Source organism: Myotis nattereri, assembly GCF_964212035.1.
Source record: "Myotis nattereri genome assembly, chromosome: 16".
Lineage (NCBI taxonomy): Eukaryota > Metazoa > Chordata > Mammalia > Chiroptera > Vespertilionidae > Myotis > Myotis nattereri.
In genome coordinates, this window is record NC_138091.1 from 16,491,533 (window position 1) to 16,553,649 (window position 62,117).

The 62,117-nt window shown below is 48.5% G+C and overlaps 4 protein-coding genes across 6 annotated transcripts in view; 2 read left to right on the forward strand and 2 right to left on the reverse strand.

Moving 5' to 3' along the window:
• GUCY2D (guanylate cyclase 2D, retinal) overlaps window positions 1–1,599 on the reverse strand; it is a gene marked incomplete at its 3' end in the record, with an annotated part of 13,315 nt that extends 11,716 nt beyond the window's left edge. Inside the window, exons 1-2 of the mRNA XM_081109280.1 lie at window positions 505–1,599; window positions 123–427 (exon numbers count right to left, since the gene is read on the reverse strand). Coding sequence (XP_080965406.1) covers window positions 123–427; window positions 505–1,237 — 1,038 coding nt within the window. The 5' untranslated portion in view covers window positions 1,238–1,599. The remainder of the gene's footprint in view (window positions 1–122; window positions 428–504) is intronic.
• A 28,119-nt stretch (window positions 1,600–29,718) lies between these two features.
• On the reverse strand, window positions 29,719–49,691 carry CNTROB (centrobin, centriole duplication and spindle assembly protein; the record flags this gene model as incomplete). Of its 2 annotated transcripts, XM_081109155.1 has the most annotated exons (19): window positions 29,719–30,260; window positions 30,481–30,553; window positions 31,275–31,398; window positions 31,549–31,719; window positions 31,893–31,956; window positions 32,226–32,383; window positions 33,829–34,087; window positions 34,985–35,147; window positions 35,368–35,493; window positions 35,973–36,106; window positions 42,118–42,264; window positions 42,600–42,836; window positions 44,329–44,427; window positions 44,766–44,882; window positions 45,098–45,214; window positions 46,537–46,693; window positions 47,326–47,407; window positions 47,652–47,736; window positions 48,881–49,691. In XM_081109155.1, the coding sequence occupies 19 exons, from the start codon at window positions 49,160–49,162 to the stop codon at window positions 30,135–30,137; spliced, it is 2,721 nt and encodes a 906-aa protein (XP_080965281.1). In that variant the 3' UTR covers window positions 29,719–30,134. The 2 variants fall into 2 exon arrangements, with proteins under 2 accessions (XP_080965281.1, XP_080965282.1); XM_081109156.1 differs by lacking the exon at window positions 48,881–49,691 and having other exon boundaries at window positions 47,648–47,735.
• A 687-nt stretch (window positions 49,692–50,378) lies between these two features.
• Window positions 50,379–52,001, forward strand: TRAPPC1 (trafficking protein particle complex subunit 1). 2 transcript variants are annotated; one of them, XM_081110220.1, is made up of 5 exons: window positions 50,379–50,507; window positions 50,619–50,717; window positions 50,869–50,939; window positions 51,245–51,383; window positions 51,664–52,001. In XM_081110220.1, the coding sequence occupies exons 2-5, from the start codon at window positions 50,619–50,621 to the stop codon at window positions 51,790–51,792; spliced, it is 438 nt and encodes a 145-aa protein (XP_080966346.1). In that variant the 5' UTR covers window positions 50,379–50,507; the 3' UTR covers window positions 51,793–52,001. The 2 variants fall into 2 exon arrangements, with proteins under 2 accessions (XP_080966346.1, XP_080966347.1); XM_081110221.1 differs by lacking the exon at window positions 50,379–50,507 and having other exon boundaries at window positions 50,514–50,717; window positions 50,869–50,882.
• A 562-nt stretch (window positions 52,002–52,563) lies between these two features.
• On the forward strand, window positions 52,564–60,462 carry KCNAB3 (potassium voltage-gated channel subfamily A regulatory beta subunit 3). Its single transcript, XM_081109154.1, has 14 exons — window positions 52,564–53,187; window positions 54,519–54,562; window positions 54,649–54,686; window positions 54,939–55,015; window positions 56,736–56,780; window positions 56,886–56,930; window positions 57,138–57,181; window positions 57,379–57,465; window positions 57,740–57,825; window positions 57,984–58,104; window positions 58,190–58,284; window positions 58,384–58,504; window positions 58,675–58,763; window positions 59,025–60,462. The coding sequence occupies exons 1-14, from the start codon at window positions 52,946–52,948 to the stop codon at window positions 59,100–59,102; spliced, it is 1,212 nt and encodes a 403-aa protein (XP_080965280.1). The 5' UTR covers window positions 52,564–52,945; the 3' UTR covers window positions 59,103–60,462.
• Window positions 60,463–62,117: the final 1,655 nt, after the last annotated feature.

Consider the following 62,117-nt stretch of genomic DNA (forward strand, 5'->3'; position numbering starts at 1 on the left):
TCTCCTGCCATGACTGTATCCACTTCTCCACTCATTGCCCCCAGCCTCCTTGCCCCAAGTTGGCCATCCTCTGCTTCCTCCCCAGCTCTCCCCCGCTCTCCTCTCCTCCCTGGTCCCTCTACCTGCTGCAGATTAAGGTCAGGGGGCAGCTCCCGCTGCTCCTGGGCCCTGCGCAGGGCGCCCAGCACGCTGCCTCCCGGGGCACAGCGGCGCGTGAGGGTGAGCACCGCATCGTGGGCCCGGCGCAGCTGTGAGCTGTTGGCCAGCACGGACAAGGCCTCCGGGCCCGGGGACACGGCGTAGTGGAGCGTGTCGAAGGGCAGGAAGACCAGGGCGCCGTCGGCCAGGCCCAGCTCCGCTGCAGCCTCCAGGAGGCAGCGCTGCTCCTCGCCACCCAGCAGCACCGAGTGCATCACCATGATCACCGCTGTGGACACAGACGCTCCGCTCCGGATCCGCCCGGGCCAGCGGCACCATCCACCGCCGCCCCCGCGGGGAGCCTACCTCTGACTCGGGGCCCCTCCTGGACCCTCCTCAGGGCCTCCCGGGCTCCAGACAGATTCGGGGGCTCCATGGCTGTCACCAGGGCAACGGGCAGACCCCGGGCCCTGAGAGCCGCGGCGAGGGAGCGTCCCGCCTCCACCCACAGGTCCTGGGGGGCGGTGACCAGGGCCACGCGCGCCCAGCGGAACGCGCGCAGGAGGGCATAGAGGGCATCCGCCGCGGGCGTCACAGCGGGGGCCGTGGTGCCCGCGGCCCGCGTCCCGGGGCAGCCCCAGGGCAGCAGCGCGACGCCCGCCTCCTGGGCCAGCAGCTCGGCCGGCCGGCAGGCGGCAGGGTTCACGGGACCCACGAGGCCCGAGACGCGGGCCAGCGCGGAGGCCACGGCGCCCAGCGAGCCCGGCGTCCGGCACGGCTCCTGCAGCAGCGCCACCTCGAAGCGGGGGCCGCGCGCCCGGGCCGCGTCCCGGTTCAGGCGGCCGGCGGCCAGGCGGGCGGCCAGGGCCGGGCGCGCGCGGGCGAAGATGGGGTCGCAGCCCCAGGGGCCCAGCACCCCCACGGTGAACACGGCGGCGCGCGCCGGCGGCGGGAGCAGCAGCAGCGGCAGCAGCAGCAGCTGGAGCCCAGGCCGCCCGGGCAGCACCCGCGGGAGGCGGGGAGCGGATGGAGCCCGCCGCGCGGGGGCGCAGAGCCGGGCGTCCGGACGACCACCCGCGAGGACGGCGCCGGCGGTCATTGCCCGCTTCTGTGGCAGGAGCAGAGCAGGGAGAACGATGAGACAGCCCCCCCCCCCCGGCTCTCTCCGCAACCCCCCCGTTTCTCAAAGCCCAGTTAACCCAGTATCTCCACTTCCCCTCCTCTGGCTTGGATGACAAGATGGGGTCCAGGGCATGGTCTAGAGCAGTGGTTCTCAACCTTCCTAACGCCGCGACCCTTTAATACAGTTCCTCATGTTGTGGTGACCCCCAACCATAAAATCATTTTCGTTGCTACTTCATAACTGTAATTTTGCTGCTGTTAGAAATCGTCATGTAAATATCTGATATGCAGGATGTATTTTCATTGTTACAAATTGAACATAATTAAAGCATAGTGATTCATCACAAAAACAATATGTAATTATATATGTGTTTTCCGATGGTCTTAGGCGACCCCTGTGAAAGGGTCGTTCGACCCCCAAAGGGGTCGCGACCCACAGGTTGAGAACCGCTGGTCGAGAAGCCACCGCACCTCCCAACCCTTCGCTTCCGGTTCCCTGTTTGTCTGCCCCTCTCCCCTCGTCAGGGCCGCCGGGAGGGGGGCCGGGTCGGGGGTCAGAAGGGATAGGCCAGCGCCCTCCTTAAATGCCCAGGGGGAGAAGGGACCCCAGTGCGCGCGGAGAGGCCTTTGCCACTCACCGTAAAGTAGGGGCGCGGGCCCAGGGCCAGGTGAGGGGTCACACGCCCTCCCACAGGTGTCCTCTTCCAGCCGGGCCCAGGGCGGGGCTGTGGGAACAGCTAGCCCGAGCCCTTAATCTACCTAAGCTGATTAGCACCCCTTAACCAGGCAGGGAGGGGCTGGAGGAAGATGGGGCTTTGGGGGGGGGGGGGCGGTATCTGGCCTGGATTCCAGATTCTTTCCCCCAAACCTCCCAACGCCCCGACCACAACCCCAGCATAAAAGAAGCTACAGGTCCCCTTTCAGGCTGCAGCCACTACTCTGCTCAGCCTGAAAAGTGAGGAGATTGTGCCCACGGACACCTGTGGGCTCTCTGTCCTGGGGTGGGAGTTCTCAGCTCCATTCCCTCCAATCTTTTTTCCAGTTTTTTGGTTTTTAAGATATTTTTATTGATTTCAGAGAGGAAGGAAGAGGGAGAGAGAGATAGAAACATCAATGATGAGAGAGAATCATGGATCGGCTGCCTCCTGCAAGTCCCCCACTGGGGATCGAGCCCACAACCCGGGCATGTGCCCTTGACCAGACTCAAACCTGTGATCTTTCAGTTCGCAGGCCGAAGCTCTATCCACTGAGACTAACCGGCTAGGACCTGTTCCCAGTTTTGCCAGTTAAAGGCCAAGCCCCATCTCTTGGCTGGCAAAGTCTGTACCCCAGAGACCAAACCCAATCCAGCCCACCTGCCTACCTTCTCTTGCCTGCCCATGCGGGGGTCTCTGACATCCACCTCTTGGTGCCTAGAACGCCATGTGCCTGGCCTTGGGAAGGCAGAACCCCAGGAGGCAGCGGAAGGAACTCTGGCCTTGAGCAGATCTGGGTAGATTCCTCCTTCCTGACTTTGTGACCTTGGGAACACTGCTTAATCTCTTGGCGGTTTGTGTGAAAGTCACCGGTGACAATGAATATAATTTCCTAGATGACAAAAATAAACCAATTTTAAAGAAGAATGTGATGGGCAACTTGCCCTACTGCATATCAAAATTTATACAAAGCTATAATGATTAAGATACTTTATAATATTGGTTTAGTGATTAACAAACAGACCATGCGACGGAATGGAAAGCACTGAAAACAACAACACAGCAAGCCCTGGCCGGGTGGTTAGACCATCGGCCTGCAGATCAAGGGGTCAAGACACATGCCCGGGTTTCGGGCTCCATCCCCAATGTGGCATGCAGGGGGCAGCCAATCAATTCTCTCTTGTCATTGATATTTCTCTCTCTTTCCCTTCCTCTCTGAAATCCATTTTAAAAAATGGAAAAAAAATTTTTTTCAAAGAGTGTTAAGACCTCAGGGGATCCTCTGTATGTATGAAATATTTTATAATTAAAAAAAAATATTTTGCCCTAGCCAGTTTGCCTCAGTGGATAGAGTGTTGGCCTGTGGACTGAAGGGTCCCAGGTTCGATTCCGGTCAAGGGCATATGCCCAGGTTGCAGTCTCGATCCCCAGTAGGAGGTGTGCAAGAGGCAGCCGATCAATAATTTTCTCTCATCATTGATGTGTCTATCTCTCCCTCTCCCTCTCCCTTTTTCTCTAAAGTCAATAAAAATATATTTTAAAAATATTTCAATTTTGAGAAAGACAAAATCACATAATCTCACTCATATATGGAATCTAATGAACAAAATAAACTGATGAACAAAATATATCTAGAGACAGAAGCATGGAACAGACTGGAATCTCAGAGGGAAGGGGGGGTGAGTAGGTGAGTGGGATGAGATCAAACAAAGAACTTGTATGCACATATGCATAACCCATGGACACAGACAATAGGGTGGTGAAGGCCTGGGGGGTGGACAGGAGGCTGACTAGAAGGGGTCAATGGAGAAAAAAAGGGGACATATATAATACTTTCAATAGTAAAGATTTAATTTTCAAAATGTTTTAATTTTTAAATGAAAATTTTTAATGTTTGACCAGTAGTTAAGTCTCAAAATTGATTAGGTGTCAATGTTCATTGATATAGTCCTGGGCATCCTACTTTCCATAAGGGTTATTTCCCTTAAATCTCTCCTCTACTGTCACAACTTGGAATTGTGGGTGCTCCACCCAACCCTTCCATTTCACAGATGATGAGATTGAGGCCTGGAGACTGACTGGGCTTAATCCATAATCTCCTGATTGTCCTCGAGGGTTCGTGAAAGGACAGGTAATGTAGATAGGGATGAGGAGCAGAATTTTTTAAACTTTGTTTTTATAGTAAAACATGTATCATATAAAATTTACCATTTTAGGCATTTTATAAGTGTACAACTCAATGCTATTAAAAATATTCACATGGTTTTGCTACATCACCACTACCCATCTCTAAAACCTTTTCATCATCGCAAACCGAAACTCCATACCCAGTAAACAGTAATTTCTCATTTCTCCCTCCCCCAGCCCCTTGGCACCTACTGTTGTACCGTCTCTATGAATCTGACTACTTTAGGTACCTCATATAAGTGGGGTCATACAGTATGTCTTGCTTATTTCACTTAGCATAATGTCCGCAACGTTCATCCATGTTGTAGTGTGTCAGAATTTCCTTTCTTTTTAAGGCTGAATTGTATGTCTGTACCACATTTCGTTAATCCATTCATCTGTCCATCAACACCTGAGTTAGTTCCACCTTTTGCCTATTGTGAATAATGTTGCTATGAACATGGGTTGCAAAACATCTGTTTGAGTCCCTACTTTAAATTTTTTTTGGGTATATTCCTAGCAGGGGAATTGCCGGATCATATAAAAGTTCTATTTTTAATTTTTTGAGGACTCTGCCATACTGTTTTTCCGCAGCGGCCGAACCATTTTATATTCTAGGGGCAGAATATTTTAAATCCATCCTGGTCCCCATGCCAAGGCTGCCCAGCCAGCCACCAGGCTGCCCAGCCTTCCCAGTGACTCAGATCAGAGCTTGTTTGTGTTTGTTTGTTGCTAAAAAATGTGCTGAAGCAAAACAACCCTCTTACAGAAAGGGCGGGGCCGCCCTTAAAGGAGCAGTTGCTGGGAGTTACCAGAGGTCAGGTTTATATTTAAAGTCCTATAAATAACTCCGCCGCAGGTAGAGCTCCTGCCTGGCCGGAAGGTCGCCCTTTCTGTTTCTTTAGAGGGAAAGGGAAATGTCTTTCTTCTGAGATTGTTCGTCCCTCCTCCACCCTCCATAAAGTCATGGGCTGTGGAGTCGACAGAAGGAATTAGACGTTTCTGCTTGTGGAGTAGACAAGTCGGGGTGAGGTGGGGTGGGGTGGCGGGTGGAAGTCTCATTCCTGAAAAACAGTTCAGGTTGAGTTAAAAATAACACTAAATCCAAAAAATAGAAGGGGAAAGCCAGGATTCCATCAAACTGCAGTTTGTAACAGAGAATAGTGAGGAGAGAACAGAAATATATAGTCTCCCTATGAAATTAGAAAATAAAATTTAAATTACCATTTTTTTTTGTTCTTTCTGCCTACAGAAACAATGCGTGTTTCTTGTACAAGTTAAAACGTACGTATTTTGTCTTTTAATTGTTCTTGTAGGTTCTTCTATTATATGTCTAACTGGTTGTTGCTTATTAATTTCTATTTTTCTCTTTATAATATCCCTTGGGCATTTTCCCATGTTCTTATAGGTTTACCTCATTTCCCCATGTTCTTGAGTATAGATTTACCTTATTTCCTTAAGTAGTGTTTTTCTGTTTAAATGCATATAAACATTAGGATCAGGAGATGGGGAGATTATTCTGAATTATCCAGATGGGCCCTAACTGCCATCACAACTGTCCTAATAAGAGGGAGGCAGAGGGAGATTGGAGAGAGAAGGAAGCAAATGAGGACTAAAGCAAGATGCTATGTTTCTGGCTTGGAAGATGGATGAACGCGCCATGAGCCACGGATTAAAGGAACATAACTCTAGAAGCTGGAAAAGGCCAGGAAATGGGTGTTCCAGAAAGCCTCTGAGCGTCTCCAGGGTGTGACCCTGCCAGCACCTAAATGTGAGCCTCATGAAACTGCCTTTGGACTTCTGACTTCCAGAACTAGGAGCGAACGAATGTGCGCTGTTTTAAGCCACCAGGTTTATGGTCACTTGTTACAGCAGCCACAGGAAGGCAATATGCAGGCCTTTATCTTTTTTTGTGTGTGTATATGGCACACCCGCAAATGTGGACTCAGGATTAATGTGAGGAAGGTTGTAAGGAAGGTACTTTTCCCAAGAAGCGGAAGTATGTTATGAAATAATTTTTAAATCAAGTCTTAGTGATACGTTAAATTTTATTTATTTTTTAAAAATATTTTTATTGACTTCAGAGAAGAAGGAAGTGGGATAGAGAGATAAGAAACACCAATGATGAGAGAGAATCATCGATCGGCTGCCTCCTGCACACCCCACACTGGGGAGCCCGCAACCCGGACGTGTGTCCTGGCCAGGAATTGAACCATGACCTCCTGGTTTATAGGTCGGTGCTCAACCACTGAGCCACACTGGCCAGGCTTCCCTTTTTGATGATAGCCATTCTAACATGTGTGAGGCGACATCTCATTGTGGTTTTTGGTTTGTCTTTTGAAACTTCCTCTCCACTCACACCTCGCCCCCAATCAGAAAGTTGAAAAGAATCTAGATTCTAGAATTTTTATTTCAGATTAAGAAAAAATAGTGTCTTTTATTTTTTAATCATATGTCTTCTATTTTTAGAAATCTTTCTAAAAAATCAATTGCATTGAATTTCTCAAATATTTAGGAAGACGACTACGTTTTGCTGGTTTCCTTTCTCACCGTTGTTTCTTTTTTACTGTGCTTTGCCATTTACTGTGTTCTTAACTCTGGCTTGTTTGTGTAGCAGGGTGGCATGTTTACACACACATTCAGGTATGCATACGATGGGACGCTCTGTAGTTATGACTGGTCTTGCCTCCTTCCTTTCTCATGCCGACCGCAGGAGAAAAGACACGAACGTCATGAATGGCTAATGGACTCTGTTTCCTCCAGACACTTCCCTTGGCATAAATACAGGGTGGGGCAAAAGTAGGTTTACAGTGGTTCCCAGGGAAAATAACACAGTCATTAGTAGGTAATAATACAAGAGGAAACTCTGTGTTTCACGTACTCATAATCGTAAACCTACTTTTGCTCCACCCGGTGAAACAGTCATTTCCAGGTTCGTCTTAACAAGGCTGTCCGTCCCCTTCGCGTTGCCTTCCCCAAGGTGGCACGTGGGCATGGGGAGAGGGTGGTTGTCCCTGTTTCCTCAGCGGTTTCCTGACCCAGGCGGGCTGGTTTGCTCTCTGGACTGGTGTATGCTGGGGGCAACAGGTCCCACCTGACCTTGGCATGGCATGGCATCCACTACTGCCTGCGGCCCCTCCATGCCCATGGCCATCAAGGTCTCCTTGGGCATCCGCTGTCTGAGGGCCTCTCAGCAGACCGGTCCCCCCTCAGTGTGTCCCCTGCATCCAACCACATTGTGAGGCTCCCGCCTTCCTTTCCCCCACCTGCCTCTTTCACGCTCTTGCCCAATTCCCGTGGGGCACAGCTACCTCAGGGGCTTCAGGTTTGAAGCATCCCCTAGTCCAGTGATGGCGAACCTACGACACACGTGTCAGAGGTGACACACGAACTCATTTTTTTGGTTGATTTTTCTTTGTTAAATGGCATTTAAATATATAAAATAAATATCAAAAATATAAGCCTTCAATTAAAAAATATATAATACTCTTGGTAATACTTTAAGCAATAAAACAATTATATATATATATATATATATATATGTCTTTGTTTCACTATGGTTGCAAATATCAAAAATTTCTGTGTGTGACACGGCACCGGAGTTAAGTTAGGGTTTTCCAAAATGCTGACGCGCCGAGCTCAAAAGGTTCGCCATCCCTGCCTGGCCTATGTCCATGAGCTCCTGCAGGTCCATGGGGGGGACTCACCGTGCCAGGACTCTCCAATTCCAAACCACGAAGGGAAAGCAGGACACGAGGCCTGACTTCTTCACACACCGTCCTTTTCCTCCCCCCACGTCCTCCAGGCCTGAAGCGTTGGGCTTCGCTTCCTTAGCAGGAACGGCGAGGCTCGTTCTTAGCTGGGGTTGCCGCTGTGTCTCCCCTTCTCCCCTCGGGGACGCTCGGCCTGGCCACTCGGCCTTCGGCTGAGGGGCAGGGGCTGTTTTCTTTGCACGTGGAACGCACACTGTGCTTCTGCACTGACAGGGGCTGAAGGAGCTGGAGCAACAGGCCCAAGGGCACCATGCTGTGCGGCCGAGGTGGGGCAGGGCCACGCTCTCTCTGGCCTCGGCAAACTCAGTGGGCCTCTGCGTTGTCTGTGTGCAGCAGGGTCAGGTCACCGTGGAGAGGGCTGGATTGGGGTGGCAGCTGGATTGGGGTGGCAGCTGGATTGGGGTGGCAGCTGGATTGGGGTGGCAGCTGGATTGGGTGGCAGCTGGATTGGGTGGTGTCTGCATTGAAGTGATGGCAGGAATTCGCCGGAACGTGCACACATTGCCTCTCTGGCTTCCCCGCCCGCTCCTGTACCTGCTTTGCAAGTTCTCACAGGCTCAGCGACGGGGGAAGAACAGCATCATGAAGCGGGCACCGGCACAGCTCACAAACCCTTTTGCCCGGACACGTAGGCCCTCCCGGGCCTTGCGCTGGAGCTGGGGCCTTGCTGTGCTCATGAGAAACGTTCCCACCTTCTCAGGCGAGGGGGCGGGAAGCCCTTCTGTGTGTGTGTGTGTGGGGGGGGTGGTCTCAGCGCTGCTTGCCCTCTCTCCCAACGGGAACAATGCATTTCCTCAAATCCCTCAAATACTCTGTTCTGTTGATGGCATTCTCTGTGCGTTTGTGGTTTGCTGGGTCGGATCTTTTTTCTTTTTCTTCTTCATGTTGTATTTCTCCCTTTGGTCATTTCCATGGAGTGTGGAAAGAAAAGAGAGGTCAGTGTGTTGAACAGTCCTTGAAACCAGAAGCCAATGAAGTAGACTTGGCAGGATTTTAAAATTCTGGTACATTACCGTTGTCTATTTCTCTTCTATATTTTTACTTTTTTCTTTTTAAATATATTTTATTGATTTTTTTACAGAGAGGAAGGGGGAGGGATAGAGAGTCAGAAACATCGATGAGAGAGAAACATCGATCAGCTGCCTCCTGCACACCCCCGACTGGGGATGGGCCCACAACCCAGGTACATGCCCTTGACCAGAATCGAACCCAGGACCGTTCAGTCCCCAGGCTGACTGAGCCAAACCGATCAGGGCAACTTTTTTCTTTTTAGATAGTTATAAAAATTAATTCCTAATGGACTAGCACATTCTAAATTCGCTGCATGACTTTGGGACATGTTTTGTTCAGGATCATAGTTCTGAAGTACAAAGTATTATGGGAAAGGGCTGTGATCAGGATTATAAATAGCAGCAGTTAAATACTTCTTTGAACTAGGAAAGTTGTTCTAAATTAACCTGGATAACGTGCAGGCCGTTGGGACACTTGGTGGGTTGAAATAAAGGCATATTGTCCAGCATGAGAAACAATGTTTTCCACCAGGGGGCGCTGTAGGGCTATGGCTGAAGTGGGGTTTTTTGTTTTAAAAGAGAGATGTTTCGTTAAGTATTTCTTGGGCCATTTCTAAACGGGATTCTCCTGATAGATTCATGCAGGGACACAAGACCACACAGGCTAAGGCAGGAAGCCTTCGTGGGTTCTCCTAACTGAAAATTTACGGGATCGTATAGACGTCAGGCACAGCTGGACTCAGGATTAAACAGCCCCCTCCTTCCAGGCTTACGTTCAACAAAGACCCCACTTACCTAATGGCTTCCATTGTAACCACACAGGCGCCTTCTTTCCTTTGATTTGCCTTTTATTTTGATTTTCTTCACACTGGCCTCACCTGGCGCTCTGCTCTCCCTCCCCCTCTCCCTTGCTCAGTCAGTGAGCCTCGGGTCAGTGACGTTCTGGTCCGCATTCAGTCGTTTTTGAAACACAGCCTCAGGTCTGTTGACCACAGAAAAAGAGTTTCGGCCAAAGTAGAGATAACATCATCTACGCCTCAGTTAGTTTCAGCTCAAGAACAACCCCACAAACCGCATCTCTGTGAAACCGGAGGAAGCAACACCTTGGCTGACATCAGGACCAGATGCAATGGCCAGCTACCCGCTGCCCCAGTGCTTCCCGATCGGTAGACACCACGACCCTGACCATGACCCTAACTCCCTTAGTCATAATGATTAATGATTTCCCCCTGGAAGTCATCGGGGAGTCAGGTCTTTGAGTATGAGCTCCTGTGAGCCCAGGCATGGCGCCATCTCCTTAAGAACTCCTCACTCTCTTGGCTGCCAACTCCTGTTCATGTCTCATTGGGCTTTGATGCACGCAGGCAAGGGGACCCCTTCAGTCCGGTAACACCACGAAAGTCTGAGAACGGAGTCTCTGGACTCTGACTACTCCCCAGCCCGTTGCAATCCCTTGGCAGCGTGATAGATTGGCAAGGCCTGGGTCACCTGGGGCTGAGGGTGGAGCCAGCCTAACCCAGATGACATGGACAGAGGGTGAGGGAGGAGAGGTCTGCCGACAAAATCAGGCTCTGTGGGTGCTGGACGGGCCTCAGGAACCATGGTGAGGACACGGGGAGATGGAGTGAGATAGGGCGGAGCTGGGAGACACAGGATACAGGGCACAGCTTGCAGGAGCAGCTTCCGACAAGGCGAGACTCCTTTGCCAGCCACTGTGATAAGCAGGCTCTGCCAAACTAGTGACATCAGGCATGGGCAGGCCAGGGGATGGCACGGTTGGCATTTGGTCCTGTGAGGGCGTGACTAAAGGAGGTGTCTTCCACGTGACACAAGGAAGGCAGAGAACTAAGAGGAAGAGTGATGAACGAGTGGACCACGGGGATGCCGACGTCGTGAGAATGAGAAGATGGGGCGCTGATGAAGAAGAGGCTGTGCTCACTGGCCAGTAGACGGTGATGTTCGTCAGGGAACGGAGGCGTGTTCCTTAAGGAAGCAATGGGGGGTGAGGAGGACTGTGACCCCAAACCTCCCAACTCTAGGGTGTGTGGATGGAGTCTGAGAGGAGCTTCTGGGCAGAGGAGCTCTTGAGTGAAAAAGGAAGTGGAGGGGAAATTCCGTGACTATGTTAATGCAGGAGGAACTTGGAATGAAACAGGGCAGATTAAACAGATCTATTCATCTCCTCTCCCTTCCAAAACCTCACAGGAACGATAATACAGGAATTAAAAAGGCATGAACCCATCGGCCACAAAGAATGGGGGAGGAAACCAGAGCAGGCAGGGCAGTCAGCATTCTGGAACCTGGGGATGGATGATCTATCACGGACTCCACAGAGAAGAGAAAGCTCAGACCCAGGGCTGGCGGGACAGACATCAAAAGAGCAGAGCCTGGAGCCCTAACCGGCTTGGCTCAGTGGATAGAGCATCGGCCTGCGGACTGAAGGGTCCCGGGTTCGATTCCGGTCAAGAGCATGTATCTTGGCTGCGGGCACATCCCCAGTGGGGGGTGTGCAGGAGGCAGCCGATCAATGTTTCTAACTCTCTAGCCCTCTCCCTTCCTCTCTGTAAAAAATTCAATAAAATATATTAAAAAAAAAAAAAAAAAGGGAGCAGAGCCTGGAAGCCCTGGGAACTGGCAATGTCAGGTGCTTTGTCTGTGACTGCTAAGTAATAAATAGCCCAGCGTCTTGTGTCCTGAAGCACCGACCATTTGTAATTTCATGACGTGGATTGATGGGCGTCCCCTGGGCAGTTCTCTTGCTGCACTTGCTGCTGGCTGGGCACCCGAGATGGCCCCGGGCATGGCCCGCAGCGGGTGCTGCTGGAGCTGGTTGCTCAGCTGGGCTGTCCGTTAAGGTCAAGGACCCTTTTCCTTCTCTTTCTAGAGCTTCCCTGTGGCTTGGGCTTCTCCTAGCAAGATAGCATGGAAAGCTGCGGATGGTTAGCTAATTCCGTTCTTCCTCAGGCCATTTCCCCAATCCAGTGGAATATTGGTGCTGGTATCTTCATGAGACTGTTTACATAAGGTAGTTGAATCTTAGACAGGAGGTAGTTGTTACACCATATTGTAACAGGAGATGTAACCTGAGAAATTGGCACGCTGCTCAAGTCCTACCCAGCCATTAACAGCTAGTCCGGCCCATCCCCATTGTGTAACCACAGCGTGTCTCAGAGACACGACACTCAGGCCTGCAGGCTTCCATTTGGCTTTGTCGGGTTCTGAAAGCAACGTTGGTCTCGGTAACACATAGCTTCGCTGCTCCATCCTCCTCCATAACTGAGCGAAGAGACAATGCCACCCCTTGCTCTGAGCCTCTCTTGAGGCATCATGTGACACTGAATTCCCCTCACTGCAGGGCTCATGGATTCATTCCTTTACGCACAGCTACCTTTTCTCCTCTCCATTTATATCCAAACTTTCCCACCTTAAAAAAAAAAATCCTTTATTGGTGAAAGTATTACACATGTCCCCTTTTCTCCCCTATTGACCCCCTCAGCCCGCCCCCAGCCCAGGCCTTCAGCACCCCATTGTCTATGTCCATGGTTATGCATATAAGGTCTTTGGTTGTTTACCTCTCACCCACCCTCCCCTGCCTTCCCTCGGAGATTCCTCACTCCGTTCCATGCTTCCCTGTCTCTGGATCCCCTCTGTTCATCAAAACTTTCCCACCTTTGAAAAGGAAGTCCGTGTGGCTCACTGTGCTGGCCCAGAGTGCCTGTTACACTATTCTCGCACATGCTTCCTCAGCCCGCTCCCTGCACACAGGGTAGGATTGTCCCTCTCGCCACCTGGGCTGTAGTCAGCATTCATCCCAATTTTGTCAGATGAGGTAAAGACACAGCCGCCCCGTCAGGCCCGCGGGGGTTCTGACATAAAGAATGGTTCAAGGGCGTAGTTAGAGTTTCCTGCCTGGAACCATCCTTGCCTCTGGTACCCACAGTCCTGGGACTACAATATCAGGAAGAAAAAAGAGAAAGTAAGGTGATGTGGGGGAAGAGTTGTACTTGTGCCTCCCCCCCCCCTCCTCCTCCTCCTCCTCCTCCCCTTCCTCCTTTCTTCAATCACCCAGAAAAGTGGAGGAACATATCCCGTGGCAACTCCCCCTTGGCCTCCCTGATACTGAATGTGAGCTCACACTGATGAAGGTGAGGGGGCCAGCACGTCATGCCTTTGTCTCTCCCTGCTTCGGACAACAAAAGTTTCCCTTGTCTGTTCCGATTCCTATCAGATGATTACTCTGAAGATGAAAATTGTATTTCTTGGTACAAAGTGTGTGACTCCCCAGTACAAATTGGTGCAATGTGTTCTGTTTAAACCTTTTGTAGTATTTTGAGCATTTGCATCAAGTGCACAGAGCCCCGTCCAGAGTGCGTGTCTACTCCTTTGAGGGCCCATTTGCAGCCATCTGCAGCTCTTGGCTCTCTAATTGGCAGGCAGAACAGTTCTTTTTGACATTTTGTGTCTCCGAGGGTGCGGAGGCCTCGGCTCAGCCCATCTCTGTTTGGCTGCAGTGCGCACCCCGTCCACTCGTTTCATGGACCTGGGCGGCCGCCTCAAGCAAGCACAGCCGGATGGGCACTCGCAGATTCCCATCGCCGTCCAGTCCTGGGAGGGCGGTCTTCCGGCGGGCTTTGACATGTCCGACGTGATGCAGCCTTTATGTTTTCATAGTGATTTATTTCCATGGAGCAACGAGCCGTATGGCCATCCCTTTAATAGTCCAGTTTTCCATTGCCCTTTTGCATAACCCCATGGCTAGGCAATGAGGCACCATCCATGAGTGGGTAAAAACGAAAGCAGAGCACCAAATAGCATGCAGTGCAGCCCGCGGAGCTGAATTAATTTACCGTCTCCCGTTAGAGTGATGGTCTCCCAAGCAGGGTGCTTTTTGTTCATCTTGGAAATGCCACCCACAAACCACTGATGGGGTCCAACCCCAGAGGGTCCAGGGGTCCCCAAAGGTATGGATGGAGTCGGCGAAGAAGGAAGGACACGGAGACAGCGTTCAGTTGATCAGCAGCCCAGCCAGGATCTCTAGCCAAGTTCTGGTCTGGATCTCCAGCGAAGTTCTGGTTAGGATCTCCAGCCAGGTTCTGTGTCCATGTTCTCTTGCTAGGTTCTCCAGCCAGGTTCTGTAGCCATGTTCCCTCACCAGGTTCTCCAGCCAGGTTCTGTCCAGGTTCTCCAGCCAGGTTCAGTCACCAGGTTCTAGTCAGGTTCTCTTGCCATGTTCTATCCAGGTTCTGTAGCCAGGTTCTGTCTCTAGGTTCTTCAGCCAGGTTCTCTCGCTAGGTTCTGTCTCTAGGTTCTGTTGCCAGTTTCTGTCCAGGATCTTTTGCCATGTTCTCTCCAGCGAAGTTCTTCTTTCTCTAGGTTCTGTGTAGGTTCTGTCTTCTAAGTTCTGTCTTGTTACATCTGTATTTATACCAGTTGATTCCAATCCTATCAATCTCTATTCCAAAGGTTAGGGCGTTTCTTATCTCCATTCCAGGGAGTAAAGATTATGTAGCTTAAGCATGATTGTTCGTAGTTAAAGTGATTAATTACCCACCTGGCACTTAGTTAAGAGGTTTTATTCCCTCCCTAACTTCAGGGGAAAATCCCTACCTGGGGAAACAACCTTTCTCAGAGAGGAGACCTTGGTTAAAACACATAGTGCCAAGAAGGTGAGCAAACATATTAAGAACAGTATGCCATATATGCCAGGTCCCTTGAAACAGCAAGCATGGACCGGCTCCCGGCAAACCACGAAGCTCCTTGTTGGTAGTTAGAGAGCTGCTCATAGGCCCTGCCCAAGCGGCCCTAGTGCCCTGAGGATCCAGTACCATTTCAAGTGGCTCCCAAGTTGGCCCTAAGGGAGCAGATAGCAGCTCTTTCACCCCCTGGCAGCATGTCTCTGTGTAAACCATTCCCATTTTTGTTATGAAACACTTCTGGGCACTGCCCTCCCCATTAGAGTGTTTCTCCAACACCACTCAAGACATGATGGGAATTTCAGGTGCAAGACAATTTTATGACCTTCAGTCACGGTGGGTAGTTTCCATTAATGTCCAAAAGCAAGCTAGTAATTATCTCTCAAATGGAAAATTTTTTGGTCCCAAATCTCAGTGGTCATTGTTGAGTGGTGCTTTTGCCGTAAATAGCCCTGGTCTGTGCTGCACACAGGGCTGTCCACACCAGCACTCTAGCTTCTAAGGGGGCATTCTAATCTCCTTTCGTCTACCAGGTATTCCACACTGCTCCAAATTAACAACCTGTGCGGGCTCAGGCAAGTTACTAGTTCCCATTCAGCACGGCCAACCAGTACTGGCAGAGGGCGAATTGACACGCCTTCTGTTCTGCACTACTGGATGGGGGACGCATTCTCCAGTCACACTATCCATCCCCAAAATACCTTCAAATAAAGAGACAGCCCTAACCGGTTTGGCTCAGTGGATAGAGCGTCGGCCTGCGGACTGAAGGGTCCCAGGTTCGATTCCGGTCAAGGGCATGTACCTTGGTTGCGGGCACATCCCCAGTAGGGGGCGTGCAGGAGGCAGCTGATCGATGTTTCTCTCTCATCCATGTTTCTAACTCTCTATCCCTCTCCCTTCCTCTCTGTAAAAAATCAATAAAATATATTTTAAAAAAAGAACACAAATAAAGAGACAAAACCACTTCACACAGAGGCTGTTCAAACATGACAACTTTCACTCAAACTTCCACTTTAATCTCATTCACTGTTGCGTTCCCATTTCCTTTCGATCTAACTGTAGTCCCTGCTGGACCTCACCAACGGGCTTTGGAACCACAGGGTATGGAGCTTCAATGTTGAGCCCCAGAAATGTCTCTTTTCTATCCCTGGGCCATGGCCATGTTACCCAGGCATGTACATATGGCCTTGAACCCCCGGGCAGGGGCAAGGCCAAGGGACTCAGACCCTTCCAAATGTCTTCATTTGACTAGATTGTGAGACCATGGTCTCAGGCTAATTGAAGTCTGGTTTCTCATTGTCATCTCTGCCTGCTCCATTTTTGAGTTCCTCCAAGCTACTCTGAATAATGCCGATTTGTCTAGGGCCCCTCAGCGCCGGTGGGTCAGCATGGGCTTCCGCCCAAGTGCCGAGAGCTGCTTTGACCTGCCCCGTCTGCTTTATCCATCCCATTTCTTAATTACCGTTTAATGACTCACACCTTACTGGGATGAGCCCCTAAACCAGCAGTTCTCAACCTTGGCTGTGCATTAGAATCACCTGGGAATCTTTTTAAAATCCTGATTTCTGGGCCTCGTCCTCCAGAAATTCTGTTTCTTTGTTACGGGGTGAGGCCACAACATTAGTAACAAAGGAAGAGCATTTCCGGAGGATGGGGCCCAGAAATCAGGATTTTAAAAAGATCCCCAGGTGATTCTAATGTGCAGCCAAGGTGGAGAACCGCTGCCCTAAACTCTCCTCTCTCTTTCCCTATTGCCTTATAAATCAGTCTAACTTCCTTTGCTGTGTTGTTTCAGCTTAGTTTTTACCGTTGGCAGTGGCCCTGAGGCTAGCAGCTGTAACTCAGATCCTTACCCTGGCCAACTCCCTGGGCCAACTCACAGTATGTTGTCCACCTGTTGTATATGGGATTTTTGCCAGTCTGTGAGGCAGGAAAAAATGGTGTCTCGCTATAGTTTCATCTTATGAAGAAGTTTGACCTTCTTTGCATGTATTTAAAGACTTATACGGTATCTCCTTTTTATGAACTACTTCTTCATATCCTTTGGTCATTTTTTTTCTATTGTAGTGGTGGTCTTTTTCCTCTCCGTTCCTAGAAGCGCTTTGTGTATTAGAGTTAGCGCATATTTTTTTTTAATATATTTTATTGATTTTTCACAGAGAGGAAGGGAGAGAGATAGAGAGCCAGAAACATCGATGAGAGAGAAACATCGATCAGCTGCCTCCTGCACATCCCCGACTGGGGATGTGCCCGCAACCAAGGCACATGCCCCTGACCGGAATCGAACCTGGGACCCTTCAGTCCGCAGGCCGACGCTCCATCCACTGAGCCAAACCGGTTTTGGCAAGTTAGCGCATATTTATCCCAGATTATTGTATGTCCTTTGACTTTATGTACAGTTTAATTAAACCTTTTGAGTAAAAATTGATAGAGTCATATCATGTACCCTTTACCCAACTTCCCCCAATGGTAACATCTTGAAAAACTATAGTGCAACATATTTCGAATTTTTTTTCCACACAAAAAGTTTGGGGATTTTGTTGTGATGTTGTTATTGTTGTTTTTTAATCCTCACCCAGGGATATGATATGTTTATTGATTTTAGTGAAGAAGAAGAAGAAGAAGAAGAAGAAGAAGAAGAAGAAGAAGAAGAAGAAGAAGAAGAGAGAGAGAGAGAGAGAGAGAGAGAGAGAGAGAGAGAGAGAGAGAGAAATATCAATTGGTTGCCTCTCATATGGGCCCTGACCAGGGATTGAACCTGAAACCTAGGTGTGGGCCCTAACGGAGACGCAAATCCCAGCCTTTTTTGTGTACGGGATGATGCTCCAGCCAACTGAGCAACCCAGGCAGCGCTGTGGTGGTGGGTTTTTGTTTGTTTCAGATATTGGGATTTACCTGAAGCTACTGGGTGGACTGTTACAAAGCTCCTCTTGCAATATTTATGTCACCGCTAGAGGGAGCAGTCATTACCGTGAGTCTCATCCTAGTACTTAGTTTAGCAGGAAAAAGGGATTCCTAAAGAGATGCTCTTTTCCGCAGGAGTTGTCTCTAGTCCCAAATGGTGACTTCTGCTCTCCCCAGAGCCCACTTCCTGCTGCCCCGCCTCTGGCCATGGCCTGGTCGAGTAGTTTCTGGCCATATGCTACCGCCCTCAGCTACAGACACTGTGCTGGCTCCTAACCGGGTCTGATGGTCTCGCCCTGGAGCCCCTCTGCCCATGAGTCGGCTCGGTAACTGGATACACAGGCATGGGTGGCAGTGCCATTTCCAGGGCCCCTTTGGCTTTGGGCAAACCTCTCGGTGGTTAGTTCTTCAGCTCCGGGAGCCTCTTCCTCTCTGTGGCTCTGCTGCCTTTTCCCACTGCAGATTCAGGGGCTGTGGAGTCAAACTCCTCCTCAGGCTGCTATCGATCACCTGTCATTTCTGCTGCTTAAGCCACGATTACTGGACTTCCTACACTTGACCTGTAATTGAATTTTCCTGGGAACTCAATGACAAGATTGATTCAGCCTAATTGAGTCAAAGATCAACTCTCCCTGCCATTCATCTAGTCCCTGTCTCTGCCTGGGCTCTCCGAACTGAGGCTATAAGACTATCACAGCTTTGGTTTAAAAAGTCAAGAGTGAACTGACACCTTTTAAGTACCATTTCTTCAAATGAAACTACTAAACGTTGCCTCTATTTGCCTTCCCTGTCTTGGCCAGTTGAGAGCAGAGGAAATTTCTGTTTTTCAAGTTCTCATCACTTGAATGCTAAAATGCAGTTCTAAAAAAGAAAATATGGCCTCATTCAAAAGCAGGTTTGAAAATGAGTAAGAAATCAGCTGGTAAGTTAGCAATTTCTTCTTTTCTGTTTTCATGATACAACTCAATAATAAAAAGACAACACAATTTATAAAAGGGCAAAGGACATGAACAGACATTTCTCTAAAGATATAAATATGGCCTGGCTGGTGTGGCTCAGTGTTGAGCATTGACCTATGAACCAGGAGGTCAGGGTTTGAGTCCCCGTCAGGGCACATGCCCAGGTTGTGGGCTTGATCCCCAGTAGGCGGTGTGCAGGAGGCAGCCAATCAATGATTCTCTCTCATCATTGATGTTTCTATCTCTCCCGCTCCCTTCTTCTCTGAAATCAATAAAAAATATATATATTTTAAAGAGATATAAATATGGCCAAGAGGCTCAATATGTTTATTTTTCAATTACAGTTGACATTATCTATTATTTTATATTAGTTTGAGGTGTACAGCATAGTGGTTAGACAATTATATAACTTATGCAATAATTCAAGTACCCACCTGGCATCATACATAATTATTGCAATATTATTGACTATATTTCCTATGCTGTACTTTACATTCCATGACTACTTTGTAACTACCAATTTGTACTTATTAATCCCTTCACATTTTTTACCCTGTCCCCCAAATCCCCTCCCATCTGGCAACCATCAGTTTGTTCTGTGTCTGAATCTGTTTTTGTTTTGTTTGTTTGTTTATTTTTTTAATTTTTTTAATTAAATCTTTATTGTTCAGATTATTACATTTGTTCCTCTTTCCCCCCCCCATAACTCCCCTCCTCCCAGTTCCTGCCCCACCCTCCACCCTCCTCCCTACCCACTGTCCTCATCCATAGGTGCATGATTATTGTCCAATCTCTTCCCTCACCCCCACACCCCTTCCCCCCCGCCAAGAATAGTCAGTCCATTCCCTTTCTATGTCCCTGATTCTATTACAATCGCCAGTTCATTCTGTTCATCAGATTATTTATTCACTTGATTCTTAGATTCACTTGTTGGTAGATGCATATTTGTTGTTCATAATTTGTATCTTTACCTTTTTCGTCTTCTTCCTCTTCTTAAAGGATACCTTTCAGCATTTCATATAATCCTGGTTTGGTGGTGATGAACTCCTTTAGCTTTTCCTTATCTGTGAAGCTCTTTATCTGACCTTCAATTCTGAATGATAGCTTTGCTGGATAAAGTAATCTTGGTTGTAGGTTCTTGGTATTCATCACTTTGAGTATTTCTTGCCACTCCCTTCTGGCCTGCAAAGTTTCTGTTGAGAAATCAGCTGACAGTCATATGGGTATTCCCTTGTAGGTAACTGAGTTTCTTTCTCTTGCTGCTTTTAAGATTCTCTCTTTGTCTTTTGCTCTTGGCATTTTAATTATGATGTGTCTTGGTGTGGTCCTCTTTGGATTCCTTTTGTTTGGGGTTCTCTGCACTTCCTGGACCTGTAAGTCTATTTCTTTCACCAGGTGGGGGAAGTTTTCTGTCATTATTTCTTCAAATAGGTTTTCAATGTCTTGCTCTCTCTCATCTTCTGGCACCCCTATAATTCTGATGTTGGTACGCTTGAAGCTGTCCCAGAGGCTCCTTACACTATCTTCGTATTTTCGGATTCTTTTTTCATTTTGCTCTCCGGTTGGGTGTTTTTTGCTTCTTTGCATTTCAAATCTTTGACTTGATTCTTGCGCTCCTCTGGTCTGCTGTTGGGAGTCTGTATAATATTCTTTATTTCAGTCAGTGTATGCTTAATTTCTAGTTGGTTCTTTAGCACAACATAGAGGGTCTCATTAAAGTTCTTGAGGATCTCACTACATTTATTGGCAGTTTTTAGAAAATTATTGAAAGACCTTAAAAGTGTGGTTTTGAGCTCTATATCTTCCATGTCTGACATTTGCATCCTGTTTCTTTGTCTCCGCAGTGTTTTATGTTTTCTTGGTGCACCCCCTAGTGGTCTTTGTGCGCAGTCTTGTTGTAGTTAAGCCTTGATGTTGTAGGTAATACTAGAGGGGATTTGACCTCCAGGCCAAGTGGCTGTGAGAATCAGCTGTGTCTGCAGTGAGAGAACTTCTGACCTCTAGGGAGGTGCTAATTTAGCCTTTGCCTGAGGCTATCCGGCAAATGGCTCTGTGCAGGGCATGTCCCAGGGGATCAACAGGGTGGACTGCGAGAGCAGTTATGGCTGGTCTCAGTCTGGTTCCCGGGGGCTCTGACTCTCAGAGTCCCAGCAACCGCTGCAAACCTCGGAGAGAAAGCTGCCTTCGAGTTCCGACTGATGCCCGACAGTCCCACTTCTACTGTTTGAGTCTGGGTCCCTAGAGACTCGCCTGGATCTGGAGCTCAGGGTCTGAGACGCCCTCCCGATTGAAAACAACAACCGCGCCCTCAGCCGCCAGCCCTCTCCGCATGCACTCCGCACCTTAGTATTTTACTTCAGCACTGCACCTCCTCTGAGTCTTGGTATGCTATTCTCTTTCCTCCTAGTTGTAGAGCTTCCACTCAGCCAGCCTTCTGGATGATGTCCGTTCCATCTTTTAGTTGTATTTTTGAAGTGGTTGTTCGAGGCAGCAAACTCTGGCGTTAACCTATGCCGCCATCTTGGTTTCCTGTTTGTTTATTTTATTCTTTAGATTCCACATATAAGTGAAATCATATGGTATTTGTTTTTCTCTGTCTTACTTTACTTAGCATAATACCCTCTCCATCCATGTTGTTGCAAATGGTAAGATTTCATTCTTTTTTATGGCTGAGTAATATTCCATATATATATATTAGAGGCCCGATGCACAAAATTCGTGCAAGAGTAGGCCATCCTTCCCCTGGCACCCTGGACCAGGGCTTCCTTCACAGCCCCAGCTTCGTCCAGAAGGTCATGTGGAAGGATGTCTGGTCTAATTAGCATATTATGCTTTTCTTATTTTATATATATATATAAAATATATATTTTATCCACTTGTCTATTGATGGGCATTTGGGTTATCTCCATATCTTGACGATTGTAAGTAATGCTGCAATGAACATGGGACATATTTATGAATTAATGTTTTTTATTTCTTTGGATATATATCCAGTAGTGGAATTTCTGGGTCATAATGTAGTTCTATTTTTAATTTTAAAAAATATTTTTTTATTGATTTCAGATAGGAAGGGAGAGGGAGATAGAAACATCAACGATGAGAGAGAATTATTAATCTGCTTCCTCTTGCATGCCTCCTACTGAAAACTGAGCCTGCAACCCAGGGAATGTTCCCTGACCAGGAATTGAACCCTGATTCCCTGGTTCATAGGTCGACACTCAACCACCGAACCACACCGGCTGGTCCTATTTTCAACTTTTTGAGGAAACCGCCATACTGTTTTCCATAGTGATTGCACCAATCTGCAACAGTGCACAAGGGTTCCCTTCTCTCCGCATCCTCGCAAGCACTTGTTTGTTGATACAGTGATGGTAGCCATTCTGACAGGTGTGAGGTGACACCTCATTGTGGTTTTAAGTTGCATTTCTCTGATGATTAGTGATGTTGAGCATCTTTTCATGTGTCTCTTGGCCACCTGTATGTTCTCTTTGGAGAAATGTCTCCTCAGGTCCCCTGTCCATTTGTTAATTAGATTGTTTGGGGGTTTTTGATGTTAAGTTGTATGAGTTCTTCATAAATTTTGGATATTAACCCCTTACTGAAGTATCATTGGCGAATATCCTCTCCCATTCAGTAGGTTTATTTTCATTTTGTTGATGATTTTATTTCTTGTGCAAAAACTTTTTAGTTTGATGTAGTCTCATTTGTTTATTTTTTCTTTTGTTTCTCTTATATCAGAAAAAATATTACTAAGAGAAATGTCAAAGAGTTTATTGCCTATGTTTTTATCTAGGCATTTCATTTTTTTTGCATGTATCTGTCCAACGTTCCCAACACTATTGAGTAGATTGTGAGTCTTACATTTAAGTCTTTAGTACATTTTGAGTTTATTCTTTTTTTTTTGTTTGTTTGTTTGTTTTTGTTTTTTTTTAATTAAATCTTTATTGTTCAGATTATTACATTTGTTCCTCTTTTTCCCCCCCCATAACTCCCCTCCTCCCAGTTCCCGCCCCACCCTCCGCCCTCACTCCCCACCCACTGTCCTCATCCATAGGTGCACTATTTTTGTCCAGTCTCTTCCTGCATCTCCCACACCCCTTTCCCCTCCAAGAATAGTCAGTCCATTCCCTTTCCATGTCCCTGATTCTATTATAATCACCAGTTTATTCTGTTCATCAGATTATTTATTCACTTGATTCTTAGATTCACTTGTTGATAGATGCATATTTGTTGTTCATAATTTGTATCTTTACCTTTTTCTTCCTCTTCCTCTTCTTAAAGGATACCTTTCAGCATTTCATATAATCCTGGTTTGGTGGTGATGAACTCCTTTAGCTTTTCCTCATCTGTGAAGCTCTTTATCTGACCTTCAATTCTGAATGATAGCTTTGCTGGATAAAGTAATCTTGGTTGTAGGTTCTTGGTATTCATCACTTTGAATATTTCTTGCCACTCCCTTCTGGCCTGCAAAGTTTCTGTTGAGAAATCAGCTGACAGTCGTATGGGTATTCCCTTGTAGGTAACTGAGTTTCTTTCTCTTGCTGCTTTTAAGATTCTCTCTTTGTCTTTTGCTCTTGGCATTTTAATTATGATGTGTCTTGGTGTGGTCCTCTTTGGATTCCTTTTGTTTGGGGTTCTCCGCGCTTCTTGGACCTGTAAGTCCATTTCTTTCACCAGGTGGGGGAAGTTTTCTGTCATTATTTCTTCAAATAGGTTTTCAATATCTTGCTCTCTCTCATCTTCTGGCACCCCTATAATTCTGATGTTGGTACGCTTGAAGCTGTCCCAGAGGCTCCTTACGCTATCCTCGCATTTTTGGATTCTTTTTTCATTTTGCTTTTCCGGTTGGGTGTTTTTTGCTTCCTCGCATTTCAAATCATTGACTTGATTCTTGTGCTCCTCTGGTCTGCTGTCGGGAGTCTGTATAATATTTGTTATTTCAGTCCGTGTATGCTTAATTTCTAGTTGGTTCCCCAATATAAGATCGAGGGTCTCATTAGTTTTCTTGTAGATCTCATTAAGTTTATCGGCGGCTTCTAAACAGTTCTTGAGAGACCTTAAAAGTGTGGTTCTGAACTCTATATCTTCCATTGACAATTTTGTCCTGTTTCTTTGTCTCCGCATTTTGTTATGCTTCCTTGGTGCACCCCCTAGTGGTCTTTGTTCGCAGTCTTATAAATCTTGATTGTTGTAGCTAATACCAGGGAGGGTTTGACCTCCAGGCCAAGTGGCTATGAGAATCAGCTGTTTCTGCAGTGAGAGAACTTCTGTCCTCTAGGGAGGTGCTAATCTAGCCTTTGCCTGAGGCTATCCGGCAAATGCCTCTGTGCAGGGCTTGGGCAGGGCGGATCGCACAGGATCAACAGGGTGGGCCGGAGAGAGCAGTTATGGCGGCTCTCAGTCCTGTCCCCAGGGGCTCTGCCTCTCTGAGTCCCAGCAACGACTGCAAACCTCGGAGAGAAAGCTGCACTCGCTCTGACCGAAGCCAGACAGTCCCGCTTCTCCCGTTTGAGTCTGGGTCCCTAAAGACTCGCCTGTATCTGGAGCTCAGAGTCTGCGACTCCCTCCCGATTGAAAACGCCAACCGCGCCCTCCGCCGCCAGCCCGCTCCGCGCACTCCGCACACTCCGCACCTCAGAATTTGACTTCAGCACTGCGCCTCCTCTGAGTGTCCGTATGCGTTTCTCTTTCCTCCTAGTTGTAGGACCTCCACTCAGCCAGCGTTCCTGTGGTTCTGGGTGATGTCCCTTCCATTTTCTGGTTTCACTTTTGAAGTAGTTGTTCAAAGCAGCAAACTCCGGCGTTAACCTATGCCGCCATCTTGGTTCTCCTGAGTTTATTCTTAAAAATGGTGCATGTGGGAGGCAACCAACTGATGTGTCTCATGTTGATGTTTCTCTCTCTCTCTCTCTCTCTCTCTTTCTCTCCCCCCCCCCCCCCTCTCCCACTCTGTCTAAAAATCAACGGGAAAAATATCTTTGGGTGATGATTAACCAAAAAAAGAAAAAAACTGTATGTACACACCCCAAGTCCAATAAAGTCAGAGAGGAAGAGAAGAGGATGGTAGGATATGAATATTTTTAGTTTTTTTCTCTTGTACTGTCCAAATGTCCTCACATATATAGATATATTATTTCCATAATAAAAATGCATACTCAGCCCAGCCGGTGTTGCTCAGTGGTTAAGCATCGACCTATGAACCAGAAGGTCATGTTTCGATTCCAGGTCATGGTACAGGCCCTTAAAGTTATACCTCAATAAAAAGAAAAGTTAAAAACGTGTATACCCTCCAACTTACTTTAGTTCTACTTCTAAGGAATCACCATAAGGAAATAATATGGGATCTTAGCACAAAGATTTCTGTACAAAGATGTCCAATGCAACATTAATGTATTATAGCAAAACCATACTGCCCAAACTAGGGGGTTGATTACACACAATTGCGGCACATACATGTGATGTAATATTCTGCAGCCATCAGAACTTGGGATGTCTGAGAATTCTTGACAACCTTGAAAAATGTTCATATTCACACTATAAACTTATATTTAACTAATAAATAATACAAGTTAAAGGTGTGAAACCTCCCAGCTGGTGTGGCTCAGTGGGTTAGAGCATAGTCCCTTGCATTGGAAGGTTATGGGTTTGGTTCCCAGTCAAGGGCATGTCCCTGGGTTGCAGGTTTAATTCCAGGCCCAGTGCACTAGTGGGAGTAGAAAACAAAAGTGGATTCACATAAGAAAATGTGGAAAAGGAGATACAACACTGCATTTTCCTTGGCCCTGGAAATAGGAGGCATGCATGCAATTCCCCACCAGCGTCTTCTTTCTCTAGGATTAGAACTGAGACCTGGCCTCAGCGCTCCATGAAGCCGCAGGTCTCCTTTGTGACTCTGGGCTTCAAGCAAACAGGCTCACACTGTGAAAATCATTGGGCTGATAGAAAACTGTCTACTGCAGGGCTTGCCTAAGACTAGAATTCCTCCAGGGGGAGCTGAAGTCCCTAAATTCTACCCCAAACTTGAAGAAGATTCTAAAATCATTGCTTCTGTTGAAGAGGAAAAACTTCCCCTCTGCCCTCTGAAATTCAGTGCTGAGCGTCTGTGAATTACACTGACAGAAGACAGATTAGCAGGTTTATTCACATATGTATGCAGGAGCTGACCAGGGCTGGGGATCAAACCTGAAACCCAGGTATGTGCCCTTGACCAGGAATTGAACTTGCGACCCTTTGGCGCTCAGGCCAACACTCTAACCACTGAGCACCACCGGCCAGGGCTCAATTGTATTCTTGTTAAAATTGGCAGTTGTACTCTTCTGTTTTATTTTTTTAAAATATTTTAAATTGATTTTGAGAGAGAGAGAGAGAGAGAGAGAGAGAGAGAGAGAGAGAGAGAGGCATCGATATGAGAGTGGATCAGCTGCCTCCTGCATGCCCCCTACCAGGGATCAAGCTTGAAATCTGGGCATGTGACCTGACAGCAACTTTTGGGTTCGTGGGATGATGCTCAACCAACTGAGCCACACCAGCCAGGGCTGATTTCTACTTTTAAAGCAAAAGTAATAAATTTTTCAATTGTATACACAAATTAACACTTCTCTATGATTGCCATAAGACAATTTGAAACGCTGGTTCATTTGCTGATGTGCAAAAGCCCCAATCCAGGCTAAATAAAAGCAATTTTAGGATATCAGTGTATAAATTACAAATGTCGGTCTGTATAAAAGATACACATTAATGCCCTGGCCAGTGTGGCTCAGTTGGTTGGAGTGTTGTCCTGTACATGGAGGGTTTGATTCCTGGTCAGAGCACATACTCAGGTTTCAGGTTTAACCCCCGGTCGGGTGACCTCCTGGTTATAGGTCAATTCTCAACCTCTGAGACACCAGCCGGGCCTTCCTTACTGTTTATCTCATCATTTTCTAAGTTTATCTTGTACTATCTCAGCTCCAGACCTGGAATCAGCCATTTCTTGAAGGAGCCCTAGTTCCTTTTTAGTAGAGAATGGTGTTAAAAAAAGAGCTGAAGGCTAGGTGTGTTGTTAATGGGTTATTATGGATTGAGCTGTATCTCCCCAAAAAAGATACGTTGAGTCCTACCCCCAGTACCTCTGAATGTGACCTTAGAAAAACAGGGTCTTTGCAGAAGTAATCAGTTAAGACCAAGTCATACTGGATTGAGGTGAGCCCCAAATCCAATGATTGATGTCCCTATAAAAAGGCCATGTGAAGACACGGGGCGGGGGGGGGGGGGGTGGGTGCAGAGAAAACACTAGTGACAACAGAGGCAGAGATTGAACTGATGTGTCTACAGGCCAGGGAACATCAAGGATCGCTGATGCCCTAGCCGGTTTGGCTCAGTAGATAGAGCATCAGCCCACGAACCAAGGGGTCCCGGGTTCGATTCCCATCAAGGGCTCGTACCTTGGTTGCAGGCTCCTCTCTGGTCTGGGCCCTGGTTGAGGCTCATGCAGGAGGCAACCAATGGATGTGTTTCTCTCACATCGCTGTTTCTCTCTGTCTTCCACTTTCCTTAAAAAAAAAATCAATGGAAAAATATCCTCGGACGAGGGTTAACAAGAAATAAACAAATAACAAAAAGCAAAACAAGAAAAGGATCCCTAGTAGCCACTGGAGGAAGTGTCCTCCCCAAGAGCCTTCAGAGAATACGTAGAATATGTCCCTGCCAGCACCATGTCTCAGAATTCCAGCCTCCGGAATGGAGAATAAATTTCTATTATATAATACCACATAGTTCGTAGTAATTTGTTAGAATAATCCTAGGAAAATACAGGGTATTGCTGGGGGATAGGTGAATGTACGTACACACACCAGTTTACATCTATCTGTACTTCCGTATCTATTTTGAAGACCACAAATCCACACTGATGCATTCAATAGTGAGAAACCTGGCTCCCACTGTTCATAATATGTTTATGTACTTGATCAACCCCCGTATGTAGTCATCTCGCACCACACCCTCCTCACACAGATGCCCTCTCGCACCCACTGCTGCTCTGACACCTTGCCAGGCCATCCTGCCAAATGGACTCCCTTCTCACCTCCAACCCTGAGTCAGGCCGCCCCTGTGAGGGCCCCATGCTGACTGGCCTGTGCTTGTTGTCAAACTTGATATAAACAGTGTACCGGACGTTTTCTTCTGCAATCTGCTTTCCCACTCAGCATTAGTTTGTAAGTTTATCCATATTAACGTATATACCTTCAGCTCATCCACTGGTACTGCTGTGTGGTATTTCATTATGTGAATCTGCACCACGACGGACATTTGTTCGCAGGTTTTGCTCTGACATTCTTGTACTTGTCTCCTGGTGCACACACAGGCAAGTTTTTCTAGGGCATCTCCGTAGGGACAGAGTCACTGCATCCCAAGGTGTGGGCATCATCACATTTTTTATTTAATGCAAAAATATTTCCCAAAGCGATCTACTTTCCTCTCCTGGGCCTCTCTCCAGTAGAGCACAAGTAGAGGTTCTATCGCTCCACGTCTCAGCAACACTCGACACAGTTGGGCTAATTTATACGGTCTGGTGCATTTTTCCATTATCTGCACAGTCACTACTGATGGCTAATTGTCCGCCCAAATCCATTCTTCCTTCGTCCTTAGATCTTGTACAGTAATAGAGTTAGAGCTGCATACATGGCAGCCAACTAGGCTCCGTTTCCGAGTAGATGTGGCCCGTGACCAAGGTCTTGCCAATGCCACAAAATGGACGTGTGGTATTTCCACGTGTGGGTCTCACGCCATTGGACACGGCTCTTTTCCCTTCTTGCCAGTTGAGAGTCCCACATGACAATGATCTTGCTTCAACCACACAAATAACAACGCTGACCTAGGGGATGGCAGAGCAACAAGATGGAAGGAACCCGAGACCCAGGACCACCCACTGTTCTGGACGTTACCAAACAAACTTGGCCCAAAAGCCACGTACCATTGGGTTTGTTGTAACAGCTGAGCCTTTACCCTAATACATTCTACCACCAGAGCCTCCCCTACCAATACCAAGTAGCTGTGGGAGTCCTCAGGAGGCAAAGTCCCATATCACACCCTGTGAACGCCAAGTGAAACTTGATCTTAACCGATGCACCCACCTCGTCTAAACGAGGGCTTTTATAGAGCTCCAAAAATATTTTAATTTTTCTCTCAGAGCATTCCCAAGACAAGTATAGGAGGAAAAATGGGGGGCTGCTTGACTGTGGGTTTTCTCCTCCTCCCCAGCCTCCTTGGTGGTATTTGGTGAAGAAGCAGACTTTTCTGTGGGTACAGCATATTTGCAAAAAGTGAAAATAATGAGCTCACAAAATGGTTAAGTCAGCACTGTGCCCTTTTCTGATTTGGTTCTGGAGAGCTGGAAAATATTCTCCTGACTGTCTTTAATGTTAAGAAAAATGTAGGGCATGCTGACTGACGGCGGCAAGCTGGAATCCAAGAGATAATGAGATAAGACTGGGTGTTCATTTTGCCAGTTTTTTAAAATGGTATAAAACCCTCTGCTACCGAAAATGATACTGTGTCATAAGTCACAGAGTTTGGTCAAATCAATTTTATGTATTTGAGGTAAAACACAGAAAAGCAAACATCTCCATCGGTGGGTGCAGAGGCAGCTTGAGAAGCCCCGAGCCCAGCGCTGCTCCTCCGCGAGTTTGCCCCTTGTTCCTCTGCCAGCGAGCGCAGTCCCGAGTGAGACCGATGACCAGAGTCGGGGCAGGAGAACCATACGCCTGCTGGTCAGGTGTGATTATCTTTTCTTCCTTTTTCCCTCTCCCGGGGGCTAGGAAGTTACTTTTTAGGTGGGAGGAAATAAGACCTCAACATTCATTAATATGAAATGCTATTTGAGTCTGTATCCCACTGTATCTATTGTGGGCCTAACCGAATAATTCAGGAGCAAATAGACGGACTTCACAGACTCCAGTAGATTCTCTCGCTAAAAACGCTCACCTCGGCCCTGGGCGGGGGCCAGGTGGTTGGAGCATTATCGCATTCACCAAAAGGTTGTAGGTTTGATCCCCAGTCAGGGCACATACCTAGGTTGAGGGTTCAATCCCAGGTCTGGGAGTGTACAGGAAGCAACCAGTTAATGTTTCTCTCTCTCTCCTTCCCTCTCCTTTCTGCACCCCCTCTCCCTTCCTCCTTTCTCAAATCAATTATTTTAAAAAAAGTTAAAATCTTAAAATAATTATCTGCTCCTGAAAGAAAAATCTATCTCTCCAACAATCAAATTTTTACTCAAACTCTTTCCATAACTTATTCTTTTATTAAAAAGTTTGTTTTTTTCTGTTTAATAATACATACTTGTTTTAGAAAATTTGGAAAACACAGGAATGTATAAAGAAAATAAAAATCATTCAAAATTACACTGCCAACCACAACTAGTCATTCTGTAGGTTTTAGCTTTTAAACATTGAACCTTAGCTCATTAAAACTTCTCCAATCTAGCCATAAGACTGTCCTCATGTCTTTTTCCACAGAATATAAAATAGAAATGTGACGTATAAAAAAATACTCAAACAGAATAAAATGAGGTTTCTTTACAAAATAGTTTCCTACAAAACCTCCATGTGCCAATTCCTAAGAGTCACAGACTCTAACACAGACTATCGAGCATTTATTAAGAGAGTAACAAGAGCACGAAGAGGAGGAGAAAGGGCAGGGCTCATCTCCAGATCCCCGCCCGGCTCCTCATGCTGCCAGGGACAGGGTGTCCGCCTTTCCTGCGTGCTGGAGGCTTTTCAGTCTTAGGGACTGTGGCCAGGCGGCGAGGGAGAGCCTGGGAGGGAACCTGAGAGTTGAAGGGAGAGAAGAGACAGTCAGCATTGTGTACTCTCATCCCCACCCCACTGAGGAAAGGCATCATGCCTGGAGAGGACCAGCATCTTTCAGCAAAGGGGAGGGGCCACTACGAGGCCACAGAGAACAGAGCCTCCCGGAGTGAGTGGAGTTGGAGGAACGAATGAGTAGGAGCCCTTCCATCCCCCTCCTTCTGCCCTGCTTGCGCTCACCTCTTTCCGGGGGACCTCACCCAAGCGGGAGTCTGTGTTCCTTCTAGGGACCGTATCCCCTCGGCTGTCAGACCTGCCATAAAGGGAGCAAGATGGGGAAGCAGTTCCTCCCACTCTCCCCGACACTGAATAGAAGAACTACTCCCCAACTCTGTCTCTTAAGAAGAAAAATAGCCCTGGCTGGTTTGGTTCAGTGGATAGAGCATCGGCCTGTGGACTGAAGGGTCCCAGGTTCCATTCTGACCAAGGGCACACGCCAGGGTTGCGGGCTCGATCCCCCAGTAAGGGGTGTGCAGGAGGCAGCCAATCAATGGTTCTCTCTCGTCATTGATGTTTTTATATCTCTATCCCTCTCCCTTCCTCTCTGAAATCAATAAAAATATATTTTAAAAAAGAATAAAAATAAACAAGATAGACCTGGAATTAAACAGGAGGAGGTATAAGTGGAATCAAATACTGAGTTATACTCGGAAATCACAGTCTAGGCTTGAGAATTAAGAGCTGCAGGGTAAAGAAGACAAAACTAAGGCAGAAAGACATTGTGAAGAGACTTTTTAGAAGCAAAGAAAAAAACAAACTAGAAAGGAAGAGACAGAAGAAAGGTGGGGAGCAGTGAGAGACGGGAAGAAACGACGTGCTGATGCACATCTCACCCGCACTTTCCTCCCCAGAAGAGTACTCAATGGACAACATGCACATCCCTCTCTTCCCTGCCTGACCCATTTGCCTGCCCACAGTCCAGATTCTACCCCTAATCCTTCCTCCCTTCCCTCCCTCCCCTCCCAGCCTGGTACCCGCTCTGTTCCAGCCTCTTCAGGTAGAGCAGCAGGTCCTCAGCAGGGAGTGCCCCCCAGCCCCGAGCCTGGTACAGTCGTAACATCTCCATCAGCTGCCTCGAGGACACGAGCCCATCTCCACCTAGAGACACATCAGTCATGGCTGTCATCCTAGCCCTCCTCCCCCAGGCCTCATCCCATCTCCTAGGAACCCAGAGGGCCTCTGTTCCAAGTACTGGCTCCACACCCAATCCCTTCCCTTCTATCTCCCAGTAAACCATGACCTGCTTACCTCTCTCTGGGGAGCCACTGCTGGGACCACTGCTCTGTAACTGGGTTGAGGGAAGCTCATGGACCCGGAAAAGATTAGACGCCATGGCTAAAGGTACTTTAGTTTTATGGACAGGGGGTGGGAGGCGTGGCACGTGAGGGGCTTCCTCCCAAGATGGGACAGTCGGGGGAACTAGCAAAAGGAAAGAGATCAAAGAATCAGGAAATGGGCTAAAGAGGCAAGGAGGTCCTGCCCCCTGGCCTTTATTAGGCTCCGCCATCTTTGCCAGCTCCTCACAGTCCTTCCCACACAACCCACTCCCACTTTTCCAGGCCAGCCCCAACCTCCTGTAGGCTGGCACTCACCAGACTTAGGGGGTAACAGGTCCACAGAGGAGTCCTCATTGTTCTGGGGTACTGTCTCCAGCAGCTGGGGGACAAGAGAGTAAGGCTCCCTCAGGACCAATAAAGAAAGAGACTTAGGAATCTGAGGGAAGCAGAAGCTGGGGAAGTAAGAGCTACAGTTGGTCACCTAAGTTCCAGAAAGGGTTTACGAGACCGGAACAAGACAGAGAGTAAGAAGCTGGGACAAAGTATTCATCCAAAAAGGAAGATGAAGCCCGAGTCCTGGACTCCTAGAGTAGAAAAAGGAAATGAGGAAGGAAGAAGAAAAGGTGGGATGAGTGGGCCCTCTCTTACCTGGTGCAAAAAATGCTTGAGGCCCTCCAGCTGAGAAGGGGGTGGCAGCCCTGGCTTCAGGAAGCCATCGCCATCTGACCCAGGGTCTTCCTCAGGGAACGGCCGTTCTGCTCTGTGATCCGGATGGAAGGCTCCAGCTGCAGAGGGGAAGGCCCCAGCTGTAAAGTGAAACATGTATGTGTGCAAGCACATGTGTATGTTGTGGGGCAGGGGTTCCTCCACAACTCAGCTCACCAAATGCCCCCCCAAAAGAGGCCTATTAAATATACGAGGGACACTGCAGCAAGAAGATAACGAAAAGTTAAAGCAGCTGGAGGAAAGGGTGGAAGGGGACTGAGAGATGAATCAGCTGAATGCTAAGAAGTGTAGATGGAAGGGGAAAGCTGTAGTACTCAGACTCTAAATAAATAAATCTATAATCATAAAAGCATAATATGCTAATTAGACCGGACAGCCAAACGACCTTCCCAATGTCCTTCCGGACGACCTTCCGGACGAAGCTGGGGCTGCAAGGGCCGAGGCAAGCCGCCAGGGCTGCAAGGGCCAAGCCTCTTGCACGAATTTCATGCATCAGGCCTCTAGTACCACCATAAACTACTTAAAGAGCCAAAACTAATATTCAGGGGGAACATCGATGTGAGAAACATTGATTGACCACCTTCTGCACACACCCCAGGATCCTGGGTTGGGGATCAAACCTGCAACCTGGGTATGTGCCCTGACCAGGAATTGAATCTGAGACCTTTTGGTGCACAGGACAACACTTCAACCAAATGAGCCACACTGGTCAGGGCATCCCTCATTCTTAATTCAACCTGGGTTGTCATGTTTGCACCACACAGAGCACCCCCATCCACCCAAGTTGCACACTCCCAAGGTTAGCCAACCTAAGGGACTGTTGCCAACCCATCAGATTGCCTCTCCTTATTTTTTTATTTTTTATTTTTTAAAAAATATATCTTATTGATTTTTTTACAGAGAGGAAGGGAGAGGGACAGAGAGTTATAAACATGGATCAGCTGCCTCCTGAACACTCCCCACCGGGGATGTGCCCGCAACCAAGGCACATGCCCCTGACCGGAATCGAACCTGGGACCCTTGAGTCCGCAGGCCAACGCTCTGTCCCCTGAGCCAAACCGGTTAGGGCAGATTGCCTCTCTTTAAACTGGACCTAAGAAACAGACACCATGGTCTCTGTAAGGTTATCTAGCGTCTTGGCTGGTCAAATCCATGTTCAAGCTAAAGTTATGAGAGCTACAGTCCTGAGTAGAGGAAGTGCTGGTCTTCCTAGAGAGAGAAGCAGATGTGCAGGGAGAGGCAGTCAAGAGCCCATGCAAGCAAGCCCGAAGGGAGGGGGAGCAGCCGCCTCAGACCCTGATAGCGCTGCTGGGTCCAAACTCCAGTTCTCATTAGGTCCAGGTACATCACATTTCCATGAGCTCTCCCTGCCTTTATTCAAGCCAACTTGAGTAGATTTCTACTCCTTGCAACCTAAGGTCACTCAGACATCTAAATACTCAAGTCCCAGACAGAAAAGCAGCGAGGTAGGAGGGAGCCAATTAGTGCAGGTAAGGGGAACCCAAAGATGCCTGTCCCCAGTTACCTGAAGAGGAAGTGAGATCTGGCTTTGGCTCCAGGGGCTGGAAGGAATGCTGGCTCTGGAAAGGGGGGTCCAGCAGGAGGCTAAGGTCTGGGGAGGAGCTGCAGAGAACAGGTGGAACTCCAGGCAGCTCGTCCCTGGCTTCCCGGCTCTGCTGCAATACGGGCTTTAGGGCCACGGCCATGGGAGGCACAGTCCAGTTCCTCCTCTCCCCCTTCCCGCGTTCCTGAGGCCCAGGGCTGGAGGGGCAGGCGGTTGGGGCCTGGGCATAAGAGGGAGGCACAAAGAAGGGTCAAAGCCGAGTGCATTTAAAGAGGCAAGACACGGTACAGATTACAAATTAGTAGAACTTCCTTAAAAGAAGATGATAGTATCTATCAAATTTTAAAATGCTTATTTTTGATCTTACAATTCCATTTCTAGAAGTTTTATAGATATATTTGCACAAAAACATTGATGATAGTTATTGCAGCAATTTGTAGCATGTAGCAAAATATAGGCAACAACTTTAAATTCCACCAATAAGTACTTAAATAAAAAATTATACAACAGTGTAAAGAAGGCTACCATTTGTGGGGGGAGCACTCAAGACACCAGTAACAGTGGTTCTTCTGGGGAGAGGAACCGGGAGATTGAGGTGCAGATATGGGATGGAGTTTACTTTCACTGTGTACCTTTTTGATCTGTTTGGATTTTTTTCTTACCATGTGCATGCTACCACCTATTCAAAAAAACATTTTAGCTAATAATAAAAATTTCGTAATTAAAAGAAGGAAGCAGGAGATGCCAACATAAGACGGGTCAAGGGTGAGACTCTCAACCCTACTCTAGGGCAGGACTTAGCAATAATTTTGGCCCTTAACATCATAATTCAACTACCATTTGGCAAGACTAATATCATGTGTTCCTCACCACCTCTTGGGTGGAGAAAAGAGAGTTAGGCCCAATGCAGTGAGGCCAGTCTGGGTGAGCTATGGCCATGGAAAAAAGATTTCTTTTGACGAGACAGTTATTTCTGGGAAAAGCACACAGATTTAAAAAAGAAAAAAAATGCAGGTCCAAGGACCTGAACTTAGGAGTTCCCTTGGGAGGAAGCTAGGTTTCCAAAGAAGGGATCTAGACACGACTCTGAGCAGCTTAGCTTAGGGGTAATGCCTACTGGGGGGTTGGCAGGCAGGGTAGAGGTGCCCAGCAGGTGGTTTGCCTCCTCCCAGTGGGCCTGCAGCATGGCTTGGAGTCGCTCTACCAGCTCGGCCCGCTGTTCCTCCAGCTGCTGGTTCCTACTCTGCAGTTCCCGCACTCGCGCCTGCTCCCGGGCCAGTCTGAAGAAAAGACGAGAGAGCTGACGTAGGGCGCCTCTGAGAAAGCAGACTTGGAATAAGAGGAACCAAAACGGAATGTCAGAGACATCGGAAATCCTGACAGGAGGTGGGGCAACGCAAGAGAGGAAGGTCTATGGAGGGCAGCTCTCACCACTCCCAGGCTGGGCTCCATGCGCAGGGAAAGGGCCAGGCCTCCAAGGGGTACGCCCAGGACCAGTACCTGAGCTCATAGTCCTGAGCCACCTGCTGCTGCCTTTCCTCTCGTTCTGCCATTTCCACCTTGAACTGAGCCAACTGAGTGGACAATTCCTGCTGGTGCTGCCCACTGAGGTCCTGCAGCTGCTTCCTAAGAGGACACGGATGAGACGAGAAAACTGAACGTGGAGACAGAAGCCAGCACGTGTGCCTGTGGGCCAGCCAGCCACGGGCGGCCAGCAGGACACAGCACAGCGGGCTCAGGAAGAGACCAGGACAGAGCTGGTGCCTTAGGCTGGGCTGCCCAGAAGCAGAGGCTGAGATGAGGATTTATAGGAAAATAATTCACTTAAGAAGCATTTTCAAAAAAAACTGGTAGGAGAGTGGGGAAGAGGGGAAGTGAGACTGGGATGGGAAGGAGGCTCGATCCCACAGGGCAGCTCTGGAGATGGAGTAGGTCACAGCTCATCATTGTCCCATCAGTCACTGGGAGGATCGTCATCAAGCTCTCTGGCTCTCTGTGCACCTGCAGGCAGCTGTCCCCCAGGTGCGGCAGCCAGCACGTGGGAAACGACAAGGGCCCGGAGAGGATGTGGCCGAGGAGGGGCAGCATCCAGGAAGGCCCAGTACCTGTGCTGCTCCCTCAGGGAAGCTGCTTGCCGCAGGCTGCTCTCCTGGGCCTGGGCCAGCCGCTCTGTCACCCGCTGCTCGAGCTGCACAGCCAGCTCTGACTCCAGCTGGATCCGCTGGCTCTCATACCGGGCCTGGGAGTGAGGAAGGTGGGGAATAGCTCAATTCTGTTTGGAATTAAGAGAGGACCGATGATAGGATGTAGACAAAAACCCATGTGCCAACATGTCCCCTCACATGCCCAAGAGGACATGTCAAGAGCTTTGCCACAGGAGTGGAAGAGGTTCCCTTTCCTTTTAGACCTTTCCTTCTCAACCTTCTGGCCCTTTAAATACAGTTCCTCATGTTGTGACCCAACCATAAAATTATTTTCGTTGGTACTTCATCACTGTAATGTTGCTACTGTGATGAATCGTAATGTAAATATTTGATATGCAGGATCGTCTTAGGCGACCCCTGTGAAAGGGTTGTTCGACCGCCAAGGGGGTCGCGACCCACAGGCTGAGAACCGATGTTTTAGATCATGAAGTACTCACACCTTATGTGTACACAAAGCTGAAAATGACTCTGGACAAAAGAAATGTATTTTTTTAACCAAAATAAATGTTACGTGGAGTAATCAAATTTGTCATGTGTCAGAGGTAACAGTACCTGACAGTCAATAAATGTCAGTGTCCCTTCCTCCTAAAGCAGAACCAGGCTATATCACTCTCTCCATTTTCTCATATTTCTTTTTCAACTCACTGAAATGATTTCTACTTATAGTATACGTCATGAAAGAATTTAATGTTTAAGTCCAACACTGGTGCTTTCTCAGTCTTATGTGGTCTTGCTGCAACATCTGCCACCTACACCAACCCTTCCCTCTAAAACCATGTTCCCTTGGCGCCCATGATGCCGCCTGCCAGCATCTCCGTGTTTTCATTCTATCTGACTGCTCCTCGGACTCAGCTCATTGCTCTTCTTCCTTCTGTCCATAAAGGCTCAATGCTTCCTTCGGTCCTGTCCTCAGCCTTCTTTTGACCTCGCACTAACACTCCGGCCACTGATGCTTCTGCATGTGTAGAATCAATGTTTGGCCTTTAGGCCATGTTTTTTTGCTGCCATTTATACTTTGAACACTTTCTCAATCTCTCTCTCTTTAGCCTAGGCCCGTGGTCGGCAAACCACAGCTCATGAGCCACAGGCGGCTCTTTGGACCCTTGAGTGTGGCTCTTCCACAAAATACCACGTGCGGGCGTGCATGTACAGTGCGATTGAAACTTCGTGGCCAATGCGCAGAAGTCGGTATTTTGTGGAAGAGCTGGTATTTTGTGGAAGAGCCACACTCAAGGGGCCAAAGAGCCACATGTGGCTCGTGAGCCACAGTTTGCCAACCACAGGCCTAGACCTTTCTTCCAGGCGTTAAGAACGACTATTGAGCCCAGCCAGCATGGCTCAGTGGTTGAGCATCGACCTATGAACCAGGAAGTCATGGTTCAATTCCCGGTCAGGGCACATGCCTGGGTTGCGGGCTCAATCCCCAATGGGGGACAGCTGATCAATGATTCTCTGTCATCATGGATGTTTCTATCTCTCCCTCTCTCTTCCTCTCTGAAATCAATAAAAATAGATTAAAAAAAAAAAGAACAACTATTGAATAACTATTTGGATACACCTCAAACACAATACATCCAAAATGAGCTCATTTGGTTTTTTACCCTCAAACCTTCTGTCCCTATTATATTTCTTGCCCTAATTAATGACACCGATCTCCACTGAAACATGCAAGCTATTTGAAACCTGGAGTTATCCTTGACTTCTCCTATTTCTTTACCCCTTCCAACTGATCGTTCCATTCTATTTCCTTAACATCTAATTTACCCCTCCACTCACCACTACGTTAATTCAATATCATTTCAAGTCTAATTGACCTCATTGCCTCTACCATACCCTCTCCCCTCTCCCATTCTGGCCCCAATAGATCCTCCCCTCGTGGCTGGTTAAGTATCCAAAAATACAAAAATGTGCAATTTATTCCCTTGTTTGAAAACCTTCAAATGCCCCAACTGGCTAAAAAAGTTCTAGCTACTTAACATGACTTACAAGGCCCTTTATGATTTCCTACCACCCATCTACCTCACTGCTCCCAAATACGTCCCAATCATACCAAACTCTTGCACTAACCTAAATTGTTTAAAAAATGTTTTAAATTGTAGTAAGAAAATCATAATATGAAATGTACCCTCTTATTCCATTTTAAGGGTACATTTGAGTAGTGTTAACTATATTGTTGTATAGATTTCTAGAACTTTTTCATCTTGTAAAACTGAAACTCTATATCCACTAAATGATGACCTCAATCCTGGCAACCAGCATTCTACTTTCTGTTTCTATGATTTTGACTCTAGATATCTTGTTACCTAATTTCTTTTTTTTTAAAATATATATTTTATTGATTTTTTTACAGAGAGGGAGGGAGAGGGATAGAGAGTCAGAAACGGCGATGAGAGAGAAACATCGACCAGCTGCCTCCTGCACACCCCACACTGGGGATGTGCCTGAAACCAAGGTACATGCCCTTGACCGGAATCGAACCTGGGACCTTTCAGTCCACAGGCCGACGCTCTATCCACTGAGCCAAACCGGTTACGGCTACCTAATTTCTTTAATGAAAAAAAATAATTATATATATATTCCCTTTAAGCCAGCAATTCCACGTTTAGGAATCTGTCCTATAGAAAGGGTACCAAAGACTATGTATGCATAATGATGTTCACTGCAGCACTGTTTTTATAGTGAAAAATTGGTATCCGTGTAAACTTCTCTTCAAAAGAAAAATGCTTAAGTAACCCATGATTCATCTATTCCTTGCAATATTATATAACCCTTAAAAAGAATGATATACATCTGAATGTACTGACATGGAAAGGTGTCTATGATCTGAGGTTAAAAATCTAACAAGTTGCAGCAAATACATAGCATGTTCACATATTTTTAATGCACCAGCCCATAAATGAGAAGACTCTGGAAGGAGGCACACCAAATGGTGTGATAAGAGGAAGCAATCAATGCTTTTTACTTTAGTACTAGAGGCCCAAGATGCATGGAATTCGTGCAAGATTAGGCCTTCCTTCTCCTGGCTGCTGGCACCAGCTTCCCTCTGGCTCCTGGGACCTGGGCTTCCCTAGTAGCCCCGGCTTCATCCAGAAGAACATCTGGTCTAATTAGCATATTATGCTTTTATTATTATAGATATTTGAACCTGTGGGACAGATAACTTTTATTGTATTTAAAAAACAATTTTTAAAGTTCTCTGAGAATTCTACTTTGAGCCATACATGTAGAATTGATGCTCCTTTTTTTGTCTTTGATATTTATCTCTGATAATTAAACTTTGATAATTTAGGTATGCATGTTATTATTTCTAAAGTAACCCATATACAAGCAAACAAACAAACAGAAATTGAGTTTATGACTTTGAAACTAGCTGAGGAAGAAAAATGTCAATGAGTAAAATGAGCGAAAAGTAATGAATCTAAAAGATACAAGAAAGGAGAGAAAAATAAACACTGAATAGGCAAGACAAAATAAGATATAAAGTAAAGCACAGATCCAACTATGAATAAATAGATTAAATGCTAATGAACCTCATGCTCTGACTAAAATACAAATACATAAAAGTTGAAAGTAAAAAGATTAGAAAAATATTTGCCAGGAAAATTCTATTTTTAAAAGAAAGGTTGGCAGAGCTCGATTAATATTAAGCAAAAATACACCCTAAGGCAAAAGCATTATAAAAGATAGTCACCTCGTAAGGATAAAACATCCAATTACCAGAAAATGATATAACAATTTAAAAATTTATATGCATCTAATAACATAGCCACAAAATGTATAAAGCAAAACTGACAGACTGCAGGAAAAATAGACAAATCCACACTAAGGAGATTTAACAGAAAAAAATCTATATGGTTATAATGGTCTCAACAGTTAAACTAGACACACATTCAAAACTGCACCCAAAAAAAAACACAAAAAAACAAAAAAACTGCACCCAACACTATACATGTTCTCAAACACACATGAAACATTTAGAAAAGCTGGCCATAGATTAAGAGATAAAATAAATCTTAAATAATTTAAATTATAAAAAAAGGATATTCTCCCATGAAGTCCAAAAGAAACTCTCAAATAATATGAGGTGGGAAAAGGAGAAAGAAGAAGAGGGTGGGAAGAGGAGAGAGGTTGAGAGAAGAAAAGAGAGAAAGAAGGAGTGTGCAAGCCTAACCAAGTTAGCAAGCATGGCTCAGCAGTTAAGCACTGACCCATGAACCAGGAGGTCACGGTTTAATTCCCGGTCAGAGCATATGCCTGGGTTGTGGGCTTGATCCCCAGTGCATGAGGCAGCCAATCCATGATTCTCTCTCATCATTGATGTTTCTATCTCTCCCTCTCCCTTCCTCCCTCTGAAATCAATAAAAAAATTTTTTTAAAAAGACTGTAGCAATTAGTCTTAAAAAAAAATTGAATGTCAACTGTAATTGAAAAAAGGTAGTTATCATCATAAATAAACTAAATAGGGAATTTTGTATATGCCTATGATTAATAAAACAAAACAAAAAGCCATGATCCACCTATATATTTTCTTTTTTTTAAATATATTTTATTGAATTTTTACAGAGAGGAAGGGAGAGGGATAGAGAGTTAGAGACATCAAGAGAGAAACATCGAGATCAGCTGCCTCCTGCACACCCCCTACTGGGGATGTGCCCACAACCAAGGTATATGCCCTTGACCGGAATTGAACCTGGGACCCTTCAGTCAGCAGGCTGATACTCTATCCACTGAGCCAAACGGGTTAGGGCCACCTATATATTTTCTATAAGAGACTCACTTTAGATACAAAGATGCAAATAGGTTGTAAGTAAAAAAGATAATTCATGCCAATAGTAACCAAAAGAGAGCTCAGGAGCTATATTATTGCGGGAGAAAATAAATTTTAAGTCAAAAAAAAAAGTTATATCAAGAAGATAATAGCACCCTGGCCAGTGTGGCTCAGCTGGTTGAGCATCAACCCATGCACTGAAAAGCTGCCAGTTTGATTCTTGGTCAGGGCACATGCCCAGGTTGCAGGTTCAGTCCCTTGTTGGGGTGTGTATGGGAGGTGACTGATAGATGTTTCTCACATTGATGTTTCTCTCTCTCCCCCTCCTCTCTAAAATAAATAAAAACATGAAAAAAATGTAGAACAATTATAAACACTTATGCACCTAAGAGTGCCCCCAAATACATTAATAATTGACAGTAATAAAGAGAGAAATAGACAGTTCTACAATAATAGTTGGAGACTTCAATAACCCACTTTCAGTAATAGTAGAACAATAAGGAAACAGAGGGCTTGAACACTAAAGCCAGGCACTATTCTGGAATTCTACAATAAATAGACAAAAATCCTTGCTTTCATGGATCTTACAGAAAACAAACAAGATTTTAAAAGGTATGCTACGTAGTATATTAGGAGGAAAGTTAAACAGGGAAGGGAAATGGATTGTCAGAGGTTGCAGATTTTACTCAGTGTGGTTGGGGAAGACCTCACTAAGAAAATGACATTTGAGTAGTTCTTACCCTCAATTATCGTTTACCATACTACTTCACAAATGTGTGCACTAGACAAATTCCCACCTGGCTGGAGAGCTCCTTGTTGGCAAGGGCTGATCCCGGCTCCTAGCACAGAGCTTACATGGAGGGGCTATTCAACAGGCTTACTGAATACACAAGTACACACATACATCTAGCACCAATTCAAGAGTGACAACAGTTTATAAATTGCTACTTATAAGTTGTTTACTAACATCTATACCGTTGGTCTCCATGATAAATTAGTTTCCATGTGGTCAGTCCTCCAACTCAATGAGACCGTGAAAGAAGTGTGCTTGTTCAAACACTGGTCTAACTAACCCAGAAATTGAATATCTTCTTAAGTCAACCACTAATAAGGGAAAGAAGTCTCTGAGATGGACTCGCTCTCAGAAACTTATTAATTAATTTGCCCTTAACACACATTTACACATAAAAACAAAGGCCCATAAAAGTCTAATTAGAAACGTGAGTGTTTGCCATGACTCCTGAAAGGTCACGCTGCTTCAGAGTTCCTTGCACTGACCTGCACCAAGCTCATTTCCAGCTGCAGCGCGTCTCTCTCTCTCCGGGCTGTATCCAGCTCTCCTTCTACCCGTCGCGTCTCGGCCTGCGTCAGTGTCAGCTGCTGCTGGGCCTCCCGGGCGGCCTGGGCTTCCCTCTGCATGTTCCCCTGAGAAAGGGAAATCACACTTAAGTACATACCGAATTTCCTGTCTCCTGGTTACCTCTATTCCCCAATTCACCCCCCCCCATACCCGAAAACCCAAGCTTCCTTTCCCTCCCTTCACATGTGATCTAGTTTCTAGTCTCTGTTTAACCTTACTCTTTGGTTTTCGTGTATTTGATGCCCAAGCCCTTCTAGCTGGCCCTACCATCTCCATCTTGTCTCCCACATACAGTTCTTCACTCTCCATCCCAGCCCCGTATACCCCACATTCTGACATCCCATCTTATTCAATTATCTTGCCCTTCATCTGTTCCCCATTGCCCAACTGCTGCTTTTACCTTTTCCCTTTCCAGCTGAGCCTGGCTCTCCTCCTGCAGGGCCTGGTAGCGCTCCTTAAGCAGGCGCTCTTGCTGGGCCCAGGTCTGCCGTTCTTCTTCTAGGGCAACTTGCAGTGTCTCCAACTGTCGGTGCTCACTGATTTGCCCAGCACGAGCCTCATCCCGTTCTTCCTGCAGGGCCCGGCACTGCTGCTGTTCTAGCTCCAGGCTCAAGGTCAGAGCTTGCCTTTCCTCTTCCTATAGTCCCAGGATAAAACCAAGATCCTCAGCATGCCCTCAAGAGACCAGCAATCTGCCCCTCCACCCCCATACAATGTGCCTGCTGAGAATTATGTCCATTAAAAATACAAAAGCTGACAAGCCTACAGGATTATAATATGATTAGAGCTTTTGTTCCAGAAATAGGTAAGTCTGGGTTCAAATCTCAGTTTGAATCCCAGCTCTGTCATTTACTGTGTGTGAAATGGGCAGGCATAATATTAGGGTCTACCTTGTGAAGATTAAAGTAAAAAGTGTATGTAGCCCTGGTCGGTGTGGCTTAGTTGGTTGGGCATCATCCCATGCACCAAAAGGCTGCCGGTTCGATTCCTGGTCAGGGCACATGCCTGGGTTGCGGGGTCAATCCCTGGTAGGGGGAGTGCAGGAGGCAGCTGATCGATGTATCGCTCTCACATTGATATTTCTCTCTCTCACCCTCTTCCTCTCTCTCAAAAAATCAATTAGAAAATCCTTTGGGGAAAAAAAAGTATATGTAAAGCATTTAGCACTTAGTAAGTTTTCAATATATAAAAGCTATCACCATCATAAAAAATTCCACAAAGAATAAAAATCCCAGCCTACTATCATGTACTAGCCAACCAGCAACCTTCATAACACGGTTGGATGTAGCCTGTTAAGATTTTAAGTACCAGCATGCATGTAGCAAGCATGTGTCATGCATGCAACAAGTTCCAAAGCTGGCTACTAATTCATATAGGTAATCACCTTATCATTTCAGCAATAAGAAACATGAATGAGTATCATCCCTTCTTTGGCTATGCCCTAGACTAGAATTCCCAAACCTGGCTGAACAAAATCACCTAGGAAATTTCTGAAAATATTTAGGTTCCTAACCACCATTTATCTACTGAGTCAAAACCTCTGGGGATGGGTCCCAGAAATCAGTATTTTAAAATAATCCCCTAGATCAGCGGTTCTCAACCTGTGGGTCGTGACCCCTTTGGGGGTCGAATGACCCTTTCACAGGGGTTGCCTAAGACCATCGGAAAACACATATATAATTACATATTGTTTTTGTGATTAATCACTATGCTTTAATTATGTTCAATTTGTAACAATGAAAACACATTCTGCATATCAGATATTTACATTACGATTCATAACAGTAGCAAAATTACAGTTATGAAGTAGCAACGAAAATAATTTTATGGTTGGGGGTCACCACAACATGAGGAACTGTATTAAAGGGTTGTGGCATTAGGAAGGTTGAGAACCACTGCCCTAGATGTATGTGGTAAGGATTAATTTGTAGTCTTTCAAACTTACTTGGTGGCAGAGCCCTTTTTGGAGAGTATCTAGCGGAACTAATGTTCTAAGGAACACACTTTGAGAAATATTGCCCTGATGTAACTAAAGTTTTGAATTCCCACATCCACCAATTGCCCATAGCCTTCTAGAAGTAATTAACATAACAGCCTCTATTGGAATTAACCAAGCCCAGCATTCTTACCAGCATCTCTCTTTCCCGTTGCTGTATTCTGGCACCTTCCTGCTCGCGATTCAGAGCCTCCAGGGCCTCAGAAAGACTTTGTTCCAGGCGGGTTACTGTCTTTTGGGAAGAGAGGTACATAGGACAGAGGAACTGAGGGGAATCTCTATATGTTATACTTCAATAAGCATTAACAATGTAAACTTTAAAACTAAGAGTTAACGAAATGACTTGAGAGCCAAAAAGACTGCAAGGTGTACGGAAAGCTGGGAAGATATCAGTGATGCAAGTTTAACAACAGAAACAGTGACAGGAGCAGAAATAGGAGAGAATTGTCAGGCCAGTTACTGCAAGATTGAGGTCAATCTTTTAGGACCTAATCCCAGAGCTATTTCTACTCCCCTTATGCTAGCAATCAGTGACCTGGGTTCTAATTCCATGTAAAACACATTGCCCACCTCCTGCTGCTTGCTTCTAGTGAGTTCAGCTGCCTGGCGCTCCTCCTGGAGTCCCCGAAGTACCTCTGTGCGTTCGGCTTCATGCTGGTTCCAGCCCTCCACCACACGGGCCAGGGTCTCAGGAAAGGAAAGTCAGATGGAATTTCAAAATAACATTTTTGCCCTCTTTCTGTCCATGGGGGTAAGATCAACAGTCACCTTCTCCCAGGAGTCAGTAACCACCCCTCACCCCTGCTCCTAGCATGACCAAAGAGATGCTGGTTGGCCACCCCTCTTTACTATTCCTTGGTGCTCCCCGTGGAGAGACCCAGCACATTCTGCTAGCCTGGCACCTTGTCCAGTTGTTCAATCATGATGTCTTTCTTGCGGTCAGCAGTCACGGCCACAGCTAACTGCTGCTGCAGCTCCAGCACTCGGGTCTGCAGGCTCTGAATATGGCGCTCGCAATGCTGGGAAGAAGGATAAGGAAACCGAGTGCTGCCATCCTCAGTCTGACCAAGCACCACACCTTCCACCTCCTCTAAGGGAAATGGGCTGGAGACAGGAAATGGGCTGTGTCCCAAGAACAGAATAGAGTTGGAGGAAAACCGCGGATTATAGAGCAGGAACCTTAAGGCCCAAGGCCTCCACCACCTTCCTCTGCCAAATCAGAGAGCAGGGGCTTAGCTTCCAGGCTCTCCCCTTCCCTGATCTATGGACCTCTGGGCAGAGGTGCAGCAGCCCACGCTGCAAGGAGAGGCGGTTATTCCTGCCTGAGAAGCTCATGGAACACAATGATTAAACAAAGCAAGGATAAAGGCAAAAGCCTTTCATTCATGCCCAGGCAGTTGAAAATAGAAGACAGAGCCCAGCTGGCGTGGCTTAGTGGTTGAGCATCAATCTATGAGCCGAGAGGTCATGGGTTCGATTCCGAGTGAGGGCACATGCCCAGGTTGCAGGCTTGATCCCCAGTAGGGGGTATGCAGGAGGCAGCCGATCAATAACTCTCTCATCATTGATGTTTCTATCTCTCTCTCCCTCTCCCTTCCTCTCTGAAATCAATAAAAATATATTTTAAAAAAATAAAATAGGCCGAAACCGGTTTGGCTCAGTGGATAGAGCGTCGGCCTGCGGACTGAGGGGTCCCAGGTTCGATTCCGGTCAAGGGCATGTACCTGGGTTGCGGGCACATCCCCAGTGGGAGATGTGCGGGAGGCAGCTGATCGATGTTTCTCTCTCATCGATGTTTCTAACTCTCTATCACTCTCCCTTCCTCTCTGTGAAAAATCAATAAAATATATTTAAAAAAAAAATAAAATAGAAGACAGAGTTCCAAAAATGACAACATAATCGATGATTTTGATTTTTCTTCTGCCTTGTGTCTCTTTCTTCCACTTCAGACAGGCAGAGAGATAAAGCTCATTACATCCGCAGCTATAAAGCCTCTGTGCAAGACAGCAGAGTTCACAGTGTATTCACCACGTGCTTATGGAGTGTTTCTATGTGTTGGGTATATTCTAACCCTTAGGGAGACAGTGCTGAACAAGGAGCTTCGTTTTCAGAAGGGCAAAACAAGCAAGATATATCAGACTGTGATAAGCTACATGAAGGGAATGAGAGTAATGACTACCTGGAGGAGAGGTGTGCCGTTTTAGAGAGGATGGTGAAAGAAGGTCTCCCTGAAGAGCCATCTGAGCAAAGTCCCAGCTGGTGGGCCCTTAAGCCTCTGCCTTTTTAGCATCAGCTCTTTTCTAATCTTTGCTGCTTTCAAAAGGAAGCTCTGATATCTCACCTTCCGGCGTGTATGCTCTGAATCCAGTGCATCTCTCAGGCCCTGGAAATCCGGGGGGTTGAGTGGGGGTCCTGACCGAAGGCTGGTGTAACGGGGAAACAACTCCTCCAGGGCTGGGGCTGAGCTAGATGGAGATAAGTCTTGCAGGGGCCGGGTGCTGAGCAAACCAGGTAGAAATATTAAGATTGGGAAAACTTTTGAGACCCATAAGTCCATCCGTGACATCTTACAAATGAGGAAACTAAAATTCAGAAAGGGCAAGAGACTCGGTTGAAGTCTTTAAGTTAGGTAGTGATCCTATATAATAAAAAGCTGATATGCAAATTGTCCCCTGGACCAGGAGTTCGACCAGTGGGGTGGGGCCGGCCGGCCAACTGCTCTAGGCCCCTCCCCTCGCCGGCCTGATTACCGCGATCAGGGTCAGCAGGACCCCATCCATGCATGAATTCATGCACCGGGCCTCTAGTAGAACCATAGTAGCACATGGGTTCTGTGATTCACTCTATAGTGCTCCTTCCTCTATGCCACACTTCCTGTGGTAAAAGTCTCAGCAGAAGCAAGCTAACTCTCCTGGGAGAAGGAGGACTAGAGGTGGGGAGAAGGCCAGGTACTAGTTAGCAGATGCCCATGCTCCTGAAGGAGTAAAGGGAGTAGGAGATAGGAGAGGACGGATAAAACCAAAAGCTAAGTGACAAGTGTCTTAGGTCTTAAGAGGTACAAGGGCAGTAAAGGAATAGAACAATCGGCTTTCCAAGAAAGCAAGCTAGAAGAATCCCAAGGAGAACTCACTTAAGCAAGGTGGCTGTGCTTTCACTGTCAAAGGAGTCTTCTTCCCGTCTCTCTGAACCAGCACCTGGAGTAAGGGGATCCCCTGCAGGGAGGCAGAGGGACCCACAGCCAGGGTCAGGTAAGGAGCGAACAGGGACCACTTGGAGAAGAGAGCAGAGCGCCTTCCTTTCTACTTCACGCACTCCTCCAGCCCCTCTGCCAAAGAACGGAGCCTTTCCTCCGGAAATCCTGTCAGAGGTCTAGGTCCTCCCTCAGCCACTTCCTTTCTCTACTTTCTCCCATCCCGTAAATCCAGGTTCTCCTTTGTGGGGAAGGGATTTACTCACGATAGGCTGTATCACGTGAGTTTTGGAGCATGCTCTGGAGTTGGCCCCGAACACTTTCCATCTCAAAGATATGCTTGGAACCATCCTAGAAAAAAGGAACACAGAAACCAGAAGCAACTTGAATAATCTATATTCACTACTGCCAGGGTAGATGGCATCCAGTACCCCCTAAAGCCAATACCTTTTGCTCCAGCACCTAGAAAAGCAAGAACAGGAGAACATGACCCAATAAGGGTCAGACTCTCAAATGTGTACAGAAGCCAGACAGGTTGTGTGAATAAGTTGCTCTGGCACGTTAAATTAAATGTGGAGAGGATTCTTACCGACTAGAGAGCAAATACCCCGCCTAAAGACTGTGTAGCCCATGGCTATCAGCTTTTCGAACTCTGGAAGGCCTACCAGTCTGCAAATTGTTGTGAGACCTTTTCTATGCAACACTAATATCTTCTCTGTAACATGTTTACTAAACTACTAGAGGCCCGGTGCATGGAATTCATGCACAGGTGTGTGTGTGGGGGGGGGCGGGGGGTCCCTCAGCCCGGCCTGCACCCTCTCCAATCTGGGACCCCTCGGGGGATGTCCGACTGCTAGTTTAGGGATCGGGCCTAATCCGGCAGTCGGACATCCCTCTCGCAATCTGGGACCGCTCGCCTGCCTGCCTGATTGCCCCTAACCACCTCTGCCTGCTGGCCTGATCGCCCCCTAACTGCTCCCCTGCCAGCCTGATCACCCTAACTGCCTCTGCCCCTGCCACTGTGGCTTTGTCCGGAAGGACATCCAGAGATGTCTGGTCTAATTAGCATATTACCCTTTTATTAGCATAGATGCTTTTGTTATTTACATGCCTAATTTTGAACCATACAATCAAAACAGTTTTGAGCTGGAAGGATCTTAGCATATGTTGCTCTATCCTTAAGTCCCTAGTTACTTTTTAGGATGGAGAAAACTTATCCTCACACCCAGCCCCCAAATCCCAGTCAAAGCACAGCAACCTAGCCCACAGTGTAGGTATCTCTGACAAAGGAAAACACTGGGAAATTTCACGATTTCCCAAATTACGGTGTCCCAGGCCACTCTCCCCCTCATACACATTTGCTTCCAGAAACAAGCATGACTGTGTACTCAAAAGGAATTTGAAATCCAACAACAGTTCAAATCTCAATAAAGCTTTTTGTTTTTTATCACCCCCAATCCCAAAATCTTAGAGCCCCCATACCCCCCAGACACACCTCCCTCATCTTTTTCTTTAAGTTGTTCTCCAATCCAACGGACAAACTGCGACTCAGCTCCTGGGCCAAGCCGTCCAAGCCCTCATGAGGCGGGAGGGAGGCGGAGGGTAAATACAGCTGCGCTCGGGCTGTGGCCTCAGCCTGCCGGCTGCGGTGCAGAGAGGCATAGAGCTGGGAGGTCACCTCCGAGGACACTTGGTTCAGCCCAGGGGCTTCTGAGGAGTCACTCAGGAGGTCCTCTGCCCGGAGCGGTGAACTGGGACTGGTAGCTGATGTCGCCATGAGTACGGGGAATAGAGAACTGGAGACAGCAGAGCTGGGAATTCCAGGTTGCGCTTGAGGAGAGTCCAGTGGGGAAAGTGCACAGAAAAGGAAGATTTGGGAGAAAGGAGGAAGGCTCCAAGCCAAGGAACGTTGGTGAATAAGGGTCTGGAGGCTTTCTGGCTAAAGGTTCCCACCCGTACCTCCGGTCATGGGAGAGAGCAAGAGCATCTCCTTCCACAGATCCTGGAAACTGTGGAAAGGGGGGATGCCGCACGGAGTGGGGACAGAAGGCCTGTGGGGCAGAAGCACCTCTGCAGTTCATCTAGTGCTGACAGTTACAGGTCAGCTCTGCACAGGCTACGTCCCTGGTCAACTCAGCTCTTAAATCCCCACACCCAGAACCTGCAAACCGAAAAAACCCCAAATCCAATAAGGGCCTAACTTCCGTCCAGCTGGCTCACTTGCCGGTCAACTGCCTCAAGTCTCAGAGGCAGGGATGTCAGGCTCCCCGCACCTCTCTGCCCATTGCACCCTCCGCCCTCTGCACCTCTCTTCCCACTGCACCCCTCTGCCCACTGCACCTCCCCGCCCACTGCACCCCTCTGCCCACTGCACCCCTCTGCACCTCTCTGCCCACTGCACCCTCCGCCCACTGCACCTCCCCGCCCACTGCACCCCTCTGCTCACTGCACCCCTCTGCACCTCTCTTCCCACTGCACCCCTCTGCCCACTGCACCTCCCCGCCCACTGCACCCCTCCGGCCACTGCACCCCTCCGCCCCCACCTGTCTACCCAGGGTCAACTCTCCTGTACATCCCCTCCAAGCAAGAAAGCCATGGCCGGGCTCCCTAGAATCCCTCCCTTCCTCCTACCCCAAAGGAAACTTTGTGAACTCGGTCACACCCTCAGAACGTCCCTAGAGAGGACGCCGCCCTCAAACCTGGCCCGAGATGCTCCACCCCGGTTCCCCCGTCCCGATTACCCCACACCTCCAGTTCTCAGCCCCCCAATTTGTCAAGGCGAGGACAAGCGACAGCCCCCTCCCCCGAGCCCGGATCCGGGAAGACCGAGACCTCCCCTCGCGCGCTCCCTGACACTCAAAACCGTTGGCGGCAGCCCGCCCACCGCGCGCAGCCCCGCCTCCCTCGCCTCCGTGACGTCACCAGCCCGGGACCGCGCTCGCCGCGGCTTTTACGGCTTCAGGGGCCCGGGAGCCAGGATGCGCACGCGCAGTCCCTCGGGCCTCGCGCTGGCTGAGAGAGGTGTTTGGACGGAGTTACTGCTCCGCGGCCGCGGAAGGACGGGTGGGCGGGGCTCCGCGGAAACCGGAAGTATCTAGTGACAGGCACTTGGAGCAGTTCCGGTGAGTTTGGGAGACGGGGAACCCGCCTGTTGGGAAGGATCAGGGACGGAACGCCGGAACCCACGGGGGCTGGGCGGTCCTAGCGCAAGGCTCACGCTCTGTGCCCCGCAGATGACTGTCCACAACCTGTACCTGTTTGACCGAAATGGAGTCTGTCTGCATTACAGCGAGTGGCACCGCAAGAAGCAAGCGGGGATCTCCAAGGAGGAGGTGACGAGGGGGCCCCGCGCCACCGGGTGACCTCGCATCTCCAGACGCACACAGTCCTAGCCCAGCCTCCCCGCTCCTAACCGTGGCTCTTTCCCACCCCTGGCCCGTCTCCTTCAACAACCGAGAGCTAACTCTGCCCTTTTTCCTCCAGGAGTTCAAGCTCATGTACGGCATGCTCTTCTCTATTCGTTCGTTTGTCAGCAAGATGTCCCCGCTAGACATGTACGCGGAGTCAGGGGGCATGTTGAGGGGGAAAGGACCAGCCTTGGGAATTGGGGGTGGGGGAAACTTTCTGGAGTGGAAGGGGCCTTTGGCTCCCAGAGACAGTGCTGCATGGAGCGATGGTGGGGGAAATCTGATGATAGAGAGGTTGGGTGTGGGGAGGGGGAACAGAGCCTGGGGGAGGTGTCTGCTCAACCAGGCACCTACACATGTTTAAAGAGAAGGGAATCGAGCCAGAGATGATTAGGAGTTTCTTTTGGGGAAGATTCTGCTCCCATTCCTTAACATCCTCCTCATCCCTGCAGGAAGGATGGGTTTCTGGCCTTCCAAACCAGCCGTTACAAACTCCATTACTACGAGACGCCCACGGGGATCAAGGTTGTGATGAACACTGACTTGGGCGTGGGGCCCATCCGAGATGTGCTGCATCACATTTATAGTGCGGTCAGTGCCCGCCCCTGGGACCCTTCCCCCAAAGCTCCTCTGCGGGTGCCATGGCCATGTAGAGCCCCGAGACGCCTTCAGATTTCCTGCCAGGATCCTATTTTCTCTCTATTGAAGTCAGAGTTTTCAACACTCCCACCCCTGGTTTCTCATCCAGGAGGGCTTCCTCCCAGCCCCTGAGCCTGATGTATTCATTCACACATCCTTGAGGTTATACTAGGTTTGGCGTCGGAAACAATAAGTGTCCAAAGCCTGGCTCTAACACCCTCCCTCTCCACAGCTGTACGTGGAGCTGGTGGTGAAGAACCCCCTGTGCCCGCTTGGACAAACTGTGCAAAGCGAGCTCTTCCGCTCCCGCCTGGACTCCTACATCCGCTCTCTGCCCTTCTTCTCTGCCAGGGCTGGCTGAAGGAGCACCCACCTCACCCCTCAGGAGAATCTGTCTTCCTGGGGCCCCTCCTAACCTGCTTCCCCTCAGGGCTCTCCACTGCCTGCCCTCGAGCCCGCGTGCAGCCCACACTGGTGCCCTGCCCGTCACCTCCAAACCAGGCCCTCTCTGCAGGTTTATCCTCTACCAGATGCCATGAGAAGTACAGAATAAACTTTTTTTTGTCACTATCTGCGTCTTGAGTGTGTCAGTTTGGGCGGTTGGTCGGGGCCCTGCCCCACTCATAGAGACATGAGCCAGGGTGGCCACATCCTCTGAGCCTGCACAGAGGCGCTGACCGTGGTTTTCTCAACAGCAACATTATTGATATATTGGGCTGGATATTTCATTGTTTGCGGGGGGGGGGGGGGAGGGTTGGGGCGGGGGGTGCTGTCCTGCGCTTTATCCTGGGCGATACTCACTAGATGCTGGTAGCACATTCCTCCCCATCCCCAGTAGTGATGGTAAAAAAATGTCTCCAGATCTTATCAAATGCCCCCTGGGGGACTAAATCATCCCCTTTTGAGAACTGCTGAGCTGGAGGAAGCCCGCCCTGCCTGGGGACCCAGAGAGACCCGAGAACCACCCTCTCCAGCGCAGCTCCCCGGCTCCTCCGAGGACCTCCAATCGTCAAGCTGTAAAGCTCCGGGAGGCGGGGCTTATGCAGAGGAGGCGGGTTTCACCGGGAGGCGGGCGGGGTTATGCAGATGAGGGGCGGTGCCTGCATGTTGATGAGCCGGGCCCGCTGCGGACGCGGCTGGGAACCTAGCGGGTCCCCTGCGGATCAGCCTGAGGTGGCACCTCCCCCCCCACTCCTCCCTAGGTCCCTACCCTCCTGGATCGCCCCCCACCGTTACCCTCATTCACTTCCCGCTCCTCTTCCCGCGCCAGTGCCCCTGTGGACGAATACCTCCATTCGTGGTTCCCCTGCGTTTCCCTCCTCCCACCGCAAACTCCGCGACCTCCAGCCGCCCGCCCCCGCGGGCCCGGTCCTGCCTGCTGACTCCCTCCGCAGCCTCCGCAGCCTCCCCGCTCTCCTCGGGGCTCCGGCCACTGCACCCGCCTGTCCGCCCTCGGGCTCCCCGGTTTCCTCCCTTCCCTCCCCCTTGGAGCCCCCTCCCCGTGGGCAGCCGGCATGCAGGTGTCCATCGCGTGTACCGAGCAGAACCTCCGCAGCCGGAACAGCGAGGACCGTCTGTGTGGAGCCCGGCCCGGCCCCGGGGGCGGTAACGGCGGGCCTGTCGGCGGGGTGCACGGGAACCCTCCCGGAGGAGGAGGGTCGGGCCCCAAAGCCCGCACCGCAGTGGTCCCCCGACCCCCAGCGCCCCCTGGGGCCCTCCGAGAGAGCACCGGCCGAGGCACCGGCATGAAATACAGGTATGGGGGTGGCCGGGCAGCCCGCCCAATCTGCTCCCCTTTCCTGACCCCTGAGGCTTCCTGAGATGCCCCAGGACCCCCTCAAACTTCGCTCGGAAGGTCCCGGCGCATTCTCTCTCTTCTTCCCAGCACCGGCCCTCCCTTGGTCCCTCTCTTGGTCTCCGTTGATACCCCTACCAGGAGAAATGCAAGTTTACCAAGGTTGACCCGGTCCCGTCAGAGCCTGGGGATGCTCCTGAGCTTTATTTTACCCCCAGGAAAGCCAGGGGTGCACGGATCTCCAGGGTGCCTTCCCCGCGCCCCCCCCCCCCCCCCCCGTGTCCTTGGGTCTGTGTCCTGGGAAGCGGGAGAAGGAAAGGGCTTCTCACCCCGGACTGCTCAGGGTGCCTGACCCAGATACCGCCCCCACCTGCCCTGCCCCGCGGGCCCAGTGTCCTGCGACCTATCTTGGTGGGGACAGAAGGTGGAAAGATGGACCACATCTCTCACCCCCATGCTGAGGAACAGGGGTCAGGTGGGGAAGGTGGACTGTAACTAACCAACTTGATCTCAGAGAACTGCTGGGCTCTCAGAACCAGCATGGGGGCAGGAGGGGGAGGAGGGGGGCTCCTGCCTGGGCCTGAGCTGAGCTCACCCAGCTGAGCCCACCTGGCTTTGTCAGGTGAGGAATTCCATCCCTTCCATGTGGCAGCTCCGCTTGGGAGCGGATTCCCTGAGTGGGGGCTTGGAGGAGGGGTCTTTCTCGTTCAGAGACAGGCTTCACAAGCCCACAGGAGCAGAGGGAGTGGGGAGAGGAAGAGGGAGAACTGGCCCCTCCTGCCATACTCCCCACCTCGGTGTCCTGCCTCCCTTCGCTGGAGTCTCATCTGCCAGGCTAACCAGGGACCCTTGGTTGAGTGCCTGAATCTGACTTGGTTAACTCCTCCCACTCCGATGTCTGCCCTTTAGCATAGCACTCTCTGTCTGAAGGTCTGTTTTCACAAACTCATCACACTCGGCCAGTCACATTCCTCCCAGCCCCCAACTCCACACCTGCCAGAGATGACTCAAACACAGACAAAACCCCACCAGCAGAAACACAAGCCAAGCAGAACATCTTCAACGTGATAGGAAGGAAGATAAGCATGTTACAGTGTATCCAGAGGAGCAATCACTTATTTGTTCACTTACGCTACGACCATAGCACTGCCCAATTCCGTAGCCCCACTGGGTCTAGTTTTGGACTGAGACCCCCTGAGGGCTTCTCATCCTGGAAGGAGAGGAGCTGGGGGCTGATCATCTACGTTCCTAATGGAGGCTCCACACCTTCCTGCTACTTCTGTCTCCCGCAGAAACCTAGGGAAGTCTGGTCTTCGTGTGTCCTGTCTTGGCCTAGGTGAGTTAGAAAAAAGATTTAAGGGAAGGGTGTTCTTTCATGGCTTGCCTCCCACAGTTCTCACATGCCTGGCTTCTCTCTTGCAGGTACCTGGGTCACATTTGGTTCTCAGATCTCGGATGAGGTATAAGTGATGGGACCTAGAAGCAGGGTGAGGGGCTATGAGGGAACCAGAACAAGGGGAAATGGACTTGGGTTGGGGTTTGGACAACAAGCACGGAGAATGGTGAAGGGGACATGAGGCTGGGGGATGGGAAAAGGGAAGAGAATGTAGAAATCAAGGCTAAGGTGCTAAGGCGAAGGTGCTAGAGTGCAATGAGGGAGGTCATTGAGGGGCCTGTGGATAATCTCCGACTCTTTCTTCTCACCTCCCTAGACAGCAGAGGACGTGCTGACAGCAGCCTATGAACATGGTATAAACCTGTTTGACACCGAGGTGTACGCAGCTGGAAAGTAAGGACTGGGGCGAAAGAGCTAAGTTATAATTAGAAGACTGAGAGAACAGCAGGGCTTCATGTTTTCCATCTCAAGAACTCTGGGAATCCTGCCAACACTAAGTTCTAACCTGTCAGCCAGTGGGGCCCCCGAAACATTATGGGGATCATAGTCCCAAACATCAGCTTAGAGGGCAAGGGGCGTACTGTGCAGTCAAAATAAAAGAAAACCAACAAATATATCTTGAGCATCAATTATGTGCAACGGCGGGGGTTTCCAAATCTAAATTTTCAAACACACCATGCCACATCACCCCCCCCCCCCCCCCCATGGCTTCACACAGGGAGTAGCCTCTCCTACCTCTCCTCCACATGGCAAACCCTTCTGCTCATCCTCAAGTCCTGGCCAGGTGTCTGCTTCTCTAGGAAACCTTCACCCAGGTCCCCACTGGCCCCCTCAGTTCCTAAAGCACTTTACACTGCCCTCCGACACACCGGTATCCATTGCTGGCTCCTGTAGCCATATTTGCTGCTCAACTGGGATGCTCCTCCCTCTGTGAAATCTGTCTTGCTTTCCCCCGTGTCACCTGAGTACCTACACAGAGCCTAGTACAGAGCAGGCACTGCTGGTGGGATAACATCACTATGCCCTCAAGAAGCTCACAGTGTAAGTAAAACAAGCCAACCAAAGAGACAGGGAGATATGAAAGAATGAATAACAGTCCACCATAACTTAAGACTTATCACATCTTAGTTCATAATTATGTGTCAAAGAATTGTGTAGTCCAGTGATTTTCAACCTTTTTTATCTCATGGCACACATACAATAATTACTTAAATTCTGCGGCACATCCAAAAATATTTTTTTGGCCGATCTGACCAAAAAAATATATATAATTTTGATTCGTTCACAGTGGATGGCCAATATTGTGTTGGCTGTTGTCATTTTTAAAAAATATATTTTTATTGATTTCAGAGAGGAAGAAAGAGGGAGAGAGCGACAGAAACATCAATGATGAGAGAGAATCATCGATTGGCTGCCTCCCGCACACTCCCCACTGCGGATCAGATCAAGCCAGCAACCTGGGCATGTGCCCTTGACCAGAAATTGAACCTGGGAGCCTCCAGTCCGCAGGCCGATGCTCTATCCACCAAGCCAAACCGGCTAGGGCTGCTGTCATTTTTTTATTTGACAATTTAAGGGAAATGAGGCCAGTGCCCCGACTAAATAGTCGGCTATTACATGTTTTAAAAATTCCTGTGGCATACCGGTTGAAAATCACCAGTAAGAGCTACGGAAGCTAACAAGGACTGACCATAGTCTATAGCAATCAGGGAACACTTTCTGTTTCCCTCAGAGGCAGAATCTGAGCTAAGCTTTGAAGGGCAGGTGGGATTTTGCAGACTCAAGGGGAGGGGGCAACACAAATGGTTGGAACCAGTGTCTCCTTGTCCCACTGCCCTCATCCTACTCTGTCCCTTCAGAACTCAGAGCAGAGCTTGGTGCATAATTGAGGCACAGTTGATACATGTTGAATGATTGAATGAAAACTATATGACTACACCCCTAATTCCAGGAGCTTTTATTATTTAGTCCTGGATGGGGCTGAATAAACTGGACTCCTGGTTTATTCTCCACTTAACAAGAGTGGGAATTAGTTGAAGGGAAATGTGAGGAAGAGGGGAAGGAACTGACCCACCTTGGAGGGGTCAGTGCGTCTACATTGTCTTTCTTCCAGGGCTGAAAGGACCCTAGGCAACATCCTCAAGAGCAAAGGTTGGAGGTGAGACTGTGTTTTGTTTTTTTTTTTTGGGGGGGGGGGGGGTTGCTAGGGACATAATCATCAAAAGTCCTTTTCTTGCTGGTTTTCTCATTTTTCTTTTTCCAGGAGGTCAAGCTATGTCATCACCACCAAGATTTTTGGGGGAGGACAGTAAGTGGCTGCCCTACTCTAAGTGGGGAGATGATCTACAGAGGGTGTGTGATGTATGGGACGGTGGTGACGGCTGTCCCCATATTTGCTACCCCAGGTCTACATTCCACCTGTGAGAACCCATGCAATCCCAGTTCCTCAAGGTGCAGGCCAGCCCCGGTCTCCTAGCTGTGTCACACCTCATCTCTGACTTACCTTTTCCTACAGGGCAGCGACTGAGCGAGGCCTGAGCCGCAAACACATCATCGAGGGTGAGAGTTAAGAGACTAGGAACCCAAAGTGGCTTGGTGTGGAACCAGGGGAGTCGGGAACATTCTCGGAAGCTCCTGAGTTAGAGGCTTTGGATAGGGGGACTGGGATTCAGACGGCCTTGGCAAAATGGTGAGATCTGAATTCTTCCGAAACGGAAACTAAGGTACTGACCTTCCTGTCCTCATCCCCACCCCAGGCTTGCGAGAATCTCTGGAACGTCTCCAGCTGGGATATGTGGACATCGTCTTTGCTAATCGCTCAGATCCCAACAGTCCCATGGAGGGTAAACGCAGCACCCCAACTCTAAGAGTCCTTCAAAACTGAGCACTTCTCAAACCTCAACAGGAAGCCAGGTCCTGTTCAGGAGGCCTCCCAAGCTCCACAGTGGATGCTCAGATCCCCAAGACTTAGACAGGGAGGGAAGCAAAGAGCAGAAAGCCACCTCTCTGACTCCACAGAGATGCCTGGGGTCTGGGTGGGGCAGGCAGAGATCTGCAGATCTGGAGTCCTGGATGCCAGGGATCTGGCAGTAAGGCTCTCCTCTCCCATATGCCTAGAGATTGTTCGAGCCATGACCTATGTCATCAACCAGGGCCTGGCTCTATACTGGGGGACATCCCGATGGGGGGCTGCAGAAATCATGGTGAGTGTGCTACCCCACTTACCCCTGTCCCACAACTGATGCCCACTTTTCACATGGTCACTCCAAACCCCCTCTATTGGAGGAGGAGGAAGGGGAGTGAAAGAAAATGGAAAGAGTGCTTCCTCACCACACCCCTATCTCTTTCCCACCCCACTCAGGAGGCCTACTCTGTGGCCAGGCAGTTCAATCTGATTCCTCCAGTGTGTGAACAAGCAGAGCACCATCTGTTTCAAAGAGAAAAGGTGGAGATGCAGCTGCCAGAGCTCTACCACAAGATTGGTTCGAAGCCCCCTCGTCCCTACCTTTCCCTTGGGCTCAGCATCGCCTGGATTCCTTTCCCCACATCTAATCCTCTTCCTCTTAGGCGTTGGCTCCGTCACCTGGTCCCCTCTGGCCTGTGGCCTCATCACCAGCAAGTATGATGGGCGAATCCCAGATCCCTGCAGGGCCACCATCAAGGTTTGATCTTGGGGCTCAGGTGGCAGGACTGGGCTATTTTGGCTGTTCCGGGGTGGTGGTGGGGGGGGGTGTCTTTTGATGATTCTCTTTGGCCTCCAGGGTTACCAGTGGCTCAAGGACAAAGTGCAGAGTGAGGATGGCAAGAAGCAACAAGCCAAAGTCCTGGACCTTCTACCCATAGCTCACCAGCTGGACTGCACTGTGGCGCAGCTGGCTATTGGTGAGACACTGCCTGCCCTGGACCCTGCGGAGGCTTTGTCTCCTTCCGAGAAACTCTCAAACCCAAGAGCGGTTTGTCCTGAGGGAGAATCCTCTTCCTCCGAGACACGTCTGAAGTTCGTATGTTCATTCCTATCCATCAGTTCTCTTGCTTTCCTCCTCTGGCTTCAGCGTGGTGTCTCCGCAGTGAGGGTGTCAGCTCGGTCTTGCTGGGGGTGTCGAGTGCAGAGCAGCTGATAGAACATCTGGGTGCCCTACAGGTGAGCTGGGGACTCAGAGGCAGAGCCCCTCTCTGGCCCCTACCCAGGGGTCAAGGCCTCGTTGTCCAACCCAAGGTGAGGACTCACTACCAGGACCCCCCTTTGCAGATGAGAGGTTCCAGGGTGACAAGGCAAACCGGGCGCAGCTGTGACTCTTTCCCTGCCACTTGGCCCTCTGTGCTGCTCCCTTGGGTCCTCTAAGGTCAGGCCCTCAAACTTCAGAACCTTCATCAGTGACCCAACCACCCCATCCTCCTCCAGGTGCTGAGCCAGCTGACCTCGCAGACGGTTATGGAGATAGACGGGCTCCTGGGGAACAAACCACATTCCAAGAAATAGTCTGTCGGGGCGCAGAGACCCAAATCTGGAGCCGCTGCACCCCTGCCCACCCAGAACTGTTTCCCCGAAGCCAAACCCCTCCAGCTCCAGATCCCTCCACGCAGCTGCCGGAGCCAAGTGGTCCCGCCCACTAACGAGTTCCGGCTTCGATAATCTACACGCATGAACAGAGCCATATCCTTCCGCAGTGGGGCTTGAGAGGAAAAGTAGTCCGCTGCTCCCTGCTGCATTCTTCCAGGCCTTTCTGCTAATGCCAGGCATGAGCTAGCTACTGGGCAATCCCCTCTGCCATTTGGTCTCCCCTCTTTCTCTCTTACCCCAATAGCCGAGGGGGTAAAAAAAAAAAAAAGCTAAACGGTAGACACAAGAAACGCAGAGTACCTCAAAAGTGACCCTTGAAATGTCATCAAGGGGTACTCACCTAACAAGTGAGTTGTGACGTCATCTGGGACGAAGGAAAATGGGGTTCTTACGATATGCCGTTATGCTGCACAAAGGAAGCCAGGCTGGTCCTGGCGGGAACTACACGATAATCTTTAGGAACAAAGGACCCTGCCTCCCAGCCAGGAGGTGAAGAAGGGCTTAAAACTGGAATTAGTGTTAATACGTTGTTTCTGACAAAGGTCGAGAGAAAATAGGTGGCAGATGTATAGCTGGGCCAGGGCAGTCCTTGGAAAGCGGTCGGGCTGTGCGTCACAGGAAATAGTGACAGCCTTTCGGTCAAACCAGGGATGCGGGGCTAACATAAAAGGGTCTGGGGACTTCTACCTGGCTTTGGAGGACTGCAGGCTTAGTTCTGGCAATAATCTTAAAGCAATAATAATGGCCTCTCTTCTGTAAGACTTTCCAGGGAATTGTAAATAAAATCTTAATCCTTCCTCATCGCTGTCTGAAATTGCAGGGGGTGGGAGGTTAGGGTGTCAGTCTCAGATATCTGGCCTAGCCCCAGCCATTAGAAAGCTCCCCTACTAGCTTTCTCTCCACTGTTCATTTACCCCAGAGACCCAAGCACTGTGCTCCCAGGCACCACTCTCACCAAGGGCCCAGCACCAAAGCACTTGGGCCCCCGTTTCCTTCCTTCCTCCCGTTGCCACATTCCTTAGAACCCAGAGAGATCTGGCTTTGTGGTCCTTTTCCTCCCCCTGACACCACTGCCCTCACACTTCTGGTCTTATACTCCTTAATTTCACTCTTGCCTGATACCCACACATGCTAAGGAACAAGTTTCTTGTGGTTTTCTTGTGGCTGAATGGGAGGGCTGTTCTGAAGTTGAGGCTTTGGGATTTGGTGAAGGAGAGGTAAAATGAAAACTGGCCGATGGTTGAGATGATACAGAGAAAGGGAAAGGAGTTATTGCTCTAAAGGAAAAAAAAGAAAACCTGTGAGGATGGCAGAAAAGCAGAATTGAATGGGATTATGTCAGAGACAGCCCCTTAGCCTTCCCAAAGGACTCTGATGTCCCTGGGATAGAAAGTGGGTGGAAAGTTACAACCTTTAAGGATCACAAGGCAGGGAAGAATGTGCTCTGCCTTTCTGAAAATACAATTTTGCCATTCCCCGGGGGGCTCAGTTGGTTGGAGCATCCTCTGGTACAGGTTACGGGTTCGAGTCCCAGTCAGGGCACATAACTAGGTTGTGTGTTTAGTCCCCAGTTGGGGGGCGCGCGGGAGGCAGCCGGTCCATGTTTCTCTCACATCAATGTTTCGCTCGCTCTCCCTTCCTGTCACTCTAAAAATCAATGAAAACGTAACCTTGGGTGAGGATTAAAAAAAAAACGCCACCACCTCACCATCTCCCTGCTACCCATCCTCACCCCTGATCGTGAAGCTGGGAGAGCAATTTCCAAAAGAGAAAAAGCAGCATACCACTTTATGGATTAGCAACCAACTGGACCAACAAATGAATACTTACATACCATTCCCATCATCTTCTACTCATTTGGGAAGACTGTGGAGGAAACCAAGAGGTAAAATGTATGACTAAACTATCGTTAGTTTTTCTGTAACAAACATACGTGAATTTATAAATTCAAAATAGTCCTCTCTTATATAACCACCTTGGAGGGTTATGCACTTCTTTTAAAAATGTTTCCCCCATTGCTCAGAACATTTTAAAAAGCCCCTTATAATTACCTTCAGAGGCAGTTTAGAAACCCCCTGCAAAAAAAACCTTCCTTTATTGTCACACCTCATTCACCACATTTATCACTCACCTATCTCATTAATCCTTTCAATATATGTTTTTAATGGACTTTAGACAGGAAGGGAGAGGGAGAAAAAAGCATTGGTTACCTCTGGTACACACCCCAGGGACCGAACCACAACCTGGGTATGTGCCCTGACTGGGAATCCAACTGGTGGCCTTTCAGAGCATGGGATGACATTCACCAACTGAGCCACACCAGCCAGGCAACTTCACCCATTAATTTAACAAATATTTACTGAGTCCTACTATGGGATACAATGGTGAACAAAACCAGACTCAGAACAACCTTCATGGAACTTACAAATGGGCGGAACCAACAAACAACACCCAGACAGAACCTTCAGCTGTCCAAAGGCCGGAGGAAAGGCTGCTCCGAGAGCTGGCAGACAAGTAGGTGTTACTCAGGTGAAAGCCAGAAGGTGAGGGGAACAGCGTACAAGAAAGCTTTGCAGCAGAGAGAACACTGGATCCAAAGATCTCCAAAGCCCGTGTCTAAGGACAAAGAGGCAACGGAAGCAGAATGTGAGACACGAGTGGGTTCAGAACATACAGTGACTTAGAGGGCACTCTAGAATATTCTTTGGCTTAAGGACAGTAAGAAACTTTCCAGATCAATTATCTATTGATACACAAATCACCTCCAAAATTTAGTGGCTTGAAACAACTTCTAAACACAATTTTCTTCATCGTTTTTTTCATAATTCTGTGAGCTGGTTGTAGATTTCTGGACGTGGATAAAAAAAGAAGTAGGAAACACTGGAAGAGATGCTGATTTGGACAAGGAGATGATTGGTTTGGGTCCTGGAAGAT

Excerpts from the sequence above, each read along its gene's own strand:
- TRAPPC1 (XM_081110220.1), top strand. The coding sequence starts at position 50,619 with ATGACTGTCCACAACCTGTACCTGTTTGACCGAAATGGAGTCTGTCTG. Across the intron at positions 50,940-51,244 it reads AAGATGTCCCCGCTAGACAT|GAAGGATGGGTTTCTGGCCT; the intron begins GTACGCGGAGTC and ends TCATCCCTGCAG. Across the intron at positions 51,384-51,663 it reads TGCATCACATTTATAGTGCG|CTGTACGTGGAGCTGGTGGT; the intron begins GTCAGTGCCCGC and ends CCCTCTCCACAG.
- KCNAB3 (XM_081109154.1), top strand. The coding sequence starts at position 52,946 with ATGCAGGTGTCCATCGCGTGTACCGAGCAGAACCTCCGCAGCCGGAAC. Across the intron at positions 58,105-58,189 it reads AGAGCTCTACCACAAGATTG|GCGTTGGCTCCGTCACCTGG; the intron begins GTTCGAAGCCCC and ends TCTTCCTCTTAG. Across the intron at positions 58,505-58,674 it reads TGTGGCGCAGCTGGCTATTG|CGTGGTGTCTCCGCAGTGAG; the intron begins GTGAGACACTGC and ends CTCTGGCTTCAG.